Below are 69523 nucleotides of genomic sequence, written 5' to 3' on the forward strand. Positions count from 1 at the left end.
CAGCCTGCTCTCTCTCTCAGGCTGCTGGATCAGGCAACTCCTAACAGTCGTGATGGAGGGGGAAAGCTCCTCCTATGGTCCCATGCTTGCACCCAGAGGTCAGTCTCAGACTGAGGGGTGTGAAAGAGGCTCTGGAGAGAAGAGCAAGGATTCCAGTGTGCCCATGGATGGGCCCACAGCGATGCCACCAACATCATCCTGGATGGTGTGAGCCCAGCCAGAGCCACAGAACGGCCAGGGCTTGTTCTCCACAGGGCACTGGTGAGCCCAGAGCAGTTTGGTGTGGCCACTGAGGGCTTTGGAGGCAAATGGGCCTCCATTTGCCTCCAAAGGATGCTCTCCAAGGAGATGCTGATGCCTTCTTGGAGCTACCTAAAAACAGAGGCCAGACAAAATTAAGGGAATAATAAGCGGTTATGTTTATTGAAGGGCCTTCAGGTAAATTTTGGGCAGACAAAGTCACCCCAGGGGCTACACCCAAAATGGATGATGGGTCACAGGTTTTCATACTTTTATAAGTTTGGTCCACTTGCATATTGGGGGTTAATCTTCCAATTACAGCTTCAGGTAATGAAGTAATTTACCCCAAGTTTGCGCTGCTCTAATTCACTTCTGTTTACATGGCTCAAGGTCTGAGACAGTGAAGTGTCCTTGTTTCCCAGGCCTACAGAGGAATTGTTTTGTCTGACTAAAATGGGAAACCAGTAGCTGACACTGCATATGGAGTTTAGAGTTATACACTAAAGAACTGCCGGATTAGAAATATATGAAAAATATAAAAGCTAAAATACCAGGGCATCAATGCCAGGAATCTGTTGAGGTTGGGGGAGGCACAGGGTGGTTCAACAGGAATGAGGGCCAGAGGAGGTGCCCAGAAGAAGAAGAGGTCAAAGAGCACCCTGCTGCTGAAACTTCTCCTTACCCATGGAATCTCCAAAGGAGACCAAAAAGGCTGCAGGGAGAAGAAAGAAAAGGGTAGAAAAGGGTCTGGAAGAAGTCCAGCTTTGCCTTTTTCCCCTGGTTTACACCCATATAAGGCTCACCTACCCAGCCCTGAGCCTTTCCTGTTTTTCCTGCAGGGGACAGATGTGATAGAGGTTGCAGACACAGAGGGGGCAGGATGTGCTGCCTGCAGCTCACAGGAGGGCAGGGAGCCAAAAACGCTGCCACCTTCAGAGCAGGACCCCTGGACAAGCTGCCACATGTCCCACACAGCCCCAGTGGCAGAATCCATCCGTTCCCTTCTCCCATGTCCAGAGGTGCAAGTGACTTCCCCTGTTTCGTTAGCTCTTCATTATTGCCAAAGGAAGCTCTGTCTACACCACTGACTAACCCAGAGAAGGTGCAGCTGAGGTGCATCTGGCTCCAGGTGTGGGGTGGAAGGGAGCAGCTGTGTGAAATAAGGACCATCTCCATGCTCCAGTGTGGGACTTGGGGGGGTTTGGATGGATGAGGAGTGGGACCAACCCAGTGGGGTGCACCCAGACCTACAGGTGGGAGGTATTGCTGTCCCTCCTGCAATGACAGACACTGTAGGCCAGGAAGACACAACTGCCCTTGAGAAAACCAAAAAGGAAGTCAAGTTCCTTCCCTCCTGTTTCATTCTGTTGAGCCACCAAACTTGTGGGTTTGTGGTTGCAAAACAGCCCCCTATTTCCTAAGACAGAGAAGATGCCATTTCCCCATCAAGTGACCGGATCTAAGAAAGAGAAACAAAAAGTCCTGATAGCCTTACCCCCAAGGTCTGCAGGATCCTAAGTTGTCACGGGGGCCCAGCCCTGGGCATGTGACTGGGACACTGCAGTTCCAGTTCAACCATCCCAGCCCTGCAGTCGTGCTGCAGTAACCCAAGCTGTGGGGCAGAAGGTGGCTTGTGGCAGCGAGAAGCCACAAGAAGCCACGTAGCTTCTCAGTGCCTCTGGCCAAAGCCTTTCTCTGAAGAAGCCCTGCTTGAGCCAAATACAGAGGGAGCCGAGAGGGACGTGATGCTGCCTGTGACCCATGTGCTGGCCTTCGGTGAGTGCCAGAGGCTGTGGGGATTCCCAGAGGACGACAAGACGTGTCCAGGCACTTCACAGAGATGTTACACTGCTGCTTCTCTTGCAGGCGCTTGGCTGGTGGCACAGAGTGAGGCTACACCAAGTGAGTATCTTGAGGAGGTGGATGGGGAGGTTGGACACATTTCTGGGCTCACCCATTTCCCAGGGCTCTTCCACAGACCCCTGGAACAAAACTCACCCTTGTGAGGAGATGGGGCCTGGGCTCACGGCAGAGCTGGAGCCGAGGGCTCCCTGTCTGTCTGGCAGCATCTCTCTCCCTGTGCAGGTGTCCCCACAATCTCCATTTTTCAGAAGCCACCTGGGGTGATCCCACCAGGAGGCTCCACCACCATCTGCTGCATTTGCCAGTGCAGCTATGGGAGCTTCGTGCTGTACAGGGGCAGCCACCGACTCCATACCCTGGAGCAGAGTAGCAGCAGGGCCGAGTTCTCCATCTCTAATGCCACCTACAAGGATAGAGGTACCTACATCTGCCATTACCTGGAGGGAGGCACTGTGCTGGCTCGAAGCGATGAACTGGAAGTCTCTGTGGAAGGTGAGGGATGTGCTGTTTCCCCTCTTGTGGGGTCATACGCCCCAGGGCACACCAGGATGTCCGTGGCCATTCCACAATGGGCAGGGTTTTTCTCTTCTTCCCTGTCTTGGAGAGGTGGGGACCGTTTTCACCTCTGCCTGAGCCAGTTGGTGGCTTCACAGAGATTCTGGTGCTCCTGGCACCATGTCAAAGCCCTCTGCACCTTCTCATTCCCTCTCCTGTCCCCACAGAGCTCCGTCTGCCCAGACCCAACCTCTCTGTCCTGCCTGGGCACAAGGTGACTGCTGGAGCTGACGTGATGTTCCGCTGCACCTCCACACACCCCAGCACTCTCTGTTACCTCTACCTGGAGGGCCAGACACGAGCCCAGCTACTCTCAAGGGAACAAGGTGACTACAACCTCTCCCACGTGCAGAGAGGTGACAGCGGCCGCTACAGCTGCCAGTGCTACACCATGAATGCCTCGAGAGAATGGTCTGCTGTCAGCAACACCCTGGACTTGGTAGTGAGAGGTGAGACATCCCCCAGCCACGTCCTGCTCTTCTCTTCCTCCCTGCAATCGGTCACATCCTGGGGGAACTTGAAAAGAGGATTTAGGGCAGGAAAGCAGCTGTAAGAAGAAAGGTTCCAGCTGTGAAGCAGAGGGTTCCAGCTTCCTTCAGCTGTGTTTGAGACTGGCCAGCTCCTCAGAGACCCTAGAGATGACCTAGAGACCCTATAGATACAGGATTGCTGGACTGACAGGTGGGGATAAGAGTCAGAGGACACCTCTCCCTGCACCTCCCAGCCCCAGGGACAGTCGTATGACTTGTCACAGCTCATTGTCACCATCTCAGTGGCATCTGAGGGCCAGCTCCATGTTTCTTCCCTCCTTCCCATCTTTGTTGCCACTGGGTGGGGTCACAGGTAGGAGGTGTCTGAGGAGTCAGGGATGTGGGAGGTCCAACTGGGGGCCCCCTCGGGGCTCCCTTTGCTCCCTATAAACTTCCCTTTGTGTCTCTTTAGCCCAGGACCTCCCTGGGGTGTCCCCTTGCCCTGCGTGTCCCCTCGGATCCCTTGCTTGCCCCCATGGGAGGACTGGGATCTCGCGGTGGGTTCCTCCCCAGTGACGGTCCCTTCTGCCCCTGCAGATTACACGCTGTGCAACACCGTGCGCCTGGCGCTGGCGGCCGGGCTCCTGCTCCTGCTGGGGCTCATCACGGCTGAGGCGGCGCGGAGCCGCTGCTGCCGCGGCTGGAGGAGCCGCCCGCTCGCCGCAGGCAGCGCTGCCCCGCCGGGCACCGCCGCGGGGCCGCCGCGGTTATTCCCCTCCAGCAACCCGCGCTGGGATGAATAAACCGTGCCTATCGCCGTCCCTGGCCCGATTGCTGTCCCAGTCGCGGTCCCTGTCCCGCTCCCGGCTGCCTCGGGAGTCCCGTGGGGCGGGCGGGCGGTGGAACCCCCAGGAACACACGGGTCACCCCGCGGTGACCACTGCACTGACCGCTGCACTGACCGCTGCACGGAGCACTGCACTGACCGCTGCACTGACCGCTGCACGGAGCACTGCACTGACCGCTGCACGGAGCACTGCACTGACCGCTGCACTGACCGCTGCACGGAGCACTGCGCTGACTGCTGCACTGACCGCTGCGCTGACTGCTGCACGGAGCGCTGCACTGACCGCTGCACTGACCGCTGCACGGAGCACTGCAGTGACCGCTGCACTGACCGCTGCACTGACTGCTGCACGGAGCACTGCACTGACCGCTGCACTGACCGCTGCACGGAGCACTGCAGTGACCGCTGCAGTGATCACTGCACTGACCGCTGCAGTGACCGCTGCACTGACCACTGCACTGACTGCTGCATGGAGCGCTGCACTGACCGCTGCACTGACTGCTGCACAGAGCACTGCGCTGACCACTGCGCTGACCACTGCGCTGACCACTGCACGGAGCACTGCACTGACCGCTGCACTGACCAATGCACTGACCGCTGCACTGACCGCTGCACTGACTGCTGCACGGAGCACTGCACTGACTGCTGCACTGACCGCTGCACTGACCGCTGCACGGAACACTGCACTGACCGCTGCACGGAGCACTGCACTGACCGTTCCATTGCTATTCTGGCTGCACACTGACCGCTGCACTGACCACTGCACTGAACCCCCAGCCACGCAGTGACTGTTGCACTGACTGCTCCTGCTGGACTGACCACTCTGCTGACCACTCCTGCCATGCAGCAACCACTCCAGCTGTGTTGTGCCTGCTCCGGCTGCGCACTGACCACTCCACTGACCTCACCCTCTGCACAGTGACCACGCTGGCCACACAGTGCCTGCTGCCACGCAGTGATGGGTGCACTGACCTCTCCTAGCACACAGTTACTGCTCCTGCAGCACAGTGACTGCTCCAGTCCTGCAGTGACCGCTCCCACAGTGCAGTGACCAGTCCCGCAGCACAGTGACCACTCCTGCTTCACAGGCCTCTGTTGCTCACATTCGTTTATTATTTTAAAACACTGACAAAACACATCACACCATCATCTATATATATAAATTTACTTTTGTACCACTATAAATTTATATATATAGAGCCTTTAAATCTCTGTACATTCAGGACACACAGTTCCAGAATAGCTGCACTGGCTAGAACAGAAGGATTTTCATTATGAAAACACACAGAGGAGGCGCTGATATCAAAAACACAGAAAAAAAAGAAATTAAGAAAGAGTGCAAAATTAATGAAAGTGCAAAAAAGCTTTTGTTATCATAATCACACTCCCTTCACAATATGGTCCCCATTCCCCCCTCCAAGGACGAGCAAGCCTCAGGCCCCAGAAGGAAGGGCTGAGCTGGAAGAAAGGAGCCAAGCTGCAGCCCTCCTGTCTTTTCCTCTCTGCATCGAGAGCACTCCTGGAGGATGAGGAGTGAGGAACCCGAGTGGAAAAGTCACATCCCTCTCCTGGCTCCCTCCTCCAACACCCTCATTGCACCCACGGGCCCAGATGTGCCCCTGTGGGCAACAGCTGCCCTAGGCCCCCAGCCCTCCTAGACCATTTGGAGGGTGCTTTTCTCTTCTGAAAGTGCTTGTGATCACCATGGAAAGCAGCAGAGGAAGCTGAGGGCAGGCAGCTGTGCTCTGGTGGGGCAGGCAGGGCTGCCCTCCCTGCTGAGCTCCAGGCTGGCTGCTCTCATGGAAATGGAGACCTTGGCTCGCACTGTCCCAGTGCTCCCAGTCCCCATAAGGAGGAGGAAACAGTTTCCCAAGAGGCTCCAACTGCTTCCATGCACCCAGAGTCAGCCACAGACCAGCCCCCCCAGAAGACACCCCATAGCTGAGGCTGGAGCACGCAGTGGGACTTCTCCCGTGGCTCCAGCTAAGCCCTGCCAACATCAGCTGCAGGGGCGGTAATGGCAGAAAGAGAATTGGGGACCTCCACTCAGAAAAACATTTGACTTGAAGAATTCTTCATTGACTTAGAAATGCTGGCTGCAGTCACATCTCTCGAAAAGGCCCCAGAGGGGAGTCTTGGGCCACACCCAGGCCACTGTCCTCTCTGGCTTCTTAGTGACGTGGCAGTGAACACCCCTGAACTGGTCAGGCAACAGGGGAAGGACAGAAAACTTTGGCGCTTCTGCCTTCATCACAGCTGTCCTTGACAGTCCCTGAGGGGAGACTCCCACTCAGTGCTCTGTGGGGATGGAGGACCTACCAAGGCCAGGGGTGCAGCAAACCTTCCTTCTCTCGGCCTCCCTGCTGGGACCAGGGAAAACTGCTCACAGAAGACACATCACACGAGACCCTGGGATGGGCGTCTGCTGCCTCCACAGCCCCAGAGACCCCCACCCTAAAACAGCAACACACCAACAGCAGGGGAATGGCATCATGGTACTCCCACAATCACCCATCCACACATACACGATGCTTTGGGTTTGGTTTTAAAGGACACAGAAGGTTATAAGTTTTAACAGTAAATAGCCCTTGACCACCTACAAACCCTGTAACTCCCTCACCCAGACACATCCAGCAGCTTTGTACCCCAACAGGTACATCAGCCTGAGAGGCTGAGGAAGTGATGCTCAATTCAGCAGGTGTGTGACACAGCCTCCCTTCTCCCATCACCCTTCCAGGGAGACTGGTGCTCCTGACAGCTGCTCCCAGCACAGAGCTCAGACCCAGTGGGGACCTGGGCTCCAGCTCTGCAGCCAGAGCCCTCAGACAAGGGAAGCCCCCTGGCAGTCTGGTCCAGGTCATGTCTTTTTAAGAGGGAAGTGAGGAGAGCCCAGGGCAGGCGGTGCCGTGGCTGGCACAGTGTGTGCCTGGTGCCCGGGCAGGGCACGGCCTGGCTGCACCCAACAGCAGAGCAAGAGCCAGTGGTGCTGGTTGTGCCCAGCCCTGGGGGGCAGCCAGGGCTTGGCTCATGGCTCCTCTTCCCCTCCAGCAGCGTCTTGAGCTCCTTACCACCTCTGCTCTCCCAGGCACCCCTATGAGACACAAGGCTCTTCCTCCTTCACAGTAGTTTCAGATTTGATGCCTGGGTAGTAGTTCCTCTCCCAGCGCCCTGGGATGGTGCTCAGTCCCTTCCCCAGCAGGAAGAATGACTTCAGATGTGGTAATACAGCAGATAAGAACAAGATGCTTTCCTAAGATGGGTCCTTGCAAGCTCAAGGGTTGTGTCCAGTGTGAGGGAGCCTTTTCATTCCAGATCCCACTTGGAAAAGTTCTCAGCACCGTTCACAGCCTGGGCTGAAGGTCCCAGGGCTCCTCCTCTTCTCCCCCAGCACACAGTGGCCCAAAAAGAGACTCTCCATCAGCTGAAGAGACCAACGTCCACACCACTTCCTGCAGATGAAGGGTGACTCGGGGAGTGACTCTGGGACCCAGGGACACAGCTTTTCATTCCCAATCCCTCTCTCCACAGCTGGCCACACTCCAGTACTTGAAGAGATGCAAGGACATAAAAAAGGAGAGGGAAAGCTGCCTAAATCAAACCCAAGCAATGAAAGAACAAAGACATGGACAAGTTGCAAGTCCTGTGGGAAGAGCAAGTGGCAGACGTTTCAAGAACAGGTCAAACATGACCCCAAATACTCAATAACAGAGTCAAAATGCTACATTTTCATGGGAAGCCTCAAACAGGTTGACCCAGATGTGACAGTGGCTCCCAAAGCAGTGCTGCTCCAGGACACATTGCTGGTGCACTTGCTCACATCACTGCATCTCTGTCTTTGGGCACTGGGAAAGGGAGGAAATTGTTTTACTGGTATGTCATTGTCGGGAATGGGAAAGGAAGCGGACCTAGGACTGGGTCCCTGGGCAGGTGGCCATCCTCCAGCACTGCACAGCCACCTCCTGCTCCAACAGCTCCCACATCAGGTGTGCCAGGGTGATGGACCCTGGAGAGCAGTGTGGGGACTGCCATGAGGCACAGGGACCTATCAGAAGCTACTGGGACTCTGCCAGGACCCCCAGGAATGTTGGCTTTTCTGGCTCAGCAGCCCTTTGGTCCCTCCTCCATTACAAGGGACAGCATTACTTGAGCATTCCCAAGCTGCCTGCGGCCCTGTTGGAAAGGTGCCATGTTCTGAAAAGGACAGAAACAAAACAGCTGTGTGCTGGATTTCTTTTAGCTCTGCAGGTAAGGGATCCAGGGACAGCAGAAGATCCTGATCTTCAGACAAAACCAGGGTGCCCTGTGAGGGCAAAGAGGGGGGAGTAGGCAGCTTGGCAGAATTGACTCAGCCAACTCAGGAACGCCTTCAGAAGCAACTGTGGATCTGCCTATTGGAGCAATGGATGCCTCTTATCCTTGGCAGCTGTCTCCACCCTAGAGAGGGCCTTGATCATAATACAAGGACCAAAGAGGGCCCAAGCTTCCTTAATAGCTGCAAGGGGAACAAGCTATCCAAGCATCCTTTCTCCCAGAGAAGAGCTGGACAAAACAGTCTGAAGCGCAAGAAGAAATGGAGCCTTTTCTGCACCCAGCCAGCCCTGCCCTGGCAGGGCCCTGGGGCTGCTGCATTCCAGGAAAGAGGAATAAAGCACAGGTGCTGGTCGTGGGCAGAGCAGCAGCCAGGACAGCTGCTCCCTGATGAGGAAGAGGTGGCCACTGGTTTGCAGTGCAGTGCAGGGGCAAAGCAGTCATCAACTGGTCTTACAAAGGGGAAGTCAAAAGAATTCAGAGGAAAAGGTAAAATGAGCAGAAGCTCCTCAAGAACATCCCTTGGAAATGGTGTTAGCACAAGTACCCCCAGAGGATCACACAGAGGGAAAAACCCCAAATCTCTCTCAGCTGCTGAGCAAAGGCAAGAGCAGCCTTTAAGTGGGTGTGAGCATGGATGCAGACAGTCAGCCCCTTCCCCTGCCTGGGTGACTCAAGTAGGTGTCAGCCCCTCACTGTGACACCCTCCACAGTGCTCCCCTGGCCCTCAGCACCCCTGACCCGGGGCAGGCACAGCAGGACGTGGGGGCAGCTGTGGTGCTAAGATGGGCCAGTGCCATGTCCACCCTCCTTCCCTGCAACTGCCCCCGAGGCCTGGGGCCAGCCTGGGCCCAGCGCTGCAGAGGGCAGCATGGAAGGAAGAGGATGGGACACGGACTGGTGGGAGAGTGGGTATGTGGCATCTGGGAGGACACAAGCAGGATGTGACAAGCTGCAGTTGGCTGGGGGAACCTCTGTCCTGACCAGCCAGTTTGGCAGCACCAGTGATGAGGGAGGGTCCCGGCTGGGCCAAGAGAAGTCACTTTAAGGTGTCATCAGCGTTCTTGAACATGAGGATGGCATTGTAGATCTTGAGGGCCGGGCCCAGCTTGACACTCATAATCTTGACGATGTCAGCCTGCGTCAGCAAGAGGAACGCCTCGCCATCGATCATCTGGGGAGGAGAGCAGGACAAAGGCACTCACTGCAAACCTGGGCTGGCACTCCTGGAGACAGGTGAGACCAGCACAACCCGAGCAGAAGTCACAGACTACCCCAGACAGCAGGGCAGGGGCCACCCACAGCGCTCCCACACTGCCCCAGGGAAACCCCAGCTGGCAGCTCATGTGCCCAGGAACGGGGCAGAGGGGCAAAGGCCCTTCCAGGGCCCATCCCAGGAGCTCACACTGCAGCCAGGTTGGGATTCTGTGCTGGAGCCCCACGGGCACAGCACAGAGCCCCACATCCTGCTCTGGGCAAGCAGCCATCCATTCCCTGCTCCAGGGACCAGCACCCATGGATACTGCCCTGGCTCAGCTTCGCCTGCCTGAGCATCCTTAAAGCACAGGGGCCATTCCAGGACAGGCTGTGACAGTGGCTGTACCCAGAGTGCCCAGGATCAGCCCCGGGTGTCAGAGCCACCCCAACCCCCATCACAGAGGGTCCAAAAACGCCGACCCTGACGGGCAGCAGTGCCACCCGACTGCTCTGCTGGTGAGGGGCAGAGGGGGAAAGATGAAAGGGTGAGGAGGAGCAGCTCCCCTCAGGAAGCAATGGTGCTCTTAAGGCTGCAGCACCATCCTCCTCCTGCCCCGCATCCACATCCCCTCAGAGGGTCCCTCTGTCCCCCACGCTGAGGGAACAGGACAGCACAGCTCCCTGGGGGTCAGCAGCTGCCCTCCTGCCCTGTACAGGCACAGCCAGATGGCTGCACACTCCCATGCAGTGGGGCTGCAGGGCAGGATGTGCCCTCAGCATCCAGCAGCAAAACACTGCAGGAAGGCCACTGGCCAATTTCTCCCGGCCCTGGTGGCAAACAGCTGTTTGTCCTTGACCACCTGCTCTCATCCCCCAGCCCTTCTCACCTCATCCTTGAAGAGCTTGGCTTGGTCCTCACAACCCGTCAGAGTCTGGACAAAGCTAAAAACCTTGGAATAAATGGGAGAAATGTCAAGACAGAGAAATGTTTCTGGCTGGAGACCCCCCTGAACCCACATCCTCACATTTTAAGCCCTGCAAGGTGCCACGGGGCTCTTGGGGAAGAGGCTGCAGTTGCTTTGCCCTCCCATGCCAGAGCCCACCACTGGCCCCGGGCACAGGCACTGGTCTGTAGGGGACCCAAGGAGAGACATCAGGGGATCATTCAGGTTCTCAGAGCCCTCTGAGATCATCGAGGCCAACCACTGACCAGCACTGCCAAGGCCACCATTCACTAAGCCATGTTCCCAGGAGCCACATCCACACGCCTTTTGAACACTTCCAGGGATGGTGACTCCACCACTGCCCTGGGCAGCCTGTGCCAGTTCCCAGGAGCAGGCAGGGACTGCTGGGCTGGTGCCAGAGCTCCTCCACCTGCTCAGGCCTAAACAAGGGTCACCATGGCTGCCCAAGAAAGTGAACAAAGGTGACGTGTCCAGCAGACTCCTCCTTGCTAGCCCAGGGACGTGGCTGCTGAAGTTCCTGGTGCATGTGCCACGGTGCTGCACAGCCAGGCAGGGTGCTCCCAGCCACGCCAGCACATCAGGGGCCAGCACGGAGCCATCCAAAGCACCTCACCTCATCAATGGTCCACTTGGCCACCGTGGCTGCTGTGATGCCAGCCACCCCCGGCAGCAGCTTGCAGTGCTGCTCCCAGCACAGGGACAGGGAGCGGTCGGGGTGGGCAGACAGGGCGGACATGAAGAGTGACTGGTGCATATTGTCTGAAGAAATAGCTGAGGATAAAGCACAACACGTGATACAAGGTAAAGGATGAGAACCTCCCATGCAGCTGTCAAGAGCTAATGGCTGTCCCTTGAGTCAACAGGGTGTCAGTGTATCCAAGTGTTCACTTAGGTGGGATTAGGGATGCTGGGGAAAGAATTGAGACAAGCTTGGCTTTGCCTTGTTCTCATGACCTTTAATCATTCATTTTCCACTCACCCCCAGCAGTGGGGTAGGTGGCAGGATAGCCCATGGTGAAAGGGGTGCTGGGTGCAATACACATCAGGCATCTGCTTCCGTCAGGCATCAGAACTAAATGCCAAGCCAAGTGTCCAGCATCAGTATCCGTGTGGCAGCAATAATTTGGCACTTCACAACCACACTGAAATTTAGGGGCACCACTTCCCACTATCCCTGTCTGAAGAGGACAAAGCACCACAGAAAACACACTGCCATAGACAGGATCCTAATTCCATGGCCTAAAGCACTCAAAGATTCCCAGCCACAACTCCAGAGCCAAACTGAGGGAGCTTTGTGAGCCCTGGCACAAGGCTGGGACATCCCTTACCAACGGTCTGTTCTGGCAGCTGACCACTGCCGCCAGCACCCCCACCCAGCTCAGCTCCGGCAGCCTTGCCCTGCAATGACACCATGGCAGAGGATGGCACTTACTCTGGAAGTCTTCCTGCTGGATCTTCCGGTACTTTGGAGGTCTCCCTCTAAAGAGACAGGAAGACTGATGTCCAGCTGGGCTGGGACTGGCCCCAGGGCCCTCCCCCCAGCACCCAGAGCAATGCCTCGCCTCGGCAGTGGGAGCGGGGACCCCTTGGACCCCGACCCAAAGGGTTGACAGCCAAAGTCAGAAACCGTGGGAAGAAAAGGGGAGAGAGGTGCCCGGCAGAGCTGGCAGGACCAAGGCCAAGGAGCCTCTGCAGCCTGGTGTCCCCTGCCAGGGTGGGCAGTGGTGGCACAGGGGCCCTCCCCGCACGCTGGCCGTGCCCCTACCTCCCGTGGTGCCGAGATTTCTTTCGCTGAGGGAAACCCATCGGGCTCCTCTTGCGAGTCGAGGCCTCGGTGTCAGACAAGTCGGCCTTCAGCCTGCCCTGGTTCTTCTCTGCCAGCGGGCACCCTGAGAGGCAGTAATGGGCTGTGAACCTCCCCGTCACATGGCCTGACCCATCGCAGCCCGGTGTGGGGCACTTCCTAGAGAACAGAGGGGACACAAGTGTTGGGCCCAGCTTTGAGCAGCATGGGGGGACGAGCCAGCAGGGCCACTCTTCTGTCCCTGAGCACGGGCAGCCACTGCCCTGGCCATAGAAGGCAGAGGAAAGATGAGCTGAGCGAATTCCCAAGGCCAGGCTGCAGGGGGCAGGGGCAGGGCACAGTCAGTCCCTCCAGGTACAAACCCTGGCCCTCTGGCATCCCTGCAACCCTGGGCAAGGCACCAGTGTGCTGATCAAGCAGCTCATCGGGGCTCCCAGAGTCTCCATCTTCCCTTGCCCCCACAGGCATCCAGCCCAGGCTCAGAGTGAGCAGTGAGTGCGTGCCAGGAGCGTGTCCAGCAGAGAAACCCCCAGGAGTCAGACCTGCCCTCCCCATCCTTATGGGCGCTCCACCATACTGGCTCCTTCTGACACCAGCCTAGAGCTGGGCTTGGCACTAGACCCAGCCTGATTTCCCCTGGAAAAGGTCCCTCAAGTGACTGCCTGAGCTGGAAACATGCACTGCTCCTTCTTGGGACTTCCTAGCTCAAAGCCTGACAGGGAAAGGCATCCAAAGAGGGATGGGGGGGAACAGCATCCTCAGAGCTGGTGCCAGTGAACAGCATCTGCACTGTCCTCTCCGGAGCCCACAGGTGCCCGTGGTAGGTGGACACACGGGACACCTTCAGGGGCTCTGAGGCTGCAGGACAGGCACAGGAGGGGCTCACAGGGGTTACTCCAGCTGAGGTCCTGGTGCTGCCCTAGGACCTGGCCCGGGGGAGCAGGGGGCAGAGCCAGGTTCGGGGTGAGTGCAGGGAAGGGCTGGATGCTGGCGGGAGTAGCAGGTGAGGAGGAGCAGAGGAAGAGCTGGCCCAGCTCGGCAGGGAAGAAGCTGTGCCCCTCCAGGCCATGCCAGGGAGCTCACCTGTGGTGAAAGCTGTACTTGGAGCTCTTGGAGTGAGGGATGCTCTTGCAGCCCAGGCTTGGGCATCCCCCATGGGCAGAGGAGGCTGGTTCCTTTGGCCCTGCAGCCAGAGGAGAGGAACAGGAGGAAGGCTGTCAAGGCTGCAAGCCCAGGCAGAGCCAGGGCTCTGGGGTCCCTGTCTGCACCAAACAGGGAGGGCTTTTCCAACTGACAAATCCATGGAGTGGCCTCTCCTCCCCGCCCATTCTCAGCCAGAACCTGCCCTCCCATTTCTGTGCCAGGAGAAGGTGGCAGTGACAGAGGTGCCTGGCGTGCTCGTGCCCTGTGGGGAGGAGCTGACACAGGTACAGCACTTACTGAGAGGAGGCTGCAATGGGTGTCCCGTTTTTGAGCACCAGCCCATGGGATGGATATCTGGATGATCTGCATCAATCCAGAAATCATACACGTGGCTCCAGCCATCAAAATGGACCTGAGGAAGCAAGTAGAGGGGTCACTGTTCAAATGCCAGCACACCTCTCTGAGGAGCTCTGGAGCCCTCCAAGTTGAGAGCAAGCAGCAGGGTAGAGGTGAAAGTGAGTACAAGGCTGGAGGCAGGCACTGGGACCTGCCCACCTGTGCACACTGTGCTTCTGCAGAGCACTGCCAGTGAGCTGGGAAGGGCAGGAGTGAGCCAGCACAGTACCTGGACACAGGCTCAGCACTGATGCTTCAGCACCCACCTTTATCCTGTGATCTTCCACGTCCTCCACACTGGCCACTCGGATGAAGGAAGGAGTCCTCCTATCCACTGCCTCCAGCTTCATGTTGACCAGGAAGCCGTGGGGCGGGCGCTGGAAGAGCCCAGTCAGGGGGAGCAGGGCCCTGCTTCAGGCTCCTGCCCCGTCAGCAGCTTTCCCAGCACTGAGTCCTCCTTAAGCCCAGCTCCCAGCCCTGGCCTGGCCAGGGAAGAGCCATCCCAGCTCACAGTGGCAACAGGAGAAAGCGGGAACCAGCTCCCTGCATTGGAGCTGTCTTTAACAAGATGTGCCCCAGGGAAGGAGGTCTATAAGAGACATATTTTGGGGATCTATATTGCAACCACGCTTGGCTGAACACAGCTGCTGGTGGTGCAGTTTGAGACAAAAACTAATCAAGAGAACCTAAATTATTTCCCATCACTCAGCTCCTGTTTAGCTGAGGGCACAGTCATACTCCTCTTTTTATCTCAATTTTGAGCTATTTGCCCAGGATGGCCCTGACTTCTGAACCCTGAAGGTAGATCCAAAGCCTAGACCTGTGGCAGGAGAATACAGAACATCACTGGACTTGTCACAAAAGCAAAGACCTGACAATGAAGAAAACCCAAATTCCTGCCCAGGTGGGGTGGAGCAGATGATGTGACACTCACCACTTTAAAGGCCCAAGCTGGGACAGCAGATGCTCCAGTTTCTTTCAAGTACTTTTCCCAGGTGAAGTTGTCGGGATCAGGATAATCTGCAAGGGGGAAGATGCAGAAGGTGAGACATGCCTGCAGGAAGTCAGAACGTACCCCGGAATGCCCAACTGCCTTCAAGGGCCAATCAAGTCTGTGCCAGGCAAACAGGAACCTGAGAGACACCAACAAGTGCTGCTGTTTTCTCATGGACCATGAAACCCACAGGACAAGGAAGCAGAAACTGGCTGTGCACAGACAGCTGGGGTCCTTCTCATATCTCTGAGTGGAGACTTGGCCCAACACAAGCACCATGCTGCACCTGAACATGTGTACACGAGCCTTGGCAGGAGGTTTGTGCCCCCAGGACCCCCACACCACCCTAGGAAGCCTGTTCCCAAGGGGATGCACTCCCAGGCTGCACCTGACTGATCCTGACCCACCTTGAGGAGGTGTGAGGGGTTTGCCGTGCTCATGACACCATCCAACAGGGTGGATGTATGGACTGCTGGGGTCACACCTAGAAAACATACCCAGGCTCTTACACAGGGCCCTCTGTGGGTGTCTCCCCACCACTGGTCCCCCAAGAGCCTCTGTGCACTTACCAGTAGTCATAAGTGTCATCCCAGTTGTCAAAGTGCACCAGAAAGCGATTGTCCACCACGTCAGTCACTGTGGCAACACAGATCAGGGAAGGGTTCATGCGGTCTACGGCTTCCAGCTTCATGCCCACCTTGAAGCCTGGGGAAGCCTCCTGCTGGCAGGAGAGAGGGGCAGGGCTTTTTCAGAGCTGCAGCTCCAGCTCCCTCCTCACCACTTCTTATGCCTGCTGCAAGGAGGCACCTGCCCAAACCCTCCCCAAACCAGACCTACTCTGACCTCCAGACAGGCCTGGGACCACTCACTCCCAGATGGGCAGTGTGCTGTTGTGCAAGGAAAAGAGGAAGGAGGCAAGTAACTCAGCTGGGCCACACAAAGAAAGAGGAAAAGTGATCTTCAGACCCTCAGGACCTTCTATAAGCAGCAAATTTCAAGAGAAAAAAATCCCTCCAGCTGACACTAGTTCTGATTTTGTCTGTTTGTGGTCACAGTCAACAGTGACCAATGCCTCAGGCATGGCAGAAGAAGCTGGGATGGGGCCTTTCTCCCTTCTTTGCCTTTATTTCTTGGATCCAGATTCTGTGCAAAACACTGCATCGCACACAATGGTGGGGTTGTTGCAGCAATGAACAGCAGGGTTTAGACACAATAAATAACTTGGGGAGGCTGATTTGCCAGCAGGATGAGTTTTATCTGCAGCTGACAAAGGAATGATCAGCATTTTCATTCTCCTATATTCCCACTTTCCTTACCCAAGCTTCCATAGGAAAAAATAGGCAGACATAGAAACAACAAAGATACAAAACAGAAACGAAGGAATTATACTTATGAAACATTAAGTGATGTATTTTTAGCCAAATAATTGTTGAGAGTAGTAGTTGCTTCCCCTCACCAGTACTCCTGTAACAGATTTAATTGTCCACGAGATCAACCTGGATGAAACAGAATCAGACCAGCACCAATTCTGGGCACATCAAATGAGTGTCCAAGCTACAGATCCTGATCAGCAAAGCGTGCCACACGCTCCTGGCTCTTGAGCACTGTGGGCTTGAGGGGTGTGGGATGGACAAAGCAAAGCCCAGCACTGGTGGAAGCATTTTGCTCAGCTGGAGGGGAAGAGTCACACCTGAACCTGTAGGCTCTGGCAGGAAGGAAATGCTGCTACTCACAGTGTTTCGGACCATGAAGAGGTGCTTAGGAGCTGCCTGAGCCTTTGTTAACTTCAGGTAGTTTGTCCAGCTGAATTCTTCTTCCTTATAACCTATAACCCCTCAGGAAGAGAAATGAGAGCTGTGAGGGTGAGCCTAGCCACCCCTGGCCCACTGTCATCCTGCCAGCATACCCTGCTGCAGGCAGACAGGATCTACAGCAGCCCTGGGATGCCCAAAGCCCATGGCCAAGGGCTGATGGATGGTTTTGAAGGGATGTTAGGAAACATAAGCAGTGGAGTGGAAATCCAGAGCACACCTCTTCCTCCTCTGGCCCTGCCTACCCTGGGGCACAGCTGGTGGCACTGCGAGATCCAGAGCAACGGGGCTTTGCCCCAGAATGTGAGCCAGCAGAGATGGGTGCCTGAAATGTTGTCGTGTGGAACTCCCCCAGTACAGCAGCATCCCTCCCTTGCCCCATGGAGCCACCCTGTCCCCACATCAAGCTCTACATCTGGCCCACTCTTCATCCCCCTCCTTCAGCAGGACCCACCACCTGAGATGAATTAACTGCTTACCTTTGGGGGGCTGGAGTTTGTGCCCTGTCTCCTCAAACCAGCCAGCAGGGTGGATGTCAGGGGAGTCAGCATTCAGCCAGAAGTCATGGCACTCAGAGTAGCCATCGAAGTGGAGACGCATCCGGTAACCACACACCTGCCAGCAGGGAGGGACGAGAAGGAAAGGGCCGTGGAGACCTGCTGCTGTACCTGCCTGAGCATCACACCCTCGCCCCCGCCACACACCAGCTCAGCATGGGTCACTTTGGGAAGCCAAAAGTCAACCACGGGCCAGTGCCCAAACTGAGAGGCACAAACCAGTCCCAAAGGGTGTCCAGCACGGAACAAGGTCAGTGCAAAGCCACCACATGCCAGCCCAAAGAAAGGATGTTCAGGCTGGTGCATTAAAGCCATGGTGGGGCATCATGCTGGATCCAGCAAGTGCAAAGACTTCCTTTTCTGCAGCCCAGAAAGATGCTGGTGCAAGGATTTTGGCTAAATGCCACCCTGGCTGCCTGGGGAGCTCTGCGAGGCAAGGCTGGTTCAGCTGCCATGTGGCTGAGTGGAAAGTGGACCTGCATGGACACAAGGAAGAGAAGTGGGATGCCTCCACACCCTGCATCTGAAAGGCTCAGACCTGTCTTAAGGACATAAGGTGTTGCCATCTCCACAATCCCTGCCCTGTGCTGTGTCAGGGTGATGGAAAGACCAACACAGCTCCACAGTGCTGTGTCCTGGCCTTCCAAGCTGCCAGGGAGCTCCCTGTTTGTTTGTCTGAGGTGCTGAAGCAGCAGCTCACCTTCTGCAGTGACAGGCCCTGTCTCCTCCAGGAGCCAGCTGGCAGCACCTCCCCTGCCCCAGAGCCTCTGGCTGAGCAGGAGCCAGGAGGAACCAAGGAACAGGGGCACTGGAGGCTCCTTACCTCAGCCACTGTCAGGATGAAGTACATGGATGGGTGCTGTGGGTCGATCCCCTCCAGCTTCATCCCCACTTTAAAGCCATTCTTGTGCTGGGAAGCTACTTGGTACTGGAAACAAAAATTAAACTACAATGTAAAACCAACACAGGGAGTTGGGTCTAGAACCCACCAGGGGAGCAACCACCAGGCAATGGGAACTGCTGGGACCAAGAGACTGTGGGCCACAGGTTATGTTGTCATCCAAATTTTAATTTTTTCCCATTGAAAAAACCCAGTATTTCACCTCCTTATGGATTTACATCTCTTGCCATTGGCAAGATAAGGTGTCCCTGGGGTAAAAGTTGCAGCTGGGGGAGCGGGGCACAGGCCTGACTTGTTTGCAGCACGGCCTCAGGAGAGCCCACCTGGCTTCCAGGAAGAGCTGGAAAGGCTCCACCACCCTGCCAGAGTCACAGCAGTGTCCTAGGCAAAGGTGGGGTGTTTGGGCTGGGGGCCAGGCCCCTGCTGGGGAGTAGAACTCTGGGCAAATCAAAACTGGAGGCTGCCCAGTCACTTCCAGCTGACAATGAGCTTGGCTATAGCTCAGAGTCCCGCAAAACAGGGAAGCAAGGAAGAGAGGAGAAGGAGGAGGGGTGGGAAAAAAAAAAGGGAAAGAAAAGAGAAGATGAAAGTGGGAAAAAGACAGGAAAATCCCAACTCACATCCTGGAAGAGATCTAAAGGGGCAGCGACAGCTTTCTGCTCCTCCAAGTAGGACGCCCAAGACCAGCCTTCTTTCTTCTCCTCACTGGCACCTGAGCGCAGCACAAACGCACACAAACGCTGCTGAGGGGCCGCTCCAGCCCTGCCCCACTCTCACACAGGGTCCTGCAAAGCTCAGCACCATCCTACCAGAGCCCTTTCTCCAGTAAACCTGGCCAGCTGCACAACGAGGGGCAGAGCCAGGAGCCCCCATGACCCAAATGTCTGGAGCCACTTCCTAGTAAGGCACCTGGGCCGGTGGAAGGTGTCCCTGCCCATGACAGAGGGTGGAACCAGATGGGTTTTAAGGTTCCCTCCAACCAGTCTGGGATTCCAGGGAGTGTGAGGGTAGAGCTATCAGGACACCTCTGCAACCAGACCCTCCTCCAGCCAGAACATCTGCTATGTCCACGCAGGATGGATTTGGGGCAGCCAGCAGGATCCATGCAGAGGTCTGGGAATCATTCCCAGCTGCAAGGGGCTCCTAGACAGTCAAAGCAGCAGCAGGTTCACATCCCAGCTCTGCCATTCTCTGCTCTGAGAAAGCCACCTGAGCTCCCGTGGCACAGCAAAGCCACTCTGATGCCCTAGAGATATATTTGCCCATATGACAAAGAAGACAACATTGTCTCTTCATAGGCAGGGAGGTGACCCTTCACGCCTTTGAGAAGGCCATAAAGGCTTTGTCCAAGACCTATGAGACACAACCCAAGTCTCTTGCTCTCCAGCTTTTTTGTTTCCCTAATTTGCAGCAGCTGAAGGGACTCCAGGGGTGCTATGCCTATTCCACTGCTGAGGAATTCCCAGCCACAACATCAGCCATGGCAGGCAGCCTCAGGTAGGACAGGCCACAAATGCAGGGGGAAAATAGACCAACTCCTTCCTCCCATGGGCTTAGGGGAAGAGGAAATGGAGAAAAACCAGAAACTTAGGGAAGAAATTAAAGCTGAACTTCAGTGAGCAAGGTGACTAACCTTGCTTTGTTGACACTTCAGAATGAAGAACACTTTCACTATTCATTAGGACATAGAAAAAGTGCCAGGCATGGCTGAGGAATCTGTGAGTACAAGTTCTGCACCTCTGGGGCAAATACACCAAGAGTCAGAGCATACACTGACTGCTGCACTGAGACATCCAGGTGTGAATTTTGTTTGCTGAAGTACTTCTAAAACAAGAGAAAATAAAATGCTGAAGTAACAAAGCTCATCACTGCTTACTTGTATGCAGCAGGGAAGGTTACATGCTCAGGGCTCAGAGTGAGAACCAGGTATGAGATCTGAGATTCCTTTTAAATGGTGGCTAACTCAGTGTAACATCAGGGGTTAATGACACCTGGCCCCTGCCACTGTCCCTGCACTTGGCTATGGAGAGGAGTATGAAGTTGGAACAGTTTAATTTTAAAATAATCTGAGTATGAGCTTCAGTACTCAAAGACGAAAGATTTCCCATAAATGTTTATTTTCAGTATTTCCCAAAGTTTTCCTTGACACTGCAGGGAAAAAACCAACCAAGCAAACACTGCATCCCACAGCTTGTCTCCTTTCCCTCCATGTCGACAGCTCTGCTTTTGAGACCTCTGATACAGTCCTGGAATAGATCCCCACGTGATGAGACAACCCCAAATCACATGGCTTCAGTGGCACTGCACCTACAGGAGCAGCTCCCAAACCTGTGAGCTCCTGGTGCCACAAGGGAAGCTCCCTATTAGGCCATCCCAAGGGAGGGCAAAGCCACACGTGGTGCAGTCCTGCTCTTGCTCAGGACAGTGTCCCTGGGAGCAAACACAGTGTCCATGAGCCAGTAACAAACTGAGCTCCCGAGGGGAGGGACAGGAAGCTCTGCCCAGCACGGGCCAGTGCCGTGCCTGTAAGGGTGCCCTCTTCCCATGGAGAGAAAGAGAGGAAAGGAGAGAAACAGAAAGAGACAGAGAGAGCAGGATCAAGCAAGCAGAGGAGCTCACAAGCCTTCAGGACCACATGCCAGCGCATTGCAGTGGGTGTTTAACCCTGCAGGAGCACCAAAAGGGTCCAGCCCTGCAGTGGGACCCCCCAAGCCCAGCAGGAGTGCTCACCCCACTGCCCACCCTGCCCTCCATACCGTGCTGGCTCCCGTTCCACGCCTCAGCCTCCAGATTGCTCATGGCAGAGTCTTCCACAGAGCTTTTCCTCTCTTCCTGCTTCTCCTCCTAGACATGAGAGCAGACAAAACAGAACCCAGGTCCACACAGAGGTTTTTGGCGGTGTGTTGTACCCTCACACTGGTGTCCAGGGCCATAGTGCACCTCCACGAAGTCCATGGTTTGACCAGTGCCTGGTCCAGAAATGGGCTGCCAGAGAATCTGGTGATGGGAGCCTGCAGGGACTTGGTAGCAATCACACCTAGACTGGACCTGCTACAGTCAGGGCTGGCAAGCAGAGCTTCCTTGCCCGGTCAGTCTCTCCCTTCCCCAGGACACACAGCACACAGACAGACATGCCCCTACTTCAACCCTTATTTTGGTAGCCCAGACTCAAGAGAGCAGAAGAGAGTGCTCAGTGCCCAGCCCAGTCTGGACAGTCTGGCACTGTCCGGGCCTCAGTGCTCTACATGCCAAACAACCAGCCCAGAGCTAGGAGCCCTCATCTCCACACATTCAAATCTTATTGGCATTTTGGCCAACCTGTTCCCTGTTTGACCTGCAGCTGACAGAGCCCTGAGCAGCACGATAAGATCTGTGCACCCAGGACTGGCCTCCAGCCCCGGGACACTGGCTGCACACACCCCCTCCCTGTCTTTGTCCTACCATTTGCTCAGATTCATATTCTTCCTCCGAGGGGCTCTGATAGTCCTTCCTCTTTCGTTTCTTCACAGGCTTGAGGATTTCAGTGGCATTGGTGCTGCTGGCAGAATTTTCCACGATGACAGACCTGCACAGAGGGAGGGCCAAGCACTGCAGCCAGTGCAGCACAGTGACACTGCCTGGGGTGACAGTAGGGGAGGGCCTGCTGGACAACCACCGTCCCCCCATTTCTTACTCACACATGCCTCCACCACTCCTGATGGATGTATGCACACAAGTTACCAAGAGTTAGAGCCAGGGACAGGCCAGAGTCACCCTCACACACTTGGGTGTCAGAAACCTGAACCCAGGGATGGATCAAAAGGGATCTAGTTCAGTAGCAGGGCTCTAAGCTGCACCAGAGATGCTGGAACACAAGTCCTGAGAGTCACACACTGGTCAGGAGTAGGGCTGGAAATGCCCCTGGGACCTGTGACCTGTGGCCTTCTACTGCTGTTCAGCCTGGATGCCCCCACTGCAGCAACCTCCTACTCCAGCAGATATGTGTTTACGAGGCCACAAATTGCGCAGGAGCTGCTGTGCTTCCTGCTGTTCCCTTGGGAAGTTTTCCTTCCCCCAGCCTCCTCCAGAAACAAGCAGCACACATCGGACCCCCAGCACCAGCCAGAGGCAGCTGCACTCACATCCCTTGCTGGAGCACGTGGAGCAGGACAGGGAGGGAGGGCAGAGGGATGGATCCGGCTCTGCGGGGCGCAGACTCCCCTTCCTTTACCTCTCTTTGAACTGCTGGTGGCAGTGCTCGCTGCAGAAGCCCCTGCCCTCCCGGGCCCCGTCCCACACGTGTCTGCGGCCGCAGGTATCGCAGTGGCACAGCCCTTCTGCTGCGGGCAGCGTGGGCTGCTCCGGCACGTCTGCGGCAGAGAGGAGGGGCAGTGAGGCACAAGGAAGGACAGCAGACACAGGAGACATTTGCCTCGCCCACGGAGACACCAGACAGCAACTGCTGGATGGTGCTACCCACCCCACAAGTGCCACCACGGTGCCCTTACCCTGAGCCACAGTAGGATTGTCTCTGCTGGGGGGTGTCCCCTCGGAGTCCCCATCTTCCTCTCTGTGACCCTCCTTCACAGCTTCCACAGGAGGCATCTTATCAGCGCTCACCACCTTCAGCGTCCCGTACTCATTTATCCGGAACTGTATCATTGAACAAAGAACAAGGGAAGGGTTAAACAGGACAGACATAGAACTGGGCGGTTGGTCTGAAAGTGAGGGACATGGTTTGGTCATCAGTGTGTCTGACAAGAGGACAACTCTTCTGAGGACAGAGGTGAGCACAGCACCCAGGCCATGTGAAGGTGCCCTGCCTGCAGCCTGTGCTGAGCACTCAGGTGACACCATCACCAGCTGGAGCTGGCAGGTGGGTGGCTGGAGGATGAAGTGTCCTGAGGCTGAGCAGCAGCTGAGAAATGGGTGCATTTTCTGCAAGCTGTCATGTACCCCTGAGGCTGCCAGACGAGCACAAGCAGCATCCCAGGGTGAGGGCAGGAGCTTGGGCAGTGCCAAGTCCACAGCACAGTTGGGAAGGGAAGATGTCCTGCACAGCACGTGGCACCCCTGTGCCTCCTTGTGCAGGGCAGAGCTGCTGCAGCCCCCCAGGCACCTCTGTCAGCTCTGTGCTAAGCTCCCCGGATGGCAGGGCAATAGGGATGGGGCAGGAGAAGTGCTGGAGCAGCTGAGGGATCCTTCAGCTGGGGTGCAGGGAGGCCACGGCACATCCTGGTGCTCCCTGCTTAGCACAGGCTGAGGGATTTACAAGCACAAGCAGCTGCGGGGAGAGGCAGAGGGGTCAAACCCAATGGCCCAGGGCTACACTTACCCGCAGGTTACTCCCAGGCAAAGTTGCCACCCCATCTTTCCACTCCAGCACACGGACTGTGCTGCAGGTCTGCACGCCGCTGATCTGGGGAATGACAGCAGCTGTGATGGGCTCATTCCCTGCTCCCCTCTCTGGCCTCTCAGCCCCTGTGCTTCTCTGGGGCTCCCGGGGGAATCGCTGGATTTCTAAGGTGCTCGTGGGAAGGTTGATGGCAGTGGCGTTTGCTTGAGAAGGGAAGAAAGGAGACAAACAACCAGAGGCATACACAGAACACTTCACTGATGCAAACAAGGCTAAAAGGGAGTCCACAATCCCAGAGGACAGGCCTCCCAGGTGAGGGCTCTGCTGTGGGCCAAAGCACAAAGCAAGCAGAGTGACGCAAAAAATCTGCATCCAGCAATGGCTCATGCTGGGGGGTGGCACCAACACTATCCACATTCAAGGGCTTCTACTTCAGCCTGATCTCAGACTGTTCCTGTGCCCAGGGTACCCTGGTGTGACAGGAGTTTGCAACTTCCAGTTTCGTTACATTTCAAAGAAACACACTGTGCAGCCGAGGGCCTCTCTGCGGTGAGAAATGAGGTGCCAGGAAAAATTGGGAGATCTGCTTCTAGAGAACACCCCTGATCTCACCTAACACACAACCATGCTTTGCTCAAACACCTCCTCAATGACACCAGCCAGCTGCACTCAAAGTTGTCCCAATTTTCAAGAAGGGTAAGAAGGACAACCCTGATAATTATGGGCCTGTCAGTCTCACTACAGTGCTCGGTAAAATTATGGAGAAGGTTATTCTGGGAGTTACTGAAAAACACTGGAGAGACAATGCAGTCGTTGGTCACGGCCAACACAGGTTCCCAAAGGAAGTCCTGGTTAACCAACTGAATTTCCCTTTACGGAGAGGCCACCCCACTAAGCTGACCAAGCAAAGCCAATAGATGTGGGTTTTTAGGATTTCAGCAAAGCCTTGATACTGCCTCTCACAGTATCCTTCTGGACAAAGTGTCCAGTACAGAGCTCATCCAGCCTGTTGTCCGTTGGGTGAACAACTGGATGATGGCTCTCCTACAGATGGGCTCAAAGCCTTACAGGAACTGGGTGCACATCAGGCTGGTGGCCATCACCAGTGGGGCTCCCCAGGGTTTAGGGCCAGTGCTTCTAAATTTTTCATAAATTATCTGGATGAAGGAATTCAATTTCCGTTAAGTAAGTTATCAATGACACTTAATTAGGAGGAGCTGTGGACACCCTTGAGGGTAGAGAGGTCTTACACAGAGATCTGGATAGGCCAGAGAGTTGGGCAATCCAATCACCGTGTGCATGGAGCAAGAGTAAGACCCGGATTCTGCACCTGGGAGGGGATAATCCTGAAGAATTGTATGACTTGGGGAACAAGACTGGAGAGCTGTCCTGAGGAAGGGGCTCAGGGACTTTGGCCTGAGGGCAAGTGGAACAGGAGCCAGCAGTGCCTTGGCAGCCCCAAGGGCCAGCCCTGCCCCAGGGGACATCAGGGGGGTGACTGTCCCGCTCTGCTCTGCACTGGGGCAGCCTCACCTCCAGTGCTGGGGACAGTTTGGGCCCCTCAGCACACAAAGGACTTCTGAGGGCTGCAGCTGTGCCCAGAGGAGGGGACCAGGATGGGGAAAGGTCCCGAGGGAAAGACTTGCCAGGAGCAGCTGAGGCCACTCGGCTCGTTCAGCTGGGAGGAGAGAAGGCTGAGGGGTGACCACATTGCTGTCTGCAGCTTCCTCCCCAGGGACAGGTGCTGATCTCCCCCTTCCGGGACCAGCAAGGGGACCGGGGGAGATGGAACAGAGCTGCCTCAGGGGAAGCTCAGATGGGACACTGGGAAAAAGCTCCTCACCCAGAGGCTGCTCAGTGCCTGGAACAGGCTCCCCAGGGAAGCGGTCACAGCACCAAGTTCAGGGAGTGTCTGGACAAGACTCAGTCCCTGTGGTTTAATTTTAGGTGGTCCTGCCAGGAGCAGGGTTTTGGACTCAGTGATCCTTATGGATCCCTTCCAGCTTGAGTTGTTCTGGGTTTCCATGCTAATGCAGCAGCCCAGGAGCCCACAGCCCTGCAGAGCAGGCACTCAGCACACTGTGCTGCTCTGGCTCAGGGCCCCTCACATCAGGGCTTCAGTTTAAAGCTCGGGAAGATCTGATTGACCACAAACAGTCCAAATGATGTGGGATAGCCACAGAGAACTTCCAAGATGGCAACAGCAGCTTGGCTTTGCCTCCCAAGGTTTGGGAGGAGCACAGCTACACAAGGAGCGTGGGCTATGAAGGCTGGGGAGGCAGCAGTTGGAGGGGACTGCCCCACATACCTGGTATGATGAAGGCAGTGGTGGGCAGGTGGGTGCTCTGCACAGTGCTCTCGGTGGTGACCACGTGGACACTGACCTCCCCAGCAGCACTGCCCTTGGTGCTCCTCACCACCTCCATCTCCCCCCTGCTGTCCATCACCTTGCCTGGGCACACAGCGAGGCCCTGCAGGGCAGCAGGGAAGAAATCAAGTTGGGTACCAGTATAAAGACGACAAAGGAGCGAGAAAGTGACTGCACAGGATGGTCTCTCCCAGCAGAAACCCCTGCAAGATGTATTAAAGGTCCACTGAAACCACATGAAGGTCACAGCTGGCACCAACACAACCCATGAAAGCCCCTGTTGTGAGGTCCCAGCTCAGAGCCTGAAAATGCTGAGGGTTTTTCCTCACCTGGCACCACCATAAGATGGTACAAGCACGACAGATCCACCACGACAGATCCAAGCTGCTCCTGGCTCCCACAGGGGCCTACAGTGCTCCAACAGACTGTGACTGAGGTCTGCAAATCCCACCGTGGAGCAGGCAGAGCTCCTTGCAGGTCCCCTTCCAGTTCTTCCGTTGGAGTGTCACCCTTGATCTTCTAACTGGCTGCAAGAGAGAATTTCACAAGTGACCGGAGTTACTGGGGGTGTGAGTGGGGAGAACTCGATGTCCCCTGTACGCCATCTGAGTTTCTCACTAGACTGGTGATGCTCAACCTGTCTATCCATGAATCTCAAGGAGGAAGCAGAGTCAGGGCCTCCAGGGCATGACTGGCCCTCACTGACTGTGACCAGCCGCCCACCCTTGGGCCCAGGGGCTCCCCATTGCAGCAGCACCCTCTCCAAAGCACCTGCTGCCAGGATGGGGGCAGGGCTACAAAGAGGACCATGGGGTCCTGTCTTGGCCCCTTCTGATGCGATTTGAATTTGAAAGGGAAGACATCCATGTGGAAAACAGGATACTCATTTCGGTGAAGCAGGGTTAGCTAAGAATTGGGCTACAAAGGATAGTCTGGAATTTTAAAACCTGAGACATTCAGATAAAGGTGTTACAACCAGAGGGCACAGAGTGGGATGGTGTGATCACATTGAGGGGAAGATCCACTCCCAGTTCTGTCAGGTTTGTGACCAGAAACACCTGATACTCAACTGGCAAACAGCACGGACCTTTCAAGCTCTCCAGGTGCAGAAAAGCAACGTTAAGCGTCAGGCCAACTGAAGGAACTAATCTGGACACCAGACTCCAAGTGAAAGCCAAACTGAATTTAGCAGCCAACCTCCTTCAGTGCTTCCCAATATCCAGTAGGAATCTATCTGCTTTTTTTGGCACTTAAATCCAGTCAATCTTTAATTCACCATTGGGTCAAATATTTCAATATATCAAGGACAATTCCTTATTTTGTGGGAACTTTAGCCTTTTTTAAAAAATCCAACAGAACCTGGGACTGGGAATGCCTAGAAAGGAAGAGAAATAACTAGATCCAATGCTCAGGTTTGTGATGCTCCACCCGAATTTCTCACAGTCTCTGATGTAAACACAAAAGCAAATATTTGCACAGGAAATGCCAAGCAGTAGTCAACATTATGCTTTAATTTTGGATGCCAGGAGCAGGGAATTGGACTTGATGGTCCTTATGTGTCCCTTCCAGCTTGAGATATTCTGTGATTGTGGTTCACTCTCCAAATCCTTGCGGGGCTAGGCTGATGCTGTGGACACTGGTTCTCCTGTGAGTTCAGGGTGAGCAGAATGAATTTGGATTACAGACTGTGGTGCTGGTCTTTAAATTGGAAAAGCTAAATAACGGAGATTTAGACCTTAACCTCCAGAAAACCCCTCCTCCAGCACCCTCCTGGGAAAGGCCTCACTGCAGCCAAGGGCACGTCCCAGCACTGGGGCAGCCGAGCTCAGAGGGTTGGGAGCCCTCTAAGAGGCAGAGGAGCCCATCCAGCCCATGGCCCTGCCCTACTGTTGGACTCAGTGATCTTACAGGTCCTCTGCAACCTTAACAGTGCCATCATTCTACCACAAACTGTGCTTCCTGTTCCCCTCATCCATCCCTCAGCAGCAGTGTGAGTGCTTTCCCCAGCACCTCTGGCAGGAGCAACTTCTGTCTTGCTGGTGGAAACCTTTCCCTACCTCTTTGTCCCAGCTCCTGCCCTCTGAGCACACATGGAGTACAAATGCTATTCCAAGCCTGAAATTATTCCAAGGCCACACATGAGCAGCAAGAACACTGTTAGTGTGAACTTACAGGCACACTCTCACCACAGCTGAAAGTCAGCGGCTCCCAGGGCTCTCCCACCTCTTGTCAGGGGCTTCCCTGGTGTCAGACAACAATTTACTACCAGCACTGCTCACATCAACCATAGCACACACTGTTAAACTCTTAACTCGGGATTCCTGGGATAACCCCCACAGCCCCTGGACCACGGGGCTCCACAGATGTGGGCATGACAAAATACCTGGGCTGCAGAGCTCCATCCCCACCTGGAGGACTGAGAATCGGGATTGGAGATGTTGTGTGCAGCTCACAGTTTTTAAAATCCCGGTATAAAACCCCTGGAAAACATGTATAAACCCACTGGAAAACATCTATAAAACCTGCTGTGAAGTATCTCAGGTCAGGAGTGCCACATGAGGAAAAGGGGCTCAGCCACAGCTGTGACCTGCCCTAGCATCACTGTCACAGCAGGAGAAAGGCACCTTGGAAAACCCTCCCCGGGGGCAGAAAAAATGTCATGGAGGGGATGCCCACAGCTCAGAGAACTCTGGGGGCATCAGCCCCTGGAGCCAGAGCCCAGGCAGGTACCACTGCCCCAGAGATCCCTTCAGGAGCTCTCCTGCAAGCCCTGGAGTCACCCATATTATGACAGGATAATTCAGGACCCTTGGGAGGCCTGTAATTCACCCTTCTGCTCCCAGCAAGTTGGGATCACACCAGGTTGCTCAGGGCTTTACCCAGCCTGGTCTTTATCCAGCCTGGTCTTTATCCAGCCTACCAGGATGAAAACTTGCAAATTAGCACAACAATTAGTAAACCAAACTCACACTTTTCCTTGGATGTTAGGAAAAGGTTTTAACCCCGGAGTGTGGTCAGGCATTGAACAGGCTCCCCAAGACTTGGAGAGCTCCAGGAGCATTTGGACAATGCTCTCAGGCACAGGGTGGGATTGCTGGGGTGCCTGTGCAGGGCCAAGAGTTGGACCAGGATCCTCGTGCTCAGGATATTCTATGATTTGTTCTGCTGATTGCCCTAGATACTGAACAAAAGCTTTATTTACCTTTTTTGTTTAGTTTTGTTTTTTAGCTGTTGTTTAGCTTTTGGTTTACACATGTCCCAGTGACATCTGATAAAGCTCTGCCCACCCAGACAAACCAGAATCAGGCTGCTCAGCAGCATTCAAACCCCCCTCCACCCCTCCCCAGCCAGCTTTTAAAAGAGCAACAGTGGAGCTGCAGCTGTTTTGGCCTTAACAGTGAGGCCCTGAGCTCTCCATTTTTCTTGGTATTGGGTACAACTCCCCATCGTACAGAGGGTGCAGCTGAGCCCCACTCCTCAGGCAGCTGTCCTTCCATTCCACAAGGACTCCTCACATCCACTCCTCACTTCTGCCTTCTGCTGAGGGGCAGCCAAGGATACCTGTCTGGAAAAGCCAGGAAGGAGGAAAGCCACCCCAAGGAACCCTAGCTGCACACACATACATGTGGTCCCTCCAGAGAACACCACAATGTGCTGGCTGGAAGGTGGAATTTTTCCAGACAATTCTCATCTGGTAGTGCTCTGCTCCCTCCTGCTTTGCTCCTGGAATCCTGTGCTGTGTAAGGGTAGGGCTGTGCACAAGGTGTCTATCTGCAGCCAGACCCCACCAGTCTACTCCAACCACTTCTGGCAGCAGGATCGGTGTCTCTGAACAGTGATCTCTGCCAGAGACAAACCTTCAGGTTCAGGAAACAAAGCACCAACACAGAGAAGGGGTCCCTGCACGGGCCCTCACCCAGCACAGAGCACAGCCCGACCACCCTGAGCACCTGAGCGCTGCGGACACCCACCTGTGCACACAGCGGCCACAAAACACACACTTTAGGGCAGCCAGGATCACCGGCTCTGCTGCCCACAGAGGTTTAGCTCCTCCAACGGGGATCACTGGGTGTTGGCACAGCCACGTTCCGGAGCAGTGACCCTGGGGCTTGCAGAGCATCTCCAGGGCTGTACACAGGAGCCTCCAGCTCTGTCACAGCCTCACACACACCCTCACAGTCACCCTCTCAGCAAAGCACGGCAGAGGCAGGGAATGATCCACTCCTTGGGAAGAGGAGGGACATGCTGCACGCAACAGGCCACACAGGAGCGTGGAGAAAAGCAGCTCCCAGCATGGAGCCGCTGCACAGCCCCGAGAGTGCTTTACAAAGCACAATCTGCTCAAAAGAGGTGTTTCTGTTCATCACAAAATTGGCTTAAAGTTGTCGAATTCAAACAATATTGATGGGTATTCATTTTGTGGCTTCTCAGAATTTTAAATATTCCTAAAACCTGCACCGGTACATGCTGGGGGCCGCCCAGCTGGGAGGAAAGGTCCTGCTGGGCACCAGGATGCCCATGGGCCAGCAGTGTGCTCCTGCAGCAACGCAGAACAGAGCCCTGGGCTGCACTGGGAGCTGTGACTCGGCTGGTGAAGGGAGGGGATCCTTCCCCTCTGCTCCCCACCAGTGAGGCCAGCCCTGGGGTGCTGGGCCCAGAGCTGGGCTGCCCAGTAGAGGAGACAGGGACAGACTGGACAGAGGCCAGCACAGGGCCATGAAGGTGATGGGGGGACTGGAGCATCTCTGCCATGAGGAGAGGCTGAGAGAGCTGGGACTGCCCAGCCTGGAGCAGAGCAGGCTCAGGGCATCTCACCCCTGGGGTGGCTCTGATGGAGCAGGGGCTGGGCAAGGTGACCTCCAGAGGTGCCTCCAGCCTCACCCAGCCTGAAATTCTATAATTTTTTTTTTCAGGAATTTTCTTAGCCGTAACAGAGAACTTCCCCATCCTTGCCATCAGCTGAGATAGGGACTTTTAATTAACTCCAGTGGCAAAATTGAGCCTTTAAGAAAGACAACCAGCTGGATAATGCTAAAACTGCAAGTGGCACACCAGAGCCCTGCAGGGCTGAGAGCTGCTCCCTTGACTCTTCCCATCTTCTGGCATTGCCCAGGGCAGGTGTTTAGGAGACTAATGGCACTGCAGAAAATACTTGCTCTGTATACACACAGGAACACTCAGGAACACCCTTGGCACAGGCAGGTGGCCCAGTGGAGAAGGACAATCACACACTTCTTCCCTTCCAAATCTGACTGCTGCTCCAAAGCCAGGAGCAAATGCCTCCTCTGGGAGAAACCAGGGGCCACAAAGTCCTGCTCCTGGGTTCTTGTGCAGCATGAGGTTTGGAGTGGGCCATGGTAGTTATCAACACCTCAAAACCACATGAAATGTCCTTCTGTGCAGTAAGAAGCTGTTCACGTTACACATTTCAAAAGAGCAAATAGATTCAGTGAAAATGGAGATCAGAGGGAGAAGGGCAATAAAGCAGCAAGCCGCCTTCAGCTTTAGGTTCACACACAGACGACAAAGCAGAGACACTCAGGCTGGGTGTCACCTGCCGTCCCCAGGAGTTTCACTCTCACCAGGACCAGATCTTAGGCTTGTGGATCAGCTTAGACCCACAGGTGGGGAGGACGAGCACGTGCCAGAAATCCCATGTGCCATCCCAAAGGGGTCAAGGTGTCACCATCCAAGTTGAGAGCCAAGCCCAGCAGGCAGCCTGAAGCCCGGGCACTTCTGAGGGGCACGATCCCCACCTCCCACTGACCCCTGAGAGCTCCAGTCCTGCTCATCATCCAGACCTGCACAGTTCCGATGTTTTTCCACACATAAACATATGGAAACCTCTAAAAAGGATGGATGCCTGACCTCAAAACACTTCCAACTGTCCAGTGTTTTATTTTCTTTTATAAGTAGTAAAGAAATCAATCCAGGACCTGTCCTGGACCATGTGGAACACCCTGTCCACAGCCCAGGCTGTTTGTGCACTGCTAGGCTGGACCAAAGCCCTCCACGCTGCAGGGCCCCGTGCAGGGCTGCAGCGGTGTCACTGCAGGCTCCGGGACAGCACCTGCTCACCCGGTGTTTGAGAAACACCCCAAGAAACACGGCCGAGCGTCCCTCGTGCAAGGCGCTCCCAACCTCGGCGCGTCCCGGAGCGGCTCCCTGGGGGCAGCCGGGGCAGCCGAGTCCCTGCGGACGGGGCCGGGCAGCGCCTCGCAGCTCGCAGCGCCGGCGGGACGCCAGCCTGGCCCGGGCCGGCAGCGCGGCGATGTCCGGGGGCAGCGCGGCGATGTCCGGGGGCAGCGCGGCGATGTCCGGGGGCAGCGCGGCTGCGGCGGCCCGGGCAGAGGCGGCGAGGCGCTCCCGCCGTCCCGGCCCCGCCGCCCCCGGGACGGCCCCGGCCCCTCGGCGGCTCGGCCCCGCCGCGGGCACGGGGGTGTCGGCGCTTTTCTCCCACCGGCGCCGGGCCCAGCCCCGCTCGCCCGGCCGGGGCCTCGCCCGTGCGGGCGCCGGGATGCGGCGATGCCGGGCGGGGACGCGGCGAGCCCGGGCCGGCGCGGCCCGGCCGCGCTCCTTACCTGCACCCGGGCGGGCGCTGCTCCGAGCCCCGGCGGCGCTGCCCGGCCCGGCCCGGCCCGGGGTGCGGGGGGCGCGGAGCGGGAGGGGCGCGGGGCCGGTCCGAGTGTGCGCGGGGAGCGCGGGGAGGGGGCGGCTCAGCCGCGCCGTCGCCGTGGAAACGCGCGGGGCCGCATCCGCAGGGCCGCGCTCAGCCCCGCCGCAGCTTTTCGGGGGGATGCGGGGAAAGGGGGCGTCGTCATGGCAACGCCGGCAGCCCCCCGGACCGGCCGGGCATCCCTGGGCAGCGGGGCCAGGGTTAGACGGGACGGGGCAGCACAGAGCCACAGCGTGCTGCTCACTAAGGCGCGGGTGATGTGGATGGGCTGGAGCCCCTCTGCTCTGGAGCCAGGCTGGGAGAGCTGGGGGTGTTCGCCTGGAGAAGAGAAGGCTCCAGGGAGAGCTCAGAGCCCCTCCCAGTGCCTAAAGGGGCTCCAGGAGAGCTGGAGAGGGACTTGGGACAAGGGATGGACACAGGGAATGGCTTCCCACTGCCAGAGGGCAGGGATAGATGGGATAGTGGGAAGGAATTGTTCCCTGTGAGGGTGGGGAGGCTCTGGCACAGGGTGCCCAGAGAAGCTGTGGCTGCCCCTGGATCCCTGGCAGTGTCCAAAGCCAGGCTGGATGGGGCTTGGAGCAAACTGGGATAGTGGAAGGTGTCCCTGCTCATGGCAAGGGGTGGAATGAGATGAGCCTTTATGGTCCCTCAATCAAACCATTCTAAGACTGTGTGATTAACCAAACACCCCACTGAGAGGAATCAGACAACAACAATGGGGACATGTCCTCCACAGCAGCCACCTGGAGACCGTATCAGCTCCCCAGGCCTGGTCTGGCTTTGGTACCTCCCCAGCACTCCCACCTCAGGCCCAAAGAGGGACCAGAGACATCCCCGAGATCCCTGAGAAGTGAAAGGATCACTCTGACTGGTCCTGTAGTGGAAATGCAGGATGGACACACAGCTCTGGTCAAACCCAGGGGTGCTCACCTGCCCACACTTCAGTATTCTGTGGCCACACAAGAAGTGTCTTCAGACACTTGCACTAGATCTGTCCCACTAACCTGCAGAAAGTGGGAGTGGAAGGAACCAAGGCTGGAAGCACAAGGGCCAAATGTACAAAAAACTTCTGAGAAGAGCCCTCGATGTGTTTTGGATAGGCTGGGGAGAGGTGACTGCCTGCTCACCCTGACAGCCAGCTCTGGCTGCTCTGAACCCAGGTCACAGAGTGTTCCTGCTCACTTTGGAGACTGTAGGAACAACCTCATAGTTTTAGTGTATCTGCAAGATCCTTGCCACACTGAGTTTTGTACTCCAAAATTTTTACCACATTGAAAATATTAAGTCAGACTCTGATGAAGCAACAGATCCTGCAAATCAGGGGGGAAGTAACAATATATTTCCGCTGCTGCTGCTGCCTTCTTCCCCATTTTCAACTAAAACTCCAGTGTAGAAAAAGATTTTCCCATATCAATCCTTTTGTGCTGCAGAGGGAAGGTCAAACAGATCTGAATCAGGAGCGGAGTAAAATTCAGTCACTTGAAAAGCAGCCCATCAGTTCCCTGTTCCTGGCTGAACTTGCTGTAAAAAAACAATCAGGAATTCAGAATGATGAATTCCTAGGGAACAGCTACATTAGATTAAAAAAAGAGGAAACAGCCCTGGCTTCCCAGTGAACCCTCTGGCTGATGTAACATCAGACCATTCCCCTCCCTGTGCCTCAACTTCCATCTCTGTTGGGAAGGTTCTGAACTTATTCCTCGGGGGTTGGAGAGCTGTCCTGAGGAAGGGGCTCAGGGACTTTGGCCTGAGGGCAAGTGGAACAGGAGCCAGCAGTGCCTTGGCAGCCCCAAGGGCCAGCCCTGCCCCAGGGGACATCAGGGGGGTGACTGTCCCGCTCTGCTCTGCACTGGGGCAGCCTCACCTCCAGTGCTGGGGACAGTTTGGGCCCCTCAGCACACAAAGGACTTCTGAGGGCTGCAGCTGTGCCCAGAGGAGGGGACCAGGATGGGGAAAGGTCCCGAGGGAAAGACTTGCCAGGAGCAGCTGAGGCCACTCGGCTCGTTCAGCTGGGAGGAGAGAAGGCTGAGGGGTGACCCCATTGCTGTCTGCAGCTTCCTCCCCAGGGACAGGTGCTGATCTCCCCCTTCTGGGACCAGCAAGGGGACCCGGGGAGATGGAACAGAGCTGCCTCAGGGGAAGCTCAGATGGGACACTGGGAAAAAGCTCCTCACCCAGAGGCTGCTCAGTGCCTGGAACAGGCTCCCCAGGGAAGCAGTCACAGCACCAAGTTAAGGGAGTGTCTGGACGAGACTCAGTCCCTGTGGTTTAATTTTAGGTGGTCCTGCCAGGAGCAGGGTTTTGGACTCAATGATCTTTACAGATCCCTTCCAGCTTGAGCTATTCTGGGATTCTATGAACTTTTGTTTACTTAAGCTTAGCTCTTTGTAATACTTCTATGATTTAATTTATTCTGCAATGGATTTTTCAACTCTGCTGTGCCATTAGCCCCGTGAGACCCAATGTGTGCAGGGCTGTGCTGCTCTTGGACTTGCTTGGCTGGGATTCATCCCCAAAAGATCCTGCTATTCACAGGATGGCACACATGGTAGCGCCTGTCACTCCTGCCCTCACCCACAGTCATGTCCCAAAAGCCTGACAGAGACCTCATAGAACATGAAGCAACTGGAAGCTGCTGCAATAGGCAGTGCGAAGGTCACTGCAATGCTGTGTATCAGTCTCATGCTTTCTAGGAGGATGTTGTGTGTGGAGAACTACAGAACAGTTCTGGTCTGGGCTGCCACACATACACAGCTTGCACCTGAATAATGACAAGTCGTGGATGACACTTTCAGCGTCACAGAGTAACTGGTTTTCATTGTCAGCAAATAGACCCAGAGAAGGTAATTGGAGAGGCTCTTTCAAAAATACTTTTTTTGTGTCTCCCATTACTGTCAGCACTTACTCCATGCATGAACCAGAGCTGAGCAGAACAGGAGCGGCTGTGTCACCCCCCCAGGTGAATTGTACAGCATCCCTGTCACCACTGTGTTAACAAGGGACTGTGCTGTGGAATTTTCCCCTTGTACTGATGCTGAGCAGAACAAGGAGCACAAGAGATCGGCAGGGGAAAGCATTTTGCACTTTACCCCATTCTGCTTCCAGTAGCTCTCATGGGTGCAGTTGTGCACTGTGGTCACACCAGGCCCATGAACTGTGATCCACTGAACATCTGCTGGCTTAACAGCACTAACTTTTTATTCCCATTTACAGGATAATCCTGTTCCAGGAGCTGCACACACCAGTAATAAGTCTACAACCCCCCCACTCCATCCACACACCAGCACAAGCTGTCACGTCTAACTCTGGTGTCACCTGCAGCTTTCCCTCCACTGTTTTTGGTACTTTGGACTGAGATCACTGTACTCAGTTCTTACCCAAAGGAAAAATACTGGAGCAAGACTTAAGTGTCTGCTTCTAAAATGAATAAAAACAGTGTTTAAGATATTCTAAATTAGACAGCCCTGAAAAAGCCACTTTCTGTGAACAAGAGGATGTTGCCCTTGAGAGAAAGAATCACCCAGAATCACGCCCAAAACTTGAGTCCTAGTAAAAGCTGCTGTGAACTACACTGAGTCATGCATTTTAGCTGCAGACATCTTCCTGTGGTCAGCACTTCTTCCGTGGTGTGGATCATACCAACTGCTCTGCCACTCCTTTTCCCACAGGAACACACTTACGAGCTTCCAACCCAGCCTGGTAAAGACAGATGTTGTTAAAATGGTCCAAGTTTATGAGCCACTTCAGAGCAGTTTGTTTATTGCAATTTTTTACTGGATTATGAAAGAGCTGAAACTTCCCCTCTGACACCTACACACACATTTAGCAAACTAATAATGTGTGAGGGAGCTGTGGGAGTTGAGTTCACATTCCGCTATCTCATCCTTTCCACCTAACTGCAAAAAAAGAGGGCTGGAAAAAAGAGGGCTGATCACGATGTAAAAGCAGCCATTATGATCCTAAGGATACAGAGATAAAATTCCCAAACTGCTCCCACTACACAGAGCAGTATTTGAATTAGTTGTGCTTCTACCTTTTAAAGTAACAGGTTCCTCTTTGCTTTAAACACCCCTGACAAAGCCAGGACACAGCAAAAAGTTACTGAGGGTGTTGCAGGAACTTTATCACCAACTGCATCCAAGTGATGCATCTTTCAAAAGATCATTTGCATCACTTCTCAAAGACATTCCCAGCACCTCAGCTATTTGTTGGGATTTCCAGGCTCCTCAGCCAAGTTCAAGTTCCTGCTTTCACAGCTTTTGCTCTTTCATGTATGAAATTGTTCTGTGGATGTTAAGAGTGCCAACCTAAACGACACTTCAGTAAGAATTGGAAATAGTTTAAGTTATTCCATGTGTGAAGAAGAAATCCAAGACTTGTTTTAAATGCCCCTCCCCATTGCTCATCTAACGGTGGCTTCAATCAGGATTGGGACAGAGTCATCTCTCAATTGTAAACAGAGTTTGAAACCATGGAATTTAAAGGTAGAAATATGTTATTGTAGGAAAAAGGAGGGTCACTAACTCGGGCCCTTCAGCTCTGCTCCAAGCAGTGATATTGCAAGGTGAGAGACTTATTTTAGTGTACATCAGACACAGAAGTTGTGCCCTTCCTCACAGCAACACAACCCTTCCCGACGTAGGATCAAGTAAAAAGTGAATCAAATAGAGGTTGTGGCAGCCCCATCCCTGAAACTATCCAAAGGCAGGCTGGAGGAGGCTTGGAGCAACCTGGTCTGGTGGCAGGTGTCCCTGCCCATGGCAGTGGGTGGGACTGGATGATCTTTAAGGTCCCTCCACCCCAAATCAGCCTGTGATTCTATGATTTAAGGACAAAACTTACATTTTTGTCAAAAGCCAAAACACATGGAGGGATGTTTTTTCAAAAATAGGAAAAGGCCAGGACCAGACTGCAAATACAGTCCCAGGTTCCAAGTTTCACTTCCAACAGCAGTGGTGATTTATCTTTCACAATTTGCCACAGGACACTTAGATTTTTGTTAATCCTGCATCCCACATTTGATGAGAAGACAGGTTTCTCTTTTGTCTTTTTAAAGACAAATTTATATTGATTATATCAAATGCAAAAAAAAAAAAAAAAAAAACCACAACAAAAAAATACCACAAAATCCCCAAAATCCCACACACACAAAAAAAATCCCAAACCAAACCAAGTCAGGTAGCCCAATTCTGAAGCACATCCCCAAAAGGTTGTTTCCAGGGTCAGATTAAAAACCTGAGTTATGACAGTGCCAGGTGGTTTTGCCATCAAACTATTGCTGCTACTGCAGGCAACGCAAAGCACATGCAGCCAGCATGCAGGTCCTGTAGCCTTTTACTCTTGTATGGAGATTTATCCAACCCCTTTCATCACACCCAGAAGAGATCTCAGGAATAAACACACTTGTGATGACCAACACACACCAGCCTCAGTGTTCCACTCCCACAGGAAGTGCTGCTGAGAGAGCTGGAACACTGAGGGTGTTTGTGTTTTGCTGGTTCCTTACAGCATTATCACAAGCCGTGCACTCTGCCTGGCTCAGGATCTGGCACTACCAAAATCCTCCTGGCTTTCCAGAGGAAACCCATCCAGAAGGAGGAGTCAGTGCCAAGGAATCCCTGTTTCATTTGCACAGTGAAGGACAGCAGCCAAAGGAGACAGACAATGTGGCTTCAGTAACGAAGACGGTAATCTGGATATTTAAAGGAGTTTCAGGTAAATTGGATAAATAAATGCAATCTGGCCTCACCCTGTAATTCATCAATAAGGAGGACTCAAAATATAAGCACTGTCACAGCAATCTCAGCTCAGAAAGCTGAGTGTAGCTGGTTAGGAGCCATTACTCTGCATTGCTACCCATTGCTGGGTGCCCACAGCCTCTGGAGTGGCCATGACATCCTCGGGGCTGGCACTAGATCAGTTTTCCAAAGAAGGGATTGCATCTACAAAAAAATAATGGTCAACATCTTGCTATCACACACATACTGGGAATATGCACATGTACCTTTCAACCTGCTGAGCTCCAAGCTCAATCCTTCTCTTGAGGAGTGCGAAGTGTATTTTACCAGAGTTCTCTGCAAAGTTTACAGAGGAGCAGTTCCCTCTGAAGTCTGACCTACTCCATGATGAGTATAACCAAAGCAGCTGAACTCAACTAGGTCCTCAAGTGTATCTTAGGCTGTAAACATGAACTTTAATGTTTCTTGCCCAGTCTGAATTCTGTAGGAAGCCCCCAGTACTCCCCTCCCATCTGAGATCCTGCAGAAATCAACACTGCGACACCATTTTGCTATTCATGCTAAAATACACCATCCTCAGCAAAAAGCTTCAGTTTAACCCAAACACTCCTTTATCACAAATTACCACCAGGGTCGGGTGCAGATAGCACTGCACCACCCAGGCTGATAACCTGATCTTGTGGCAACACCAGGCATGGAACCACTCCAGTTCAGGTTCCAGAAACATGAGCTCGGAACTGACCACTCTTCCTAGGACCCCCTCTGCCACCAGCCTGGATACTCACCTGCAACAGGCAACGTGCAGCTTTTCAAAGATCAGGAAATGGTGAGAAACTGGATTTCAGGAGAATTGTTTATAGCACAAAGAAATCCCAGGATAGGCAAGCTGGCATCAAGTCACATTTCACATGTGCCCCGTGCTGACCCAATTCCTCTGGGCAGGTGTGTAACTTGGGAACAGAGGTGCAGCTGTCACACCCAGCCACACCTGCAGAAAGGACAAGGTGACACACTGGGACACAAAGAGCTTGTGCTGGTCTCAAGCACACCACAGGAGCCTGTCAAGAGCTACCAAGTCTCTCACTAAAGCGAAGAAGTTTTCTCCATATAAGCAGGGTAAGTTGTGATTTCCCCAGCACAAGGCAGAGCAAGAATCCCATTTCACTGCAATGAACACAAGAGTTTGAGTCACCAATTTAATTTTATACAAGTCAAACTACACGTTGTATAAAGAGTACAAGGCAGTTCTAATGTTTGCTACTGCATATTACAAAAATCAATTTAACTATAAAGGGGAATTTTTGGGACAAGTCCTATTCCACAATTTAAAGTGAATTGGCAACTGTGGTTTAGCAAAGCCTTAGTTAAAACTAGAACTCTAGCTCCAAGAGATTACATTTCCAATAAAGTTCGGACCTACACACAAGAGGATTATAGTTCTCCTAGTCTGAAGCAAAACGTTAACATAAGTGAGTCAAAGGGGAGGGAAGACAGATTTCTTTACCTGGGTTTCATATCCAATGGGGATTCAAAGGCTGACAAACCATACAGCATACTAATGACTTGGACCACAGCCAAGAGACACCTTCGTGTCTGACAACAGTGACACTTGAGATTCAAGCAAGAAACGTCAGAAAGCTTTTATTCTTTCAAGTCTGGAACGAAGGGGTTTTCAGCAATACTGTAGGATACAGGTTCCAGAGTACCCGTTACCTTTAATACAGTCTCAGTATGGGGGGAATGTTCTTTTGGCAAGTCAAGGTAAAGTCCTCCAACTTGAGTTTATTGCTGGTCTACAATCTTTCTAGTCTTGTTACTGGTTTATACAGTTTGCCATCTGCTTCCAAAATTAAGATAAACTATGTGACCTGCCCAGCAAGGCAATCCTGCCTTTGGCAGCGAGCTGAAACCTATGAAGCTAATGACACCCATAGTTCTAATGCCATGAAAAAAATAGGAAAAAAAGGATACTTTCAAAAAGCCCATATTTAAGCCTGTTTATATTCAGTTTATTTTTAATATAAAAACCACTTTGCATTTAAGAGTAGTTAAGTTACTCCTGCAGAAATGCTATAAAATCAAACTTTCAGCTCAATTTCTACAAAAGGGGGACTCTTCTTGCTTTGTACCACCATCCCACCCGGTATTGCCAAATCTGGGATAGAAATTAAACCTTTATGCCTTATGACGTAGTTCTTAGGCCATTCACTCCTGCAAGAGAAAAAACCAACTTCTGAAGTACTAACATAACACTAATGGCCTGACAGGTAGGAAAATGTTCCGTAATAGTGTGCAAGGTGTGAGGAGAGTTCTAGTCCTAATCTCTTGAACTGGATCTTGATCGCGAGCGGGACTTTGAGCGAGACCTGGAGCGGGACCTGGAGGCGGCTCTTTTGGGCGGTGACTCGGAGCGAGCCTTGGCAGACGGCTGCTGCTGTGGAGAGTTGGAGCGAGACCTGCTCCTGGACCTGGACTTAGACTTAACATCCCCTTTACCATTTTCTTTGGGAGATCGAGACCTGGACCTGGATCTGGACCGGGACTTCTCAGACTTCTCCTTGGATCTGCTGTGCGAGCGTGAACCCCTGTCAGACTTGGGTTTGGATTTGCTCTTTGATCTGGACTTCCTGCTTTTGGATCGGGAACGGGAGCGGTCTTTGCTTCTTGACCTGGATTTAGATCTTTCAAAGAGAGACAGTTTATTCTGCATGGCCTGCAGTGCAATTCCAGCAGCTGTAAACATCTGTCAGCAAGGGAGCTCCTGCACCAGCTGAGTTAACTCTGGGGCACTTACCGGGAACGGCTTTTGGAGACGCTACGGGATCTGCTGCGGCTGCTCCGACTTCTCCGACTTCTGCTTCTAGACCGTCTCCTGGATCGTGACCTGCAGACATTTAAAATGTCATCTCTTATCTTTTTGCCTGGTTGTGCCATCCATCATCAAGTACAGGATGGAAGGGATCCAAAGATCACCTTGTTCCACCCCCTGCCATGGGCAGGGACACCTTCCACTAGCCCAGGTTGCTCCAAACCCCATCCTTGGACACTTCCAAGGATGGGGCAGGCACAGCTTCTCTGAGAAATCCATCCTCACAGGGAAGAATCTTCCTGAATGCATCTAATACATTGTGTTATCTAGTAGCATAATCTAACAGAGAAAAGTTTCTGCAGAGTCAGGGTTGTACCACCAGGGTGGATTCAATGTACTGTCAGTGAATCACATCTGAGGTTTCACACGTGAAAAACTGCTCAAACCTGGCTTTGCTCTACAACGTAAAATACTTCCTTCTACACTGAGGCCTCTTCCTATTGCTAAACCATTAGCTGACGGTAACTGTTGCAGGTATGGTACCCATCCTCATGCTGAATGTAACCATTTTTGCTGCAGTGACCATCTTGCCCCCCAAGTTACCTGGACCTGCTGCCAGAGTAGGATCGCCTGTGGCTGGAGCGTGGCTTGTCCTCCACCAGCCTGATCTTCCTGCCGTTTATCTCTGTGCCATCCAGCTTGTCCAGGGCACGCTTCATGTCCGAGTACGATCGGAACTCGATCACTCCTTCATTTGTACGTTCTTTGTGGGCATCTGCATAGGTCACCTCCCCAGCCTGCCTCATGAAATCCTGCAGGGAGCACAGGGCATTTACAGAACAGGGGGCTCTGCCAGCAGCACTCAATGCACACAAACACTTTTTAATTATTCTACTGCCACAAAATCAACACTGCTATTAAAGGAAGCTATTGCTTCCTGATATTCACAACAGGCTCCACACAGAACATCAATACCTACTTTTAAATCCTGCCAACTACAGCGACTGGAAAGGTTCTCAACAATCAGCCTGAACTCTGTACGAACGGGCGGTCCATATTTATCTCGTCCCGATTGTCTCCGACTGCTATATCCGCCACCACCCCCACCTTGATTGTACAAAGAAACAAAGTTAGGTCGTCTCCTAGCATGAAGAAAGCTCAATGTTCTGAAAAGTTAGTTTAACAGTCATATTTACTGGAGTAGGACTTTATTTCGCTAAGCCTCCAATAAACTTTGCAATTTTGCCATGATCTATATTAATGGCAAATCAAACAGACTAAAATCCTACAAGTCTGTGCTCCTAAGATCTGTTAGAGAGTGACTGCTCCTTATTAGATTCACCTTGCTAAGTTTTATTTTACAGAACATTGTAAAATATAAAACTTAACTGATTACATGCATTTCTACATTTTACAAAAACGTTTACTAGTTACACTAAGTACTTACATCACAGTATGAGGTTTTTGGTGGTGGTTTGGCCACAAAACACGCAAGGTAACAGTCACCTAGTTCAGTTTAACCAGTTTTGTCTAACCCTTGGAATCCTCACCATCACCCTGCGTCTAATGGCAAAAGGCTGCTGTCGTCATGGCTTCCGGTAAGGTCAGCCAAAGGGTCATAGGGCAAGGGTCACACAATGTATGGAAAAGCCATGGCCAGGAAAGGCAGTCATCTTAGCCTCAGTGGACACAGCCTCAGCCCCACTGGTCACTTTTAAATTGAAACATCAAGGACTTGTTAAAAAGTTTGAATTGAACATGCAACAATTTTAAAACAACATACATTTGATTTTTTTAAAAAGACAGAAACCCACCCCCCAACACCACGTTTCCAAACACCACCGAAAAATCAACCTTAGTACTTTTAATTACAGTACTAGGTCGTTCAAGCTCTACACAGCTCAGCTCAAGAAGCTACAAGAGTGAGCTGAGCACAGAAATATTTACAATATCCCCCCTTCAGCACAACAGATTCCTGCTCCAAAACCTCCCCCCGCCCCTCCCATATATCCAACTGAAAATCACATGAACGTTCACAGCTGAGCGATTCTCCCCCAGTTACACAACGATATTTATACAGTAACATTACTGATGCAACATCGCTGTCACATCTAAACGCTCCCAGGAATACTGGAGCCGTTAATTAGCAGAGCAAACCCTTTCTAGAAGGCCACGATCTGGCAGCCAGAACTGCTCCGGGATACCCGAGAGCGCCGCTGGTGCGGGGGAAAACGCTGCAGCGCCAGCGGTGCACCGGGTATCCCCCGCTAACGACCCCCCCAGCCCCGGGGCTCCGTGCCAGCCGAGCCCTGCCCGCCCCCGGCCCTGCCCGCCGCCGCCCCGAGCCCCGCGGGGAGGGACGGGCCCGGACTCACTGCGGCTGCTGTAGCTGTAGCCGTCCCTGTCGCGGCGGGGGCCGCGGGCGTGCTCCACGATAACCCGCTCCCCGCACAGGTCCTTCCCGTTCAGCTCGTACACGGCATCGTCGGCGTCGCGGGAGTCCTCGAACTCCACGAAGCCGTAGCTGGGCAGGAGAAAGGCGCGGTCAGGCGGCGGCGGGGCACAGTGTCACAGTGTCACGGTCCCCGGTCCTTGTCGCGCTCCCCGCTCCGCTCCCCCCCCGGCCGCCATCTTGCGCCGGCGCCACGCGGCAGCGGCCGCGACATGGACGGGCCCGGCCCGGGGCTCTCGGGAGGCTCGGACGGACGAACGGCGCTCACCCGTTTTTGAGATCAACCTCGAGCAGGCGGCCGTAGCCGCTGAAGAAGCGCTGGATGTCCTTCTCCCGGACGTGGTAGCTCAGGCGGCCGATATAGACGCGCGGCATGTCCGCGGCGGGGGAGGGGAGGAGGGGAGGAAGAGGAAAGGAGAGGAAGGGGAAGGAAGAGAAAAAAGAAAGAGGGAGAGAGAGAGACAGAGAAGGAGCGAGAGCGCTAGCGGCGTGAGGGGCGGATGCGCTGCGGGCCCGCTCCGCACGGCCGGGCCTGGCGCACCACAATGGCGCCCGCCACCCGCCGCCGCTTTTATACCGGGAGGCGGGGCCCGCTCGGACGTCATCGCGCCGCCGCGCGCGCTCGGGGGGGCGGCGGTGGAGCGCCGCGCGCACGCGGAGGGGCGCGGGATCTGCACGTGGTTCTGCGCATGCGCCGGCAGTGCGCAGGGTGTCACGTGCTCAGCCCCACCCACCCCGGGGCGGGCCCCTCAGAGCCCCGGGACCAGCAGTCCCGGAGAGTCCCGGCGTCATCCGCCCGGGAGAGCCCCCGGATCGTCAGTTAGAGAGAGCCCCGAGGTCATCAGCCCGGGAGAGCCCCCGGATCGTCAGTTAGAGAGAGCCCCGAGGTCATCAGCCCGGGAGACCCCCGGATCATCAGTTAGAGAGAGCCCCGAGGTCAACAGCCCGGGAGACCCCCGGATCATCAGTTAGAGAGAGCCCCGAGGTCAACAGCCCGGGAGAGCCCCGAGGTCAACAGCCCGGGAGAGCCCCCGGGTCATCAGTCCGGGAGATTTCCCGGGATCATCGGTCAGAGAGAGCCCCGAGGTCATCAGCCCGGGAGGGCCCCTGGATCATCAGTCAGAGAGAGCCCGGAGATCATCAGTCTGAGAGATCCCTGGGATCAGGCCGGGAGAGCCCCAAGACCAGTCTGGAAGACCCCCCGGGGTCAGTCTGAGAGAGCTGAATCTCTCAAGTCTCAGTTTTTTCTCATTTAATTAGAGCTTGATTCACGTAGTGCAACAGGCAGGGTTGTTCCACAGATCTTTCCACCTGTTACAGTGGGAAGGGCTTGGATGATTTCACGAATTTATGGAGTATTTTCTGTGTGCAGTTACAGCAACTAATTTACAAGTCGCTGTTATTATATTTTTCCTACGATATACAGATATTTTGACTTGAAGGTAAATTTTGCCATTACACATCTCTGTGTAGAATACTCAAAAAACCTTTTTTAAGTCTTGGAATAGCCCGACACAGAGAAGAACAGTACGAGAGATGTTGTGTCTTGCCCCTGAGCCTACTGAAATAAAAGCTCTCCTGGAAGTGTTGGGGTGTAGCTCACACTCAGGATTTTCCATGTTCAGCGGTTCTGTTGGAGAATAAGCTCTGAAGCACCAGAGCTTTCTCAGAAACTGGTAAGTGGGAAAACTAAAGTGTCACAGTGTCTGAGCCTCTCCTCTGGGCAACAAAACCATTGCACTGAGTGGGGCATACACAGAACTAAAGGGTGAATTCTACCAAAGACTTAAAATGTAAAAAAAAACCCCATTATTTAAGTAATTTGTGTCTCCTTTGGGATAACTGCAGGTTGCAGTGCCTAGTCTCAAGAATCCTCTCCCCACCATAGCCGGGTTCTGTTGTTTTCCCCTCCTCCCCAGGAAATGACTCCCTGGCACAAATTTAGGAACCCTTGATAGGGGCATTCACCTAGAATTGTCTGCGGAGCTGCCTGTAAGACCCACTGGAAACAACCCCATTAGAAAGGTGCAGCTAAACCATCTCATGCCCGGTAAAGGCAGCGTGAAAGCCTGGACTAAAGTTCAAGGATGAGGAGGAAAACAGCCTGTTTTTAAGGGCTTCCCTGCAGGTGGATGCTCTTCAGGACCAGAGCCCTGAGAAATGCCTTTTTCCAAATATCTACCCTTCAGTGCTGTTTTCACAGTCCGTAAAAGCTGCTCTCTCATGGGTGATGATGCTCATTTCAACATCTCTGCCTCTCAGTATAAGGAATTTCTTTCCCTGTTCCAACAGGGAAAAACAAATTCTTGGCACAAGTGCTATCCATGCAGCCTCTGAGCTCTGAGCCCTCGGCTGGTGTTTACATCAGCACTTTTTCTGGGCAGAACATCCCTGTGCCGTACCCTGGAGGTGGATGAAATGCAGCCTGTTCAGCTTAGGGACGTACAGAGTGGGAATAATCACAGGCCTTGTGCTTCCCGGCTGAGAGAGCTGAGCTTTGGCCCTGCCCACCCTGGGACCACAGGTGTGGCAAACAAAAATACATGAGGGATTTGCTTCTCCTCTAATGACACAACCTGACAAACCCAAAAGCAAAGGCAAGTTAAAAACATCCCCAAACCAGTGGGCAACAAAGCAAGACTGGAGTGAGAAAGATCAAGGAAAGGACAAACAGCACAAAGAGTGCATTTGCTGGGTCGGGGAGTGTCTAGATGTGAAAAGGAGACACAATTCCCTGCTTCCAGCTGGTGTGTGAGCAGATCCAGCAGGATCTCAGCACAGGCACCTCCCTGGGACTGGGCCAGCACAGCTCCCAGAGCAGCTCCACAGCCAGAGCCCCTTTCTCCAAAGCATCAGTGCCTGGGCCCCGTGTGCTCTTTGGAATATACAGAGGATGTGACACACGGGATGAGGAGTCCGTGTCCCATGGGATGCTGATATGCCAGCACTGGCTGTTTAGTCTTTCAGGCTTCAAGGGCCCTGAAAATGTGGTGGCTGTCTCTGGCTGTCTCAAGGCCCTTGGCAGGTGAGTGCAGAGTGAGATCTGCTGAGGCCACAAGGAGGGAGGATTCATTTTAGGATCTCGTCCTTTTGTTTTGTTTTTCCATTTCTGTTCTTGAGAAGGAATCGAGAGTCTTCAAGGTGCCTCCTCACTTGGTACCACATTTTCCTCTAGTGTCCTCTGACGCCATTTGCAATTCTTTCCTTCTCACATCCCCTGCCCTTTTTTCAGTGTTTGTCCCCCACAATCAGTGATGTGTTTTTCACATTGTTTGTTCTTCCTCTAGCTTTCTCCCACCTTGGTCTTGGATTAGGACCAGCCTGGGGCCCAGAAGGTGAATGGCAAAACGTCCCCCTATTCCAAGGCCATTTAGGGACCTCTCCAGCCAGCCTTGGCTGTAATTAGGATGGCCTCATCCTTGTGCTGTCTTACTCCTCCTCTTTTGGTCTCTTGGAAATTCTGGAAGACAAGATCTGGCTGTAAAACAGTGACACAGTGAGCAGAGGTGAACCTCATCTCTCCCACAGTCCAGGCAGGCTGGAAGAGATTGCTCAAAGCAGATGCAGATAAGAACCAATTATCTTCTCCATCCTTCCAGATCAGTGCCTGACCTCTCTCTCTTGTGCCCTGTCATTTTTACACCCTTGATTTGCAGTCCTGTTCCTGATGCCCACAAGCACACAGCAGGCTCAGCCCTGAATCCAGAGGGGTGCGTGCTCCTGGGATTCAGGATAAACCGCCAAACCTGTGAGTTTTATGGTTTGATCCACCAAATCAGCTGGAGCTGCACAACTGCGACTCTGTAATTCCTTTTCCCTGGGCACTTAAGAGAAATGAAGACAGACGAGTATGTGTGGTGCTACAGTGGAAGGAGGGAAGAGTGTCAGAAGTAGAAATAACATTCATCTTTTTCCCTCCTAAGGGCAAAAGGCTCTGATCTCTCAGTACAAAGGTTTGAATCTGTAATTAATCATAATCTGTGACATATGAACCAGAGCTCTTATAACCTTCTACAGGCCTTTTATTGTTAGTCCAATATAAATATCAATGTAATTTGTCTTGTTGGGACCTAATATTTGGCTTGTGATTATTTCCTATAATCTGTTGTCAGAGGAGCCCTCAGTGTTAAATTCATGTTCTTTCTCCAGCCATGCCAGCAGCAGGTGTGGCCATATATGAGTGACTCATATAAAGAGTCTAAAGTATGCATATTATGAATTTATTATCCACCAGCTGTGTCTTGCAAGACTGGTGTCTCAGGATGCTGCTGTCAAATGTCCAACTGTTTCTGTTGCTTTTCCCTCTGCCCATTTTCATCACACTTCTCTGACTGGGAACCCAGTTCTGAACCTGGGGCCTGCTCCAGAGGCAGAATGGGCAGGTTTTCTCCCATTTTCCTGTAGCTCCTCTTGGGGAGCCCATAGGCACTGACACCAGAAGGATTCACGTGCAAAACGGCCCAACTCAGTTCAGGTGTTCCTGGGAGCTGGGTGCTTCACTGCTGGGGTCATTCCCAGCATCCCTGGGTGTCTCACCTTCACCTTCTTTGTGTTTGTGGGGAATGGAGGGAGAGCAGAAGGCAGGAGGTGTTCCTGTGGCAGCTGAAAGTGTGGCCCTGCCTACAAGGGTCCCTCCTTCTTGCACATGGCTTTTTCTCTCCAAAACTGAGGATCAGGGAGCATTGCAGGGGATAATGTTCTCTTCCATAGGATGGGAAGAAGAAAGCAAAGGGACAAAGAAGCAATGTCTCAGAGACAGGCCACAGCTAATCAGTGAGCTTCAAATGGGTGATTTCCTATGGATTTTTAGTTCTCCAGCTGCGATTCCTAAGGATTTTAAGTCCTCTGCCCTGTTAAAACATGAAAAGCTATTGATATCCAGTCATGGCACAAACTAAAACTGCCTCTCAGTCAGGCAGGGTGTGGGTGATGTTATCAACTCCCAGATGCTGATCAAGGAGCTCATCAATCTGCTGTGTCTTAGTACCTCCTTTGGAGCCATCCCAGCCACTGACTCCTGGGTTAGGATCAAAATGGGACCCCCTGACACACGTAAAGAGCTGCTGAACTGACTGTGGCTGTTTCTGTGCAGCACTGCTGGGATGAGACTTTTTCTCACTGTTTCCTTTGCAAAATTTTAGGGAATGTCCTCAAATGCCTTGTGGGTCCCTTCTGGGCTTGGTCTTTGAAGTGGCCAGTGCAGGAGAGCAGCCAAGCACAGATGCACATGGGCTGTGCTGGCTCTCAGACTCCTGCTTTCTCTTGTGCTAATGGAAGCTCCCCCCTGGTCCCTCCATGTGAGCAGGGGCTCCCAGCATGGCTCAGAGTGGGTGTTGGTACAGCTAGAGCTCACACATGCTGAGGGGAATAGGTATCCTTGGGCTCTGAAAGTGTTTGTTCCTCTGCCCAGTGGCACCAGCTGATGTTTTGTGGGCTTATTGCATCTCCAACATGGTCACAGACTCCAGCCAAAATTCTCTCTGTACTCCAGGTAGAGGAGGCAGGAGGTCCTGCCTGGCCCTGAGAAGGCCACAGGAGAAATGCCATCAATTCTGTGCCTACAAAAAGCACTAATTGCACTCTGAACCCAGATTTCTCATTTTATTCAGTTTGGGGGCTGCATGAAAGGGCTGTTGTCTCAGCTTCTGCTATGGGTGCTTACAGAAAATCAGTTCTGTCTCCACATGGAGGGTCTAGACCCAGCTGGCACACTGCTGGGTTAATAACTTTGTGCTGCTTTGGGCTGGGGTGGGGTTAACCCTCCTCACAGTCCCTGGTGTAGGCTGTGCTTGGGATCCGTGCTGGAAACAATCCTGATAACTCAGGGGTGTTGTAGTTACTGAGCAGGGGTGGCACAGCCGGAGTTGTTCTGCTCCTCACTCCTCCAGCAGAGGAATGCACAAGGAGTTGGGGGGGCACACAATGGGGACAGCTGAGCACAGCTTACGCCAGGGACATCCCAGACCCACGTAAAGCCAGGGAAGAAGGAGGAAGTGGGGGATATTCAGAGTGATGACGATTGCCCAAGTCCCTGTTACCATGATGGAGCCTGGCTGTCCTGGGCATGGCTGAGCACCTCCCTGCCCATGGGAAGTGGGGAGTTAATCCCTTGGTTTGCTTTGCCCATGTGGGCGGCAGCCCACAAGAATCCTTTTTGGTGCCTGCTGTGGGTCTCCAAGCCTTCAGGATAGTGACAGGTTTGATTGGAATGTGCTGGGTGCAGTCTATAGGTGTGAGTGCTGTTGAGCTGTTAATTGGCAGCGCCTGTGCTTGCTGGGGGCTCGGCTCACAGGCAGACTGCAGTCCTGTGCTCATTAGTGGCAGCTTTTGGCGTTCCCTGCTGGCTGTGGTGCCGATCATCTCATTGTGCTGTGCCTGGGGACACTTGGATGACAGCCAGGGAGATGTAACACCGCTGCTGTGTCTGCTGGGCTGGCTGGGCAGGCTGGGGCTCCAGCTGAGCTCCAGTCAGAGGGACTGGGACCTGGGATGAGCCTGTGCAGGAGCAGGTTCTCTCCTAAAGGAACTGAGACCTGGGGATGAGTCCACACAGGAGCAGGACCCTGGAATATCTGGTAACTCCACACCAGGGCAGCTACTTCTGGAAGTGTCTGGCTGTGGTCATGTTCATCCTGCAAAAGCTGTACTTCCAAGTGGATTGTGGCCCAAGGATAAATCTATGCTGGAGAAGAGACATCTCAGGGCATCTGGTGCTCTGGGATAACTCCATGCTGCAGCAGGGACACCTTGAACATCCATGTCTGTGCATGAGGCCATGCTGGAACATCTGAAACTGTGTGGCCATGATTAGCACACACAGAGGGATGAAGGCAGGGGTGGGGCCACACCAAAGGGAATGTGACTATGGATAATGCTCTGCTGGAGCAGCTGTGTCTCTGAAGGTGTTGTGGCCCCTGTATGAGGCCACACTGGAGTCGGTGCTACTCAGAGCTCTGTGGCTCTGGATAAGTCTGTGCCACAGCAGGTATATCCTGTGGAGACTGGCTCATGGATAAAGCTCCACTTGGAGCTTTAGGGGTGTCCACTTGGAGCAGAGACACCCCTAAGGGACTGCAGTCTGTGATTAAATCCAAGCTGGAACAGGGGCAGGGAAGGGAAGGAGGAAAGGGCTCACTCCAGTGTTAAACCAAATAATCATGTCCAAAGAGGTGGAGATTATCATGGAAATATCTTTAAAGTGTTGTTACCCAGGATTTGAGTTGCAGGTTATGGGAATTGCTACAGCTACCTGAACCGGTAGAGAACCACAAGAAGCAGTTGCAGGGCAGCAGTGACCTGACCTGAGCTGCCTTTGGTGCCCAGGAGCTCCCCACAAACACCACTTCTCCAGCCCTGAGTGGCCACCATGCCATGGAGCCCAAAGGCATGAACTGAATGCTCACTTTGTGGACATTTGTGGACATTTTACACAGTGGTCCAAAGACTAGGGAAATGATACCTAGGTAATATCAAAAGATGGGAAGTGGGCTGGTGGTTAATGAGGTTGTGTGGATACTGTGGGACCTGAGCATGACAAAAATGGTGTGGAATATGTTTGTTTTGACTGGGATAGAGTGATTTTTCTTCCCAGAAGCCAGTACAAGGCTGTGCTTTGAATTTGTTCTGAAAACAGTCCTGATAACACGGGGAGGTTTTAGTTGTTGTCGAGCAGGGCTGGTACAGCCAGGGGTTGTTCTGCTCCTCATCCCAGTGATGTTACTTTGATGGAGCCTGGCTGTCCTGGGCATGGCTGAGCCTGCCCTGGGGAAGTGGGGAATGAATTCCTTGGTTTGTTTTACTTGTGTGTGTGTGTGTGTGTGTGTGTGTGTGTGTGTGTGTGTGTATTTTACTTCCCTATCAAACTGTCCTTATCTCAACCCATGAGTTTTTTTTCTTGCTCTTGATTCTCTCCTCTGTACCACTGGGGTGAGTGAGTGGCTGTGCAGGGCTGAGCTGCCAGCTGGGACCAAACCATGAAAGAAAAGTCACAGAACATGTGGGAAACCTCTGCCTGAGCTTAGACTAAAAACTGATGTGTCCAAGCCCAAACCCCCAGCCTCTGCTGCCTTACAAGAATATAAAAGATGAGTGGTATTTTTTAATATGAATTCTGTGCAGATCTTCTAGATATCCAATATCTGGAACAGCAAGGCAAGGATTCCCAGCTTATTTTTCTTTCAGGGATTCTCCAGGTGGAAATCTCTGATCAGTCCTGTCCCCTCGGGCAGGGCTGGGTGAAGGGATGTTCGCATGGACTTCAGTTTGTCCGGCACAGTGCTGGTGGTGATCTTCCACACTGGAAATTTTAAAGAAGTTGTTTGGTTTTTTTTTCCCCTGGCATTTTCATTTTAAAAACATGTTGGGGTTTTATTCTTTTTCCTGCAAGGCTCCTTCCTGCGGTTCCTGCCACATTCCTTAGCGATTGTGCTGGCTGCCCAGCAGAGGGGTGTAGAAACCAGCACAGGCACCAAATCTGCTCCCATTGCTCCCAGTTCCTCATCTCCGCTGCTCCCAGATCCCATCCCTCTCTCTGCACCTGCTGGAGGTGGGCAGGGAGATGATGGAGGGGGTGAGGAGGGGCCAGCCAAGCCACTCAGGAGCTGCTGGTGCCGTGGCCCAGGGCACAGCCCCGGTCTGGGCACATGCAGGGCTGTGCCTTGGCCATCACTCCCGGGGCACAGACAGCACACAGACAAGGTGCCAGCCTGGCATTGCCCTCACTAGGGATGATGGCTGGAATCCTGAGGTGAGGGAGCCCCCAGGAGTGCTCTGGGTTGTTCTGGGGGCTCCCAGCCTCTCCTGGATTTATTTGCTTAGAGTGTGTGGCTGGTTGAGAAAGCTGCCACCTGGGTTTGCATCCAATGGGAATGAAGGTGTGTGGCCTCCCTTTGGGAGCTCTGGTGTCCTTTGACCCCATGGGTGACAGGAGCAGGCTGTGCGTGGTAGCTCCTCTCACATCCTGTCCTCCCCACCTTTGCAGGCTGCTCTGTCCGTGCATGGATGTGTGTTATCCTAACAAGGCACTTCAGGGCCTTTCAAATCAGCTCCAAATTCCCTTCTCTCCATCTGCTTCCCAGCCTCTGTCCATCTGCTCTGTCAGGCCTGGCTGACATTTGTCACCGTGGGGTGGATTTTGGGCGGTCAGCAGTCCCTGGGGCAGCGCTCACTGCCGATCCCCGATGCCGGCCAGACCCGTGGCCAGGATGACCATCAGTGCCTGGCCCCCGCGGGGTCTGCCCACACCCAGCCCTGTCCCTGCCCTGGGTGCTCCACTCTCCCGGCCCTCCAGTGCCAGTGCTGGGGGATCTCGGGGTGGGGAGAGCCTGGTGCAGGCACGGAAGGATGGGGATGAGACTCCAAAACCTCCGTCTGGTCTGAGGATGGTGATTTGCTGAGTGCCTTTACATGCCTTCCTGGGAGACTACTCTTCCCTTCTCCAGCTATTTGCCTTCTGCTGGGGTTCAGCACTTTTGACTCTGAATAGAAGCCAGAAATTCCCTGGACTCCAGGAGCTGGATGAGTGGAGGGACTTTGTGACATTGCGGCAGAAGTGTTGAGTCATTAAACTGACGTCCCAAAAAATGTTCTTTGCATTAAGGAGATTAATCACAGATTTCTTTTTTTTTTTTTTTAAAAAAACCCTCTTTAACTTCTGTGAATCCTTCCTGTGAGTCCCTCTCTGTGCTGCCCACGATACTTGGCCTCCTTGGCTCAAGCTGAGACTGATTTAGCATTAAAAATGCCATTCCCAACAGTATTAATAACACCTAAATCCTTACGGATGGAAATCCAAAGGGCTGATCTCCTCTCTGGGAGAAGATCAAAGAGCTGATCTCCTCTCTGAAGCAGCCTGTCAGTGTTCCTTCCCAACCACGGGGAAGGGGCAGAGTTTACAGTAGTGGGAGCTGGAATAAAAATCTTTCTGGGATGAAGTGGAGGGCTGAGGCTTGGCAGCAGAACTGACCTGCTGGTGCCCACCCATTAACCCAGCACTGCCGGGTCATGGAGGCTGTGCCCGGGCCATTGGCTCTGATGAGCTCTGCCTCCCTGGTGGGTGGGAGGCTCTCCTTGGAATGCCAGCAAAGATTTCAGCTGGAGCACCAGGATGAAGCCAAGCAGGAGGGTGGAACCGTGCTGCCCCTGGCTCTGGAGAAGTCCCAACACCAGGAGATCTGGTGAGCGGAGCAGAGGTGTGGGGAGAAGCTGTCGGGAGCTGTGACAGTGGTGCACGAGGTGATGTCCCTCTGGGTCAGTGCTGGGGCACACTTGGGATCTGGCACACAGGAGTGGGGCTGGGCTTGGCAGTGTCTTGTAGGCAATGACCCTTCACTGCCCAGGGAGGGGAAGAGTAATTCATTGACCCTGGCAGGACCTCAGAGCATTCTTGTCCAGTCAGGAGAGCAGCTCAGAGCTCAGCTGCCTATCCTGAGCATGTAATGAGTGATACAAGACTTCCACACAAGGATAAACGTTATCAAATAATTTATTCTTAGATCTTTATACATGAGCAGAGATAGAGATTTATTCTCAGCAGTGCAAACTGCTTTCCATGAAGGTTGTGTCTTTGGGCTTTGAATTAAGATGTGTTGAGTTTATTTTTCTCTGCCATAGCTTTATGTGACCAGACTTCAGAATTGACCTGGTAAATCCAGCAGAACATCTCTGGGCTGTGCTATGAGGAAGAAAGAGAAATACTTAATAGCACACATAACTGGCTGGAAGAAAGACCCCAGTGCAGGTAACTGCTGGTACACCTGGGCTCTCTTTTGGGCTGAGCTTACAGGGGCTGGGGTGGAGGGTGCTAAAAGAAGAGTTGTGCACCGTTGACACAGAGCAGGAGATCAACCTGTCTGTGGATTTTTTTTCAAGAAAGAAAAACCACTGTACTGTAAGAGTAGTTTGTTAATTTGCTTCTCCCCTGATTTTACTGAGTTGATTTTTAGTCTCTTTCTATTTTGAGTGCATTACAGATGCTCATATTAAGAAGAGGTTTGCACTCATGGCTCATGGCTTAATCTTTTCCAAAGATTTGCTGACAAGCCTGTTGATAAGAATGGTTTAGTTTTCATTTAGTAGAAACACAGATGGAAGAATATTTGGGTGTCTTAATAAAAAGACTGTCTGGATCTCATCATTGTCTGGATGTCATTTAGTAAGCTAAATATTCTTTTTTTCTTTTTACAGTAAAACCTGAAATGCATCCATAGAAAAATAAAACCCATGGCTGTAGCATTTGCGGAGTGTGAAGATGCAGGATCTGTCTGCATTCCTGGCACCTGGGTGGGGCACAGCAGTGCAGAGGGATGCCCAGGGACAGCAGATCAGTGGGTTTTCACTAGGATGGGGCATGGATCTGAGATTTTCCATAAGATGGCACAGGGGACTTTGAAAGGCTCCTGCTGTCACTGGGGTGACCTCACCATCTGTTTTACATGTGGTGCTGTGGGTGATGTGCAGGGATTTCCCACTGCCTCCTTCATGCCATGTTGCTCCAGCAGGGAGCTGGGCTGAGCCTGGAGCATCCCCCAGCCCTGTCAGCAGGGCCAGTGCCGTGGTGCTGACCCCCAGAGCCCCAGAGAAGGCCTGATTCCCAGGGGCAGGCACAACCTTATAAAGGAGCTTGTATCTGTATCAGGGAATTCCCTCACCGGCCGCGGCCAAAAGCTGCTCCAGTGGCGTGTTTTCCACCTTGGGAATGAAGCCTTGAGATTTAGGAGCAACTTGGCCAGCTGAAAGTGAGCCTTCAAGTCCTTACAGAAATTCCAACTTCCCAGGATGCACCTAAGCATGCCCTGGGCCAGGACTTAATGCAGGCCTGGTTTACAATCCCTGCAGGAAACCCACAGGATAGGTGGGTGCAGCCAGGGGATACAGGGATGTAGGGAGAAAAGCAGAGTGTGCACGGTGAGAAGTGGTGGTGTTATTTAAATATGAAAACACATCAAGCTGCTTGTGGGGGTGGCAGGGGAGAAGAGCTGGGTTTGTTTAGGCAATCCTTGAGCAAGGTCTCTGCATCTCCTCCCTGCGCTCCAGCACAGGGAGAGCGCTGGGAAGGTGAGTCAGAGCCTGGTCTGGCCCCCTGTGCCTGTGCCATGTGTCCTCTCCAGGGTAAGAGACCCCTGAGGTGAGCACAGGGGTGAAGTTCAGCCCAGAGGTGACACTTGACATGCAAAGTGCCTCACTCAGCAACATGAAGAAGTAATCAGCCTGTCTGCACATGACCTTCCCTGCTGCAGGTGATCGATCTGGAGACATCAGCACCTTCTAATAACGCTGCAGTGCTGGGGGAGGATGGAAAATAGATTGTTTGGCCTGCCCCTGTCTTAGAGCAGTGACTCAGGAAAGCTCTTTGCTCAGGCATGAGCACCCCCCTGACACCTCAGAAGCTGTCACCCCTGGGACCTGGCAGTGCCCAAGTGCAGTGTTGGTCTGCAGGCAGTTCCCCACCATCCCATGGGCTCTCCATAGGGTGGGAAGGAAGGTCCCAGAAGTGGCAGCCCGGGGTCCTGCTGGTTCAGGGAGCAGTGGCTGCCTTTGCAGCCAAGTGATTGGGCCAAGAGTGTGGGGTGCTGGGGCGGGAGGTGCTCCCAGGGAAGGTGGCAGGTATTGTAGTGCTGCCCCCAACCCTGAGAAATGTCAGTACCAGTCACTGCTGGGACCAGGCCAAATGGAGAGAGCAGGAAGTATTCATTGCTGGCCTGTTATTTGAGCTGCAGTACCTTTTCCTTGGGTAGAGACAAAGAGAAATAAAGCAGCAGCTCAGTCTGTCCCATCCCATTCCCACGTTCCATCCTCAGTGGTGTAGCCTGCAGAGCCAGGCTGATCACGGTCAGGGGGTTTTCCCAGGTTTATTCCTGTGGATTGATCACTGGAGACACCAACTTCTTTTGGAGTGGTTTGGGATTGGGGTAGTTTTCCCAGTCATCTTTTTATCTGTTCATTTCCACACCAAAGAGCTTTTGGGGTTGCTGATGTGAGCCTGGCCCTGTGCCATCAGCTTTTACCAGAGACCAGGCAGTGCTCACTTGCATCTCTCATCCAGCAGCCCTTGGGGGGCCAGCCAAGCTCTCCTCTGGGACATCCTAACCTGAGCCTCTTCCTCCAGAAGGTAGGCAGGGATGCCCTGCTCAGGCTCCTCTTTGCCTCTCATCCCTGGATCCTTCTAGAACTTAGTTGAAGTACAGTTCTCACTGAGCTTGCAGTAGTCAGGGTCAGGTCACCACGTCTCCCCTCAGCCCTGTGTGAGGAGCAGCAGCAGCACTTGGGTGCCTCAGGGGTCTGGGCTGCATCCTGGCACAGGGGGATGTCAGACACCCTGTGAGAGCCTGAGCTGTTTAATCAGCTCTCATTAATGTCAAGCCTTGGATAAGCTTTGGGATATTGCAAATGGACCCGGCAGAGCCAGCGCAGTCCCTGCTGAGGCAGTCCCTGCTGGCTCTGGTGCCCCATGGAGATGCTCATGGGGCCCTGCTACTGGGTTTCTTTTTCTCTCAGGGAATTTTAAAGGTCAGAAAAGCCCTCTCAGATCATTGAGTCCAACCCCTCCCCCAGCACTGCCAAGGCCACCACTAGCCCATGCCCCCAAGTGCCACGTCCATACAGCTTTTGATGTCACCAGGGATGGTGACTTCACCACTGCCCTGAGCAGCTGTGCCAGTGCCTGACCACCCTTTCTGTGAGGAAATTTTCTGAAATATCCAATCTAAACCTTCCTCTGGCACAAGTTAAGTCCATTTCCTCTCATCCTGTCCCTTGTTCCCTGGGAGCAGACCCTGACCCCCACCTGGCTGTCCCCTCCTGTCAGGGAGTTGTGCAGAGCCTGAAGGTCCCCCCTGAGACTTCTTTTCTTGGGGCTGAGCCCCTCAGCCAGTCCTGGTGCTCCAGTCCTTTCCCCAGCCCTGTTCCCTTCTCTGGACACACTCCAGTCCCTCAAGGACTCTCTTTTTGTCAGGGTCCCAGAACTGGACACAGGATTTGAGGTGTGACCTCAGCAGTGCCCAGCACAGGGGGCAGGCACTGCCCTGACCCTCTGGCCACACCACGGCTGGTGCAAGCCAGGTGCCACTGGTCTCTTGTCCACCTGGGGACACTGGTGGGGGGATCCTGCACCCCCCAGCTCTGGTGCAGTGACTTTGTCAGCTCTGTAGTGCCGGGACTCCACTGGGATTTCTGCTTTGCTCAGTCATTCAGGCACCAATGCTGTGAGTTACTGGGAGCTTCCTACATCCAGCTGATGTCCTCTGGTCCTCCTACACAGAGGGGCTGGATAGTGGTTACTGCTCCAGCAGCTGCCTGTTGGGTTTCTCCGATTCATGCCAAGTTAGCACAAAATGATCAAAGCAGCCAGTCAAAACTCCTTCGTTTTCCCTGCAGATCATTGGTGGCAGAGATTTTGATCCCTTTGAAGAGAAGAGCTAATTAACAACTCGCTGAATTAAGTAGAAGGTGCAGCGTATGCACTGACTTTTTGCTGTTTTCGGGGCTGTCACGAAGATTACTCATCCCGAGGAAATAATCGTTTCCATAGCGACTGATGTACTTGGTAGGGGAAGAACTGGAGACACAAATAACAAAGACAAAGGCCAAATCTGTAACGCAAAGAGGCGGATGCAAACACAATAAACCCCAGGCTGCAGTGGGATGGTGTGAGGGGGATCCCAGGAGAAGGGGAGAGTGGGAAGGACTTTGACAGGGTGAGGGGCTGCGGGGCTTGGTGCAAGCATCTCTTCCAGGAGGTTCAGGTGGTTGCTACTGCAGGATTTCTTGCTCAGCAACTGCCACAGGCCTCTTTAAAAGCACAGAGATTTTCAAGCTAGCCCAGGACGTGCAGAAAGAGCAGTGTTTGGAAGATAAGCAGGAACTGAGTCTTCTCTTCACCTCTGCTGTGGGATCACACCTGACTTCATCCAGGTGATTCACCAGGCTTTTGCCTTATCCTGGCTGCAAGTCCTGTTTTTATAACCCTGAAATTCAGTAATCTCATACACAAGAGCAAACTACCTCCACCTGCCAGCACCAGCTCCATGTCGACTCCTGAATTACAGGGGCTGCAGAGGAATGTGCCTGGTGCAGCCTGGCTGCAGCCCACAACACCCAGCTCACAGCCCCAGGCAGAGCTGCAGGCTCCAAACATTTCACATTCCGGCCTTCTGGAGCCCATTAACCACAGAGGCTGGGGAACGGGTTGGGTGAGCAGCCGGAAGGGCTGGCCTGGATATATTTATCCTCTGTCAGTGCAGGAGGGGGATACTTTGACCCCTGAGGTCAAACAACAACCTATTTTACAGTCACTGCTCTAGAAGTCCTTTCTTCTTCCACCACATTTCTCTATCTTTGAGAACAGTGTAAATCTGGTGGGGGACAGGATTTACCAGTGCAATGGTCCAGCACAGGCTCAGGTTCCCAGCTCAGCAAGGGCACCATGTGGTGCAAATACTGCACGAGACCCAGAATATCACAGGTCCAGTTTCCAAAGCCCCCAGCATTGCCCAGCATCTCCCTGGTAAGAGTCCTGGGCCAGCCTGATGCCAAAGTGTCCAGGATTCATGGAATCACAGAATCACAGAATGGTTTGGGTTGGAGTGATATTAAAGCTTATCTCATCCCACTCCCTGCCATGGGCAGGGACACCTTCCACTACATTAGGTTGCTCCAAATCCCATCCAGCCTGGTCTTGGACAGTTCCAGGGATGGGGTTGATTTGGTTCCTGATGGTCTGGCTGGAATAAGGTCTGACAAGAGACCTACACACATTAACTGAGGTTGATCCCAGGTGACATGAGTGCTGGAATCCATCAGCATTCCATGACCAATGTAACCAGTCCCATAACTATGAAATACTCTGGCTCTACCATTGCCAGGTCTGAAGCCTTTGGAACCCAGAGCTTCCAGGCTTTCTGCATCAGGGTCAAATGAAACATGGCAAAGATTTTATATGAGTTGTTTAATAAACCAGACAGATCCGAGCTGCTCCCCTGAGGTCCCCAGTCACAGCTGCAGGTGTGTGGATGGTGAGCACAAGTGCTACAGGGTTCTTGAGGCTGTAAGAATTGGGATTCTTCAGCCTGAACAAGAGAAGGCTTTGTGGAGACCTCAGAGCCCCTTCCAGTGCCTAAAAGTGCTCCAGGAGAGCTGGAGAGGGACTTGGGACAAGGGCCTGGAATGCCAGGACAAGGGAATGGCTTCCCACTGCCAGAGGGCAGGGATGGATGGGATATTGGGAGGGAATTGTTCCCTGAGGGGGAAGTGAGGCTTTGTCACAGGTGCTCAGGGAAGCTGTGGCTGCCCCAGGATCCCTGGCAGTGTCCAAGGCCAGCTTGGACAGGGCTTGGAGCAGCCTGGGATAGTGGAAGGTGTCCCTGCCCATGGCAGGGAGGTGGAATCACCTGTAAGGTTGCTTCCAAACAATTCTGGGATTCTTCTATGAATCTTCTATGATTCTTCTTGGAAGGTGCCTCCAACCCAGCAGCCACAGTGCTGCCTGGAACATGTGGGAAGTTTGGCAGCAGGGAGGGCTGAGGGAAGGCGTGAGGAAGGAGAGACTGTGCTGAATAAAAATGCTTGAGCAAGGAGGGTTGATACTGGCAATTCCCTTCTGGCTCTGGCTCCAGAGCTCCACGAGCTGTGGATAAATGCTCCTGCCAGGTGTCAGACAGACCTGAGGTTTCGGGGTTGTGACAGCCTCTGTGCTATTGCTGCTGGGCTCCCCCCTGTCAGAGCCATCCTGTAGAGCTACAAGCTGGCAAGGAGGATTCCACCCCTTGTTCCTTGGTCTTCTCTCTGAAGAAAAGGACCTGGAAGTGCCATGGCAGCAGCAGGACTGAAGCTCTGGCTCTCGCTTGGCAGCCACTCCCCTCGCTGCATCCCGAGCTCCCTGCAGAGCGTGCAGCCTTACAAAACACACCTCCCGCCTGCTCGAGTGCCTCTGCCTCCTGCAAATATCCCTGAGGTCGCTTACGTAAACCAGGGCTGGTTTGCTGAGGCAGAAGAACAATTCCAAGGAATATGAGACACAGCATTGCTGTTGCCCAAGGTAAACCCAAACCCTGCATTTGGGGCAGCAGGAAGAAGGAGGGGAAGATTAGGATGGCTGAGCCCTTCCTCTGTAGAAAAACCTCTTCAAAAGAAAAATGTACATTTCTTCTCATGGGCACCCCTCCTGCATTCCAGCATCTTTCCCTAGAGACAATCCCAGATGCGCTTCTCCTGCGTCCAGAGTCACATCAAGCCTGGAGGCAAGGGGAGAGTGACTCCCTGTGTTGGTCATTCTTCTCCAGGTCATTTGTGCAGATCATCTGCCTTCTGCTGAGGGCTGAAGGCAAATACAGCACTGCATAAGATTTTGGGGGAGGCAGATGGTTCAGACATGATTGCCCTCAAATCCTTCTTCTTTTTGGCCACCACAGAGGTATCCTGGCATAGCCAGGTAGGTCAGGATTTCCAAAAGCTGCCACTGACTGAAAGGGTGGCACTGGCACAGGCTGCCCAGGGCAGTGGTTGGAGTCACCATCCCTGGAAGTGTTCCAAAGGTGTGTGGATGTGGCACTTGGAACATGGGCAGTGCTGGGTTAAGGGTTGGACTTGACTGACTTAAAGGTCCTTTCCAACCTTAATGATTCTGTGATTCTGGGCACAAAGGAGTTTATTGGACTGGGCAGTCAGTGGTCAGAACTTTCCTCCAGGAGTGGAACACACCTGCTGGTCGGACAGGCTGGATGCTGGGCCCTCCACTGGTGGCACTTGAGTGACCCCTGATATGGGGCTGGGTGTGCCAGTAGGCACAGGAACCTCCCTGACCACCCAATGGACCCAGCCCTTGGAAGGGCATCCTCTGGTGCAGCTGTGGCTGTGTTAGCCAGCATGTTGCAAACCAGGGATTTCAAGGTAGCTTAATGCCATCATCCCAGATACTGAGATGCTGCTTTTAGCACTGAAAAATGTTTAATAGCAGGATGGCAAATTCCCTCTCACTATTTTTGGGTCTGGGATGTATTCAAGCATTTCCTTTCTTTTAAAAACCTCTGGGGATTTTTCTGCAAAAGGTGGGGATCATTAATGTGAGGAAAAGACCTGCCAGGAGCAAAGGGCACCTTGGCAGCACTGCAGTAATGTCTGAGCTCTAGGGCTGGAGCTATGGAATGGGAGAAATACAGAAAGGCATGGAATGGCATGGGGATGGGGATTGGGATGGGGATGGGATGGGATGCACTGCCCTGCACCAGGGAGACTTTTTACACAGGCAGATAGTGATAGGAAGGAAGGGTTTTAAAGTAAAAAAAAGGAGAGATTCAGATGAGATGTTAGGAAGAAATTGCTCCCTGTGAGGGTGGGGAGGCCCTGGCACAGGTTAACCAGAGAAGCTGTGGCAGCCCCTGGATCCCTGCAAGTGTCCAAGGCCGGGTTGGATGGGGCTTGGAGCAGCCTGGGATAGTGGAAGGTGTCCCTGCCCGTGGCAGGGGGTGGGACTGGATGGTCTGTAATGTCCTTCCAACCCAAACCATTCAATGATTCCTCTGTCGGGTGCAGAATGCCAGGCTGTGTCTGGGCTCCAGGTGTCTGTCCCTGGGGGGTTGGTGGCCCCAGGTGGTGCCTTCAATGTGGAGCGAAAGCCCAGATCTCACACTGCTGGAACACAGAGCTGTGCTGACAGACCCCTGTGACAAAAGGCTTTTGGTTGTCACAGCTCCCAGCACCTCCAAGTCTGACAGTGATGTGGCAGAGCCTGGGCTGCTCTGACCTGCAGCTGCTGCTGCGGGGCTGGCTCAGACATCAGCTTGTGGCTGTGTCATTTCCATTTGCTTTGATTTCCTCCTGCAGCCGCTCCTTCCCTCCCCAGTCCCTCTGATAAGAAGTGAACTATTGATTCACAAGCAGCATTTCAGAGGAGAGCACTCTCCTGGCCTCCACTGCAGGTGGGAGTAACAGGATTAAATGTTGTGGCTCATGCTGGATCTGGGCCGGTTCCCCCTGAGCCCTTCCTGACCTGGCTCCTCCATGGCCTCTGCCTGAGCCTCTGGGGCTGTGGAAGAGGTGACTGAGCCAGGGTGGCTCCTGCAAAGGCTCCTCCTGCCTGGGCCACGGGCTGGCACACTCCAGGGCTTCAACCAGCAGAAAGGAAAACCTCCTGCCCCAGTGTGTCCTTTGTGTCCCTGCCCCTCTGGTAGCTGTCTGTGCAAGTGGAGTCCAGGGCCTTGGATGACAGGGAGTCATCCTGGTACTTGATACAAGGACCTCCCTCCCCCACAGGGAGTTCTGCGGGTTAATTACCTCGAGGGAAACATTAATTTGTTTCCAGCTTTCCTGATCACTGCCTCCATGCAGTCCTCGGGAGAACAGGACTTGCTTTTCCAGTGAGGACCCTGAGATTTTCCATGCAACCTGATTTCCTCCTCCTGTTTCTACCACACTGATTATTCTCAGAACAAAATTACTTTTTCCTTTTCCCACCCTCCTCTCTGAGAGGGAGGCCACTCAGCTCACCCCAGTGGGCCACTGCACAGCCCTGGCCTTGGGTGGAGCTGCGTGCAGGGCTCAGGCTAAGGCTCTCCTTGGGGCTCTCCATCCCTTTGCCCAGACAGGAACCTGCCAGAGTTCAAAGAGCATTTAGAAAATGCCCTCAGGCACACGATGGGATTGTTGGGGTGTCCTGTGCAGGGCCAGGAGATGGATTTGATGTGGGTCCCTTCAACTCAGGATATTCTGTGAACCTGACCTTTGCAGACCCCACAGGGAGCCTTTAGCATCCAGCCACGGGGAAGCTCTGCTCTCAGGAGACCTTCCATGGTCTCCTTCCCTGCAGAGCATCCAGCTGTGCTTCAGAGGAGGTGGGAGAAGTGCGTTTGTGCTCGGGTGGGGACAGCACTCGAGGGTTGGTGGCCTCCGTGGGAGAGTGACTCCTGCATTTCCCCACCTGCCAGAGACCATGATTTGGACCCACCGGACTCCTCTGGGGTACTGGGAAGCTTCAATTCACCAGGATGCACAAGGTGCTTGGCGTGCCTGAGCAGGGAGGTACTTGAGGAGCAGCCAATTAGCTCAATATAATGAGCCTTAAATACTTTCCTTGTCATCTCCCTCTTCTGGCTGCTGCCTTCTTTGTGCTCAGCCCTCCATCCAGGTTTCCATAGGCATTCACTCTTCTCTTTGCTTCTGTGATTACTTATAATTCCTGTTTAAATTCTTCTCATTTTCACAGTGTAATTAGGCAGATGAGCGTCTTTTGTTCTGCAGTCAAAAAGCAATTAGCTGTGCTTTTTGCTTGGTGGTTGTTTTTTAATTAGGACTTTGTTGATGGCTTTTGTCCTCAACGCAAAATAAGGGTTGAGGGGTTTATGGGCTGCAACGGCTGCAACTGCTGCCCAGGGTGAGAGGGACTCCCTGCCTGCCTGGGGAAGTGGCCCAGAGCTGTCCTTGCCATTCACTCCCAGCAGCCACAGCCGTGTCCCAGCCACTGAGCTCCCGTCCCAAGGTGTCTGTGCAGGAACAGTCCTAGGGTGAGGCAGCTCCAAGAATCACGGGATATCCTGAGGTGGAAAGGACCCACAGGAATCATCAACTCCAATTCCTGGCTCTGCACAGACACCCCAACAATCCCACCCTGTGCCTGAGAGCCTTGTCCAGTTGTTGCTGCAGGTGGTCAGTGCTTGTTGTGGTGCCCCACAGAGAGATGCTCCTGGGGCTTTGTTGGGCACTTCTTTTTCTCTCACAGAATCACAGACCTGTTTACATTGGAAAAGCCCTCCAAGATCCTCGAGCCCAACCAGCACTGCCAACCTGCCACGGGCTGTCCCAGAGCCCCAGCCTGTTTCCCTGCCACAGCAGGGCAGGGCCAGGGCTGCCTCAGGGGGCCAGCAGAGGTGGGGGGTGTTTGTGCTCCAAGTGTGGGCATCCATAGAGGGTTTTGTAGCTGTGTCTCAGAGTGTTTGGGGGAAAAACCAGAGCAGGTGCCCAGCACCCTGCACGGGGGTGGCAGTGGGTGCTGGGGGGATCTCCCCACCCCAGGCACACACACCCTGTCCATGGCTGCTCTCACTTTACCGGCACAGTCGATGCTGAGAGCCAGTTCTGGTTTTTCCCAAGGCAGACAGATGATGGGAGCTGTTTCACCTGCCAACATCAGCACAACCCTGCTGCTAAACGCACCCTCCCCAGGAGCTGCTGGCAGCAGCTGAATATTCCTCTCCAGGAGCACTGTCACACTGTTAGAGGGGACACAAAGCCCGAGGTGTCACAGCGACATTGATTTGTTTCCTCATGTTGGATTCTAAGTAAAGTGGTTTGGGGGCTGATTTCTGTGGGAAGATGCAAGTTAATGCCGTGTTTAAATCCTGTTGGGGGAACCTGTTAGGTGTCAGGGTGGGCAGGACACCACAGCACTCCTGGTGCCACCTGATGAGGTGCAGCAATCGCCGCAGCGCTGGGCTCCAGGGTCCCTGCCAATGGAAGGAGAGGCGATAGCCAGGGATGCTTCCATGCCAAACCATCCTACCCTCTGCCTCTTCTATTTCGTGCCTTTTTTGCCATATTTCAGGTGTCTCAGATAATGGCTGTGACCATCAGTCGAACGTTCGATTCAGTGCTATGAGCAGCAGGTACTTCCTGATGGAGATTATTTGCATGGAATAACTCAAAGCTCCATCTGCAGAGCGGCTCTCCTGGAGAATAAAGACAGCTTGGGCTGTGCGGGAGCCAGGACAAAGCCCACTCCCGGCTTGTAATCCCCTGGAAGCCACTCAATAGCACTTGAGCAGGGTGTGAGGGGGCAGGGCTGTGTGCCAGCCCTCTCCTTGCAGCCCAGGCGTTATCCCAGATGCATTATTTAACAAAAGGTGTAAGTCCGGCTCTTTGCGCTGGCTGAAAGCAAAATCACCGCCATTCGAAGCGGCTCCTTTGGAACCTAAAATTATCTTCACATCATATTTCTTCTCCAGTGGTGCCAGCATTACATTTTCTCAAATTCTGAGTCAGACGTCAGGAGAAAGAAAATGTAATTGGCTCAAATATAGAATCACAGAATCATTCAGTTTGGAAAGACCTCTAAGACAATCAAGTCCAACCATTAACCCAGCACTGCTCTGTTCACCACTAAACCATGTCCCCAGATCCCCATCCACATGCCTTTTGACCACTTCCAGAGTTTGGTGAACACTTCCAAGGACAGTAAAACATTTTGCAATACCCAGGGATAAGATACAATTTCAAAAATGATCAGAGTGTCAGGCTGATTTTTTCCTCTCTGTTGTCTCTAAGCCTTTAAGGCACTCTGGAGCTGAGGTTTGGGGTGCAGAACTATAGGATTTCGCTGTTCCTTTATGTTTTAACAGGCCTGTCCCCACCTGCTGGGGTGCCCATAGTGATCCTGTGCCCAGTGGAGCCCTGGCTGTCGCTGCTGTGTTATCAACTGGGGCTGTGTGTGGGAACTCCTCGTTCTCTGTTTCCTGACACATTCTCTGAAAGAGCCACGAGCCCTCGGCATTTTACTAGAAAATAAAGAGAAGCAAATCTGTCCATTCCTTGGTGCTGGTGAAAACAGGGTGGGACCCTCCTGTCCTGGGGTGTTTGCCTGTTGTCCTCTCCTTCCCCAGGGTGCTGGAGCAATGGGTATCACTGGCGCTGGTTGTGCTGGGGATGGGGACATGGCAGAGGTGCTCCTTGTTCCAGGGCCATGCCAGCCTCCCTGCCCTCAGAGTGCCAGGGCAGCTGCTCCTCATGCCCAGCATCCTCTCATGGAAACCTCCCTCGCCTGTGCTGCTCCCCTCATATGGAGCCCCCCAAACCTCTGCCCCTTCTCCCCTGGCAGATGTGGCAAGCCTCATTTAGAGCTCACGGAACTTGCTTCTTTATTTGCATGAGGACATGGAAGAAATTACAGTGCCACTGTCTTTTTCCAGACCTGCTGTGCTGACCATAAGCTGTGGCAGGTGATGTGACTGTCACTACTGGCACCGCTGCCACTGCTGCCACTGCTGCCACTGCTGCTGCTGCCAAGCAACCTCAGGCTCTGTTGTCCCTCTGCCTCAAGCCATCCTCCCATGTGACCAGGGACAGACTGGATGGAATGGCTGCAGCTGTGTCAGGGGGATTTAGGCTGGAGATCAGGGAAAGGTTCTTCCCCAGAGGGTGCTGGGCACTGCCCGTGCTCCCCAGGGAATGGGCACAGCCCCGAGGCTGCCAGAGCTCCAGGAGCCTTTGGACAGCTCTGCCAGGGATGCCCAGGGTGGGGTTGTTTGGGTGTCTGTGCAGGGCCAGGGGCTGGACTGGATGATCCCTGTGGGTCCCTTCCCACTCAGGATATTCCATGGTCTGTGACCTCCTCTCACCACTTCCCCCATGAACTGGAGCCCCTTTCCTCCAGTGTCTCTCATATTGCAGTGAGACCAAAAGGCCCCTCCCATGCTGTGCAGAGAGAATTGGTTGGTTTGGGAAGAATTGTATGAAAAAGGAAAGAATGGCAGGCACAGCTGCAGGAAGCACAGTGCAGTTATCCCCCACTCAGGACATGGGAGACCCCCGAGCCACCTCAGGCTGAGGTAGCCCAGCTCACACAGGGGGACTGAGCACCTTCCTCCAGGACATTTCTCCGGAACCTGTTTCACTGAAATCAGACTTTATGAATTGTCCATGTCAGTAACTTTTGCTTTTGAGAAAAGTTCTTTAAAAACCCTTCCTTTCAAGGACATTTTTATTCCGAGAGCATATTTTCTATTGTGAATTATATAATGGTGTAACATTTTAAAGTATGAGAAGAAAATGTACCAACTTTTTTAGGATACACACTTCCAAAATTATTTTTTTGGGGATGAAAATATGAATGTGCCTTTTTTCCCCTTTTACCCATATGCCTTTGGAAGAATTTTAAAATGTCAGAATTTTCTGGGAAATGGTGGCCCTGCTTCCCTCTCTCCTGGGGCTCTGCGTGGGAAATATCTGGGCTATTCCTTTTGTGGTTCCCAGGGACGCCTGTGACTGATCCCTGTGCACAAGTTGGATGTTGTCCCGTTTGTGCTGCCTGGGTGACCATCCTCTCCTTTGGGCAATCCCACAAAGCTCTTGGCAGGTCCTCTGCAGCTCCCGGGCCTTGTGGCAGGTGTCCACCCATCTCCTCCCCGGTGTCTACCGTGTCCAGAGGTGACAGGAGTGGGGACAGTGGTGGTGAGGGCTGGAGGAGCAGCCCTGGGTGCTGGGACAGGTCTCTGCCCCTTCAGCACTGCTGCCTCCCCTATGCCGAACCCCAAACCAGGATGGCACTGCTGTTCCAGCCCTTCCCGTGCCTGCCTGGCTCTCTCAGCCCCTCTGCGCACGTTTGCAGCTCTGCTGAGTGGAGAAATTATCACCTCAAAGGGAGCACAAGTTCCCTCCCCACTCCCTGTGCTGCCTGGGGGCTTTGGAAAGAGGTGAGTGACTCCTGCTCCCCTCCCTCTCTAGACATGGTAATTAAAGCCTTCATTAGCAGCTTCCCTCCTCTGGAACAAAGAGCCTTTCCCTTTTGATAGGAACAGAGGAACTTGGACATAAGGACCGAGTTTTGGTGTCACAATCCCGGCTCAGCTTGGCAAAAGGGAAGGGAAAGGGGAAGGGGAAGGGGAAGGGGAAGGGGAAGGGGAAGGGGAAGGGGAAGGGGAAGGGGAAGGGGAAGGGTCTCCAAGTGGCACATCCACACGGCTTCTGAACACTTCTAGGGACTGACCACCCTTTCCATGAAGAAATTCCTCCTGATGTCCAGTCTGAATCTCCCCTGGTACAGCCTGGGGCCGTTTCCTCTTGTCCTGTCCCTTGTTCCCTGGGAGCAGAGCCCGACCCTCACCTGGCTGCACCTTCCTGTCACAGGGAGTTGTAAAGATCAAGAAGGTGCCCCCTGAGCCTCCTTTCCTCCAGGCTGAGCCCCTTTCCCATCTCCTTTAGTCGCTTCTTGTTCTCCAGACCCTTCCCCAGCTCCATTCCCTTCTCGGGATACACACCAGCCCCTCCATGTCTTTCTTGTCCTGCAGGTCCCAAATTATGAGGAAGCTTCTCCCACTGTAACTTGCTTTTAAAATGAGAATTTATTGATTTCTTTCCTGCCTGAGCTCTCTCTTCAGCCCTCAGCATTTAGTGTGGCTCTCAGAGGGGCCAGTCCCTGCAGGGATGGGCTCTGGATGATGGATCTGAGCGTCTGCAGTCACTGCTTTGTTTTGGCCAGGTACAGTTCCAGCTGGGGTGTGCCAGGTTTTTCTGACACTGATGAAGAGGTGGAGTGGGAGACTGAAACAGGTTCAGTTTGGGGACCCAGATGCGGCTCCTTCCCTGTAGAACAGGGACAATGAGTCTTGCCTTTGCAGCCAAGGGGCTGTGAGGTCAGTGAGAGCAGAGAAGTCCCTGGAAGCCTCTGGAGAGGCCCAGAGCCTGCCCCGAGTGCTCCAAGGGAGTCAACTGGGGTTTATATGAGTACTGTCTGCTCTGGAAATCTTACAGCTGCTTAGGGCTGTAAGGACACCAGAAAGGGTGAATGCTGAAGGAAGAGAAAGGAGGAAGGAGAGGAGAAGGGAAAGGACAGGATTAACCAGTGTCACAGCATTCACGAGGCTGCCTTTGCTCCTGGCAGCCTGCAGCACTGAGAATTGGCAGAGACAGCCCAAAAGCAGCTCAGAAGCTCTGAGCACTTGGACTGACGCTCATTTCCCAGCAGGTGTCTGATAACTCCACAGCTGGGAGCAAGGACCACTGGCCTTGCTCTGGTGTTGGCAAGACGCCCCAGCCTGGGTGTTATCCTGTTATCCTGCAGCTGGAGGGGCACAGCCATGGGCAGAGCTGGCATCCACCTCTGCCCCCACCCCTAGACCCCCCACCTCTGTCCCTGCTCATGGTCCCTGGTGTCACCTCCCTCCCATTTGCCCTTGCACAGCTGGGGCTGCCTCTCCCCATCCTGGTGCCTCTCCTCACACCAGCTGATGCTCCTGCTCTTCACAGCAGCAGCTGCAAGGTGGAGAAACAGGAAAGAAGCCTTTGGTGCCCTATCCTGACAAATTCAGCTTGCACCAGAAGCCCCAGCAGCCCCGTGTGCCGTGTGTGGGGACGTGGCAGCTGCAGCAGTGTGGCCTCCCAGTCTGGTGCTGGGAC

The 69523-nt window shown here is 53.6% G+C and overlaps 2 protein-coding genes across 3 annotated transcripts; both read right to left on the reverse strand.

Annotated features, from left to right (window-relative positions):
- Positions 1 to 5066: 5066 nt before the first annotated feature.
- L3MBTL1 (L3MBTL histone methyl-lysine binding protein 1) lies at positions 5067 to 32396 on the reverse strand. Of its 2 annotated transcripts, none has more exons than XM_066199216.1 (23): positions 32336 to 32396; positions 26084 to 26281; positions 25695 to 25857; positions 23366 to 23589; positions 22539 to 22683; positions 22262 to 22400; positions 21493 to 21616; positions 20808 to 20895; positions 18672 to 18763; positions 17974 to 18078; positions 17073 to 17208; positions 16516 to 16607; positions 15352 to 15500; positions 15190 to 15266; positions 14723 to 14808; positions 14055 to 14165; positions 13690 to 13804; positions 13333 to 13432; positions 12211 to 12408; positions 11878 to 11924; positions 11059 to 11216; positions 10368 to 10430; positions 5067 to 9457 (listed from the first exon to the last, which is right to left on the reverse strand). In XM_066199216.1, the coding sequence occupies exons 3-23, from the start codon at positions 25828 to 25830 to the stop codon at positions 9323 to 9325; spliced, it is 2520 nt and encodes an 839-aa protein (XP_066055313.1). In that variant the 5' UTR covers positions 25831 to 25857; positions 26084 to 26281; positions 32336 to 32396; the 3' UTR covers positions 5067 to 9322. The 2 variants fall into 2 exon arrangements, with proteins under 2 accessions (XP_066055313.1, XP_066055312.1); XM_066199215.1 differs by having other exon boundaries at positions 16516 to 16616.
- Positions 32397 to 39350: 6954 nt separating this feature from the next.
- Positions 39351 to 43973, reverse strand: SRSF6 (serine and arginine rich splicing factor 6). Its single transcript, XM_066199218.1, has 6 exons — positions 43698 to 43973; positions 43353 to 43501; positions 41957 to 42084; positions 41581 to 41789; positions 40963 to 41052; positions 39351 to 40849 (listed from the first exon to the last, which is right to left on the reverse strand). Exons 1-6 carry the CDS (start codon positions 43802 to 43804, stop codon positions 40486 to 40488), a joined length of 1047 nt encoding a protein of 348 aa, XP_066055315.1. The 5' UTR covers positions 43805 to 43973; the 3' UTR covers positions 39351 to 40485.
- Positions 43974 to 69523: the final 25550 nt, after the last annotated feature.

This window comes from Chamaea fasciata, unplaced genomic scaffold (genome assembly GCF_029207755.1).
Source record: "Chamaea fasciata isolate MVZ Bird 193981 ecotype frontalis unplaced genomic scaffold, bChaFas1.0.hap1 SCAF_17, whole genome shotgun sequence".
Lineage (NCBI taxonomy): Eukaryota > Metazoa > Chordata > Aves > Passeriformes > Sylviidae > Chamaea > Chamaea fasciata.

Bases quoted from the DNA above. Each gene is read 5' to 3' on its own strand.
- L3MBTL1 (XM_066199215.1), bottom strand. From the start codon at position 25,830: ATGGACAGCAGGGGGGAGATGGAGGTGGTGAGGAGCACCAAGGGCAGT. The intron at 13,433-13,689 runs GTAAGTGCTGTA...CTCTGGCTGCAG, and splicing joins CCCATTGCAGCCTCCTCTCA to GGCCAAAGGAACCAGCCTCC. The intron at 11,925-12,210 runs GTAGGGGCACGG...CTGTCTCTTTAG, and splicing joins AAATCTCGGCACCACGGGAG to AGGGAGACCTCCAAAGTACC.
- SRSF6 (XM_066199218.1), bottom strand. From the start codon at position 43,804: ATGCCGCGCGTCTATATCGGCCGCCTGAGCTACCACGTCCGGGAGAAG. The intron at 42,085-43,352 runs GTGAGTCCGGGC...TGTACAATCAAG, and splicing joins CTACAGCTACAGCAGCCGCA to GTGGGGGTGGTGGCGGATAT. The intron at 41,053-41,580 runs GTAACTTGGGGG...AAATGTCTGCAG, and splicing joins TACTCTGGCAGCAGGTCCAG to GTCACGATCCAGGAGACGGT.